Genomic DNA, 72,089 nt, shown 5'->3' with positions numbered 1-72,089 from the left:
TCAACCCCTCCCATCTTACAACCATGGAAAATAGATATGCTCATCTTGTTTTACCTGCCCAAATTGGTTCTATGCTACGATTTGGGAAATAGTATATCTATGATTGAAATTAGTATATTAATGATTGAAGCTTCTCCTTTGACAACCCATGAAAAACTTGTGACACAGCAAGACTACGATTTGGAAATTAGTATATTTATGATTGAAGCTTCTCTTTTGACAAACCATGACAAACTCATGACACAGCAGGACTATGATAAGAGACTTAGGTAGTTGGGTAAAGAACAAGTTAGAACTTCAGCAATAAAAGCACTGCCAACATGTAAAGTTTTGTATAATACATTTGAGAACTTGTTTTCTCTGCAGAATGAGATAAAACACTTGTTCACCACTAAACCCAATTTTTCCAAGTATACCGAGACTGATGAGATATATAGGCGAATGATGAATTTCAAGTTAACTAATAATAAATGGTGGGAAATGATATCTGATTTATTGTAGGAAATTTACAGTAAAAAGGTTACTGTACACTAAAAGTAGAACAGTTAGGTAAACAGATGAAAACAACTCAGCATACTAAAGTGTATCATTTTCAAAGATTATGAGGTGAAAGTTAAAAGTTAAATAATATTCTAGTAGAAAAGACCACAATAGCGAAAAAGAATAAAGGGCTACAAAGCAAACTCTAAATGCCAGCAGCACCACATAAAAGGGACAACATGAAAACAATTCAATAGTTGTCTCTATCTTCTTGCAAGAAGATATTTGTATTTCCTAGATTAAATCTCAAGTTAGTTTGAGATATTTTATAATAAACTTTTGTACAAATACTTCACAATTTGAAGTATGTAGGGTGGATTCTCAGACATTTCTATAGACCTTTTTGATCAAAACACTGTAAGCTATTGTATCATTGACTGGACCAGCAAGCTAGATTAATGAATAAATACAAGATATTTCACAGGATTCATGTGTGGAGCGAAGTGCAGACAAGTATTTTTCTCTTCTTGTTATCTTTCTTAAGGTTTTTCACAATCGTTAATGTATTTCTGTACATGAATGCTTTAACATGGAATTGTACCTCAAAATTTGCTTCATTGCACTCTGTTTTAATTGTTATGCATTTAAATGTTTTCTACTAATTATCTAAGTTAAGGGATTCTTAATTGATCCTTAGTTTAGGTTGTCTCTATGTAATCTATTGCAAAGGATTGTTAATTTTCCTTTGTTTCTAATTATCCACTATTTCTAATTTTAATCCGGGTTTGAGAAATCTCAATTTCTCTCTCACCCTTGTTAAGACCATTTCACCCATCTGGACTAAATACCTCCACTGTACTGTGCTAGCTTTCCCTTTGAACACTCCCTTTAGTGAGTTTGTTCTAGTTCTGTTTCCCTTGTGTTGAATCCATAGCCCAATGGTCCAAAGACATCATTCTATCCATATGTTTTAACGATTCCACCATCCAATATTCAATACAAATCAAAAACCTACTGAACCTTCAAAAGTAGCCTAAAATCGTAAAAAACAAAGCTAAATCATATAGAGAGAGCCCTCTCTGAGCCATAGGTTGACTAAAGCCTATGCTTAAAAGTTGGTTTGTGGTTGCCTTGGTCATTTTCTTTCTTCTAATAACATCTAGAGAAAATTATGTGTGATAACATAGTGGTGACCATATTGGGGGGATGAATCCTCAGTCCTAATAAAGCTTTAACAAAATTGTAAATCTTCATTTTGAGCTTCTCAAAGTCATTTGTTAGAAGTTTTCTTGAAAAATCTCACTAAAAGAATTAAAAGGTTTGAAATTGTGGCTTCCAGGAAGGCTCATTTTACAAGGGCTAATCCAAACGCAAACCCTACCCGAGCAGTTGACAATCCTAACCTAATTTCAAGAAAATCCAAAAAAGAAGAAATTTCAGTTAGCTAGATACCATTAGTTAAAGTTAGTTCACATCCTGATGAGTGGTTATTTTTAGACGAACTTCCCTTTTTTGTGCCATCTGAACAGTCATTATTTAGAAAAAAATATGAAAACGCACTTAGTGAAGCTATTCTAGATCCTGACTTTATTTCAGACCTTAAAGTTCAACAGGCTAACAAATCCATTGATGAATACATTCTAAAATCTCCACAATCATCCATTAATACTTCCACAGCCCTGGAGCTTTCTAAAGAATTGTCCATTACCTTGAGTTCACCACTATTACCTTCAACTTCATCAATAATACCTTCTGAAATCCATTCTTCACCACCATTTGTACCTATTCTTCCTCACCAACCTACCATCTCCCATTCATGACCTACTGGTCATAGTTCTTCATCCATTCTTCATTCACATCTCAACCCCTCCCATATTACAGCCATGGAAAATAGATATTCTCGTCTTGTTTTACCTGCCCAAATTGGTGCTATGCTAGTAGATTACCAAAGTAAAATTGTTCAATTTGATGGCACAGGACATTACGTTGCTCATCAGCATGTCAAAAAGGTAACAAATTACTTTGAGTTGCACGAAATTGATATAGATAATCTTCAAATGAGACTTTTTACCCAGACTCTAGCTGGTGATGTTAGGAAATGGTTTAGAGCATTTCTTGCTAGTAGTATTGATAGTTTAGATGCACTTCAACGACAATATTTGAACAGATGGGAAAAAAAGAATCCCCTAGAAAACATGTTCAAGACTACTGCACCAGATTCAATAGTATGTATAACACCATCCCAGTTAATCTTAGACCCCTACCTGACTTAGCAATAATAAAGTTCCCTGATGGTTTTGACACAGATATTTCACACCAACTTAGGTGAATAAACCCCCCAACATTAGAATAAATGCAAAGTGCAGTTGTTAGTGTTGAAGCTAATTTGTTAGCTAAAAGGGCTAGAGTTAGAAATGAAAAAAAAGGAACTGCTAAGGATGAAACTTCACCATCTGACACTAAAATAGATAGATTAGCCAAAATTATGGAAAGATTAATGGATAGAATGGATAACATAGAATGGAAACCCCAATGGGATAACCAACAAGCACCTCTAGTTAGAAACCCGAATTTTAGAAAAAACCAAAATCAAAACATTGGGAAAAATGGATTGGATCAGAACACTAGGTCTCCTATTCAAGAAAATTATGCAGAAACATCCCATCGTGAAGATCCAGAATAAGATACACAAATTAACATAATAGGAATAAATGATGAGGATATTGTTTTTCTAACCCAAGATGAGCAAGAACTCCATATGCTACAACAATTACAAATCCAGTTTGGAGAGTAATTTGATTACAAACAGGGATATGATTCTACCATTTTTGATGTACATAAATAGTATAATTTAAGAAGAAAAAACAATGTTGATGTCCCTGACGAAACCAAGAAAACGGTGCAAATTCAATCCAAGAAAATAAAAGAAGCCCCTGTGTCAAAGATCCTCCAAATTATCCCTAGGCAGAACCCAAATCCTTCTGGCCCCACAATTGTAGATATAACCTCTGATCAACCTTTCGTTGATCCACCATGTGCTTTAATTCCACCTAAGGAACCAATGGACAAAGTTAAAAACACCAGATCTAAAAATCCACATAAGGAGATCCCCGATAAAGGAAAAGAAAACAAGTCTACTTAGATCCCTGCTTCAAAAATTCAAAACCTTCAAATAGAAAAAGTTTCTTTTCCATTCAATCTAGGAGCAGAGATAGCAAAGCTCAAGATTTCAGTTCATTTAACAAAACTAATCAAGAATGAAACTTACAAGTCACGGATAAACTAGAGCTTAAACATTGTTGAAAATGAGGATTATGTCAACTTGTTTGATGACCAACCAGAACTCATATTTGGTCGAGATGTTAATGGAAAACCATTAGAAGGAGGATTTCTACCTTTTTACATTAGCCTTAGTATCCATGACAAAATTCTACACAATGCAATGTTGGATGTTGGGGCCTCTCACAACTTAATGCCCAAATCAGTAATGGAGAAATTAAACCTACACATTACAAGGCCTTATAAAGACTTATTCTCTTTTGACCTCAGTCAAGTAAAGTTTCTAGGATTGATTAAAGACCTATGTGTTACTTTAGTGCAATACCCTACCAAAAGCATCCTTGTGGATATTGTAGTTGCTAACATCCAACCAAAGTATGGCATGTTGTTATCCAAATCATGGGGAGCCAAACTTCAGGGATCCTTAGAACTAGATATTTCATACACAACAATCTCTATTTTTGGACAACCTAAGAAAATATACTGAGAAACCTTAATGAAATATATGGTAAGAAGTGAGGATCGGCCTCAAAAATTTCCCATCTACTCCATACACTCGAATATCGATTATTTTATCATGTATAATGTTGATCAAATAGAAGAAGAAATTTCAGATGATACTAATACAGAACTAAAAGAAATTGTAGTTTCTACAAAAAATGAAACTAACCGAATTACAAAACTTCTCAATGAACAAGATGGTCAAATTGTTTTAAATGATGAAAAGTTTATTGCACTAGATAGTGACAATTATGAGCGTGAGATATTATGGCATCTAGAATTTGAAGGATCAGCCAATAAGTTAGGAGCAGGAGTAGGAGTGTGGATATATAATTTGGAGAATAATCACTCAGAATGCCATGCATATAGATTGAATTTTAAATGTACCAATAATATGGATGAGTATGAAGCGTTAGTTTTAGGTCTTAAGTTAGTTAGGAATCTAGGAGCTAAAAGAGATTATGTCATGGGAGAATCTGAACTAATTAAAAAACAGATAGATGTTGTATATATGACAAAGGACCTTAGATTAAGTTGTTATAGGGGAACTACTGTAGAAACACTTAACACTTTCCTAGAAACAAAGCTTGCAGTAATCCCTAGAAAACACAATATGCAAGCCCATAGCAATGTTTGCGAGCGCTTGCAAATTACCCTTCCAACCTAACCATCAATACACTGCTTATGTTAGGCACAGACCTGCAATTCCTGATAATTTGAAGAACTGGGAAATATTTTCTGAGAATAAATAGATAAATAACTTTTTACTTTTAGAAGAAGAGATTGTAAATAACAATATAGATATTGATACATCAATAGATCCTGACACTAAAGGTAGGATAGAAATAAATGAGATAGAAGGTGAAGAAATAGATAGATTTAACCCTACTAAATGTACCAAATCAGATGTAAATAACTTAGAGAAAATTGAGATTGAATAAATAATCAGTGAAGAAACCAAATTAATTAATCTTAAGGATAACTTCTTTCCAAAGGGATTAACCCCTATGGAAGATTTAGTTGATTCAAATGATGTTCCTAGGAAACCTAAAATGGAACCATTAAGGTCTGATATAGAGGAATCTAATATAGGCACCGATGAAAATCCTAAGCTGATCAAACTTTCAAAATCATTACCTCCAACTAAAAAGGTAAAATACATTGAGTTATTGAAAGAATTTCAAGATGTCTTTGCTTGGAGTTATGAGGACCTCAAATCCTATGACACCAACATCATCCCACACAAAATTCCTATTAAGGGAAATCAAAATCCCTTCAAATAAAAACTTATAAGGATCAATCTTGTCTCATTACGTGCAATTGAAAAACAAATTCAGAGGATGTATGATGTCAAAATAATTGCACCAATCAGATTTTTTGATTGGGTCTCAAACTTGGTGGCAACTAGAAACAAAATTGGTGAGATCGGACTCTGTGTGGATCTCAGAAACCTTAAAAACGTGTCACTAAAAGATAATTACCCTCTCCCCAAAATGGATCATATTTACAGAGGGTAGTTGGATCAACCAGAATCTCATTTTTAGATGGGTTTTTTGGTTACAATCAAATCTTGGTTCATGCATATGACCAACCCAAAACTTCCTTTACTACTCCTTGGGGCACATTTATGTATGTGAAAATTCCTTTCGGGCTAATAAATGCAGGAGCCACTTTCTAGAGGGCTAGGATATAGCCTTTGCAAAAGAAGTTCCTGATTTCCTTGTGATATATCTAGATGATATTACTATATTTTCAAAATCTGACAATCAACATTTGGATCATCTAGATAAGCTTTTATTAAATGCGAGAAATTTGGAATCTCTTTGAACCCCAAAAATTCCTTGTTTGGGTTAGAAGAAGGAAATTCGTTAGGTCATATAATTTCAAAATATGGTATAAGAATAGACCCCGTGAGAATAGAAGCCACCTTGAAATACAACACCTAAGGAACATTCAAGAGTTACAAGCTTTTTTAGGAAAAATTAACTTTCTCAGAAGATTTATATCTAATCTGGAATAATTAATTAGATCACTAAAAAATATGCTGAAAAAAGATTCGACCATAAAATGGACTGTTGAGGCTAAAAAATGCTTTGAAGATATTAAACTGGCCTTAACTAAATCACCAGTGTTAATCAGTCCTAAATTTGATAGAGATTTCAGCTTGTTTTCCTTTGCTTCTAAGCACACAATAGCTGCAGTTCTATTGCAGGAAAATGACTACGGCTATGAAAAACCCATTGCTTTCTTTAGCGAAGCCCTGAGAGATGCCCCCTTGAAATACAATATAATGGAAAAACAAGCATTGCCTTTAGTCCAAGCCATTAAGGACTTTAGGGTATACATCTTATATTCTCATGTAGTAGCCTACATTCCAAATTTAGTAGTCAAAGACATTCTAACTCAGGATGGTCCAGATGGAAAAAGGGGAAAGTGGATTGCTACTATTTAGAGTATGATATAAAAATAAAACCTACTAATTTAATCAAGGGCCAAGGTTTAGCCAAGCTCATTGTTGAATCGAACTGTCACGCCTTGGATATAAACTTTATTGCAGCAATAGATAATGAAGAGGAGATGTTCACTCCAATAATCGGCCAGGCCTTTATTGAATCACCTTGGTATGCTGATATTATTTATGTTTTATAGAAATTACAAGCTCCTCCAAAATTATCTAGGACTAAAAGCATGTTTTTAAATATGAAATCCTTGAAATTTTGTATATTAGATAGTTCTCTATTTTAGAGATATCATGAAGGTATTCTTCTTAATTTGTTATTAAAAGATGAATCTGACAAATTTTTCCAAGAGTTTCATGCATGTGACTGTGGATGACACCTTTATTGGAAGACCTATGCAGATAAAATCCTTAGAGTTGGTTTCTATTGGACTACCTTGTTTGCTGACATCAAAAAACATGTGAGCTCTTGTCACAAATGTAAAATTTTTGAGGTGAAGAAAAAGGTTTTACCTTTACCCTTCAAGCCAATCTCTGCTAAAATACCTTTTCAGCAATGGGGTTTAGACTTCATTGGTGAAATTCACCCACTCTCCTCTACCCAACACAAATGGATCCTCACAGCCATGGACTACTTCACAAAATGAATAGAGGCCATACCTTCAAGGCAAGACACATACACTATTATCATAACCTTCCTTGAAACCAATATTCTATCAAGATTTGGATGTCCAACTAAGCTCATTATCGATAATGCAACAACCCTTAAATCCAAAAGAATGATAAATTTCTGCAATAAGTATCATATCACCTAGGGCCATTTTAAAGCCTATTACCCTCAAGGAAATGGACTAGAATAATCCTCAAACAAAAGCCTTGTAAACCTCATCAAGAAATTACTAGAGGACAATACGAAAACTTGGAATAAGAAGCTTGTCAATGCCTTGTGGGAAGATAGATTGACCACTAAGAAATCAATTGGTACTTCTCCCTATCAACTTGTTTCTGGGTTGGAAGCTGTCTTTCCATCCTCTTTTGGGGTACTAGTAATGAAGATAGTTCAAGAATTGTAGGTTGAACCAAATAGTACCCAAAGAAGAATCAACCAAACTATTCATCTTCAACAAACCATAGAAGAGATCTACATCAGGTCTCAAGCTGTGCACAAAAGGGTTAAAAAGATTTTTGATAAGAGAACCAAGGCTAAGGATTTCTACCTTGGAGACAAGGTGCTCAGGTGGGATTCATGGAGGGAAGACAAAGGTAAATATGGGAAATTTGATTTCCTATGGAAAGGTCCCTATGTCATCTATGCTTATAGAGGAAATAATGCTTTCTTCTTGGGAGAAATTGATGGTACAGAAGCAGAAGGTGGGTCGGTGAACGGTCAGATTCTAAAACACTACCTTGAACCTAGTTACTAATTTTCATTTCCCATTTGTACATATTCTATTTTCAAAGTCTAGTTTGGATTGGACGGTGACTTTTGAAGTTGAAGCCCGAGGAGAAGGCCCTAAGATTTGAAAGCTTTACTGTCATAAGTATCAATAATGTAGATGCATAGAGGAACACTTTGCAAGGTAACAACAACAACAATTCAAAGGCTGTTGATCTTTAAAGTTCTTGAAATCCACTGTTAAAGTAGGGACAGATACCTGCTTAAAATCCAATGTTAAAGTAGGGACAGATACCTCAACCATGTTGATAATATTTGTCTTTGGGAGTTAGATTTGACAAAATATCGGTTTCCCCAAGTACATATCTTCCTAGAAATAGGCCATATGTGACATGCATGCTACATCCATGTCATAGAACCATAATGCCTCATGACCAAAAGGTGTTGTTTACTATCACAGTTGAATCCATTAATGAAATGTTACACTCCAACCAGGACCAAACCTAACTCCACTCTCAATTGGAGAATTTTTAAACAAATATTCCAAATTAAGTCCCTCTAGACTGGCCCAATTGTTCTAAGATTTCATTGTTGAGGAGCAGTACATTCCTAAAAATCACCCCCCATATGTTTATGCCATGTTCTTTGAAAGGGGTAAACAAATCATCACCATGATATCATGTGTCCTAGGCTGCTCTACTAATGAATTTGTTGATGAACTTGTCGTGGCTGTCATGTCAATCTATACCCCTGGACAACCTTCTATTGTTGTGTACGATTATGCTGAGTTCATAGCTGAGAGATTGCATGAACAGTTCAGCAGGATGAAAAATGAAAGAGCATTCAAATACTCATCTGTCTTCCAGCATATGTTCTTATATTATCAGCCAGAAAATTTTCCTTTTCCCCTCCAGAAGCTGGATACCAAAGCCCAGCCCAGGTCTGTCATTTTTTGGACCCCACTATTCCATAGGTATGACTCACCATATTCCTATTAATATTTCATAGATTCTTTTGTTCATCCAATAATGACTATGTTGAAAGGAAGCCCTCCACCCAGGATAAGTCCAGAGATCAAAAGGGCCATTTAGTTGTCTAAACAAAGAAAAGTGGGAGATTGGTACCTTTACCAAAATCACACAGAGATAAGGATTTATGGTTGCGAGCTTGCAACATATAAACTACCCAAATACCTCCCCATGAGGTTATTTTCTCTAGAGTACTATAGGAAAATAATGAATTATGATGAGATAAATTATGCCTCAGCCAAGAAAAGATCACAATTCAAAGTAAAAAACTAGTTAGGCCCCTTCATCTACAATTCTAGAGAGGCAGGGAAGGAAGCAAACCAAATTTTCCAGCAAATGAATTTCCAATGGAGTTTCATGTGGAGTTATGACCCTCAAGAATTCATGACCAGATTGAGAAAAAAAGCCATATTGGGACCTTATATCCACCACCCCATACCAGAGATAAAAAGCTATGTAAATCAATCTGAGTGGGTGGAAAACACTCTTGTAGACAGAAAGAGTACAAAGGTAGATGTGGAGAATGTCTTATGTGACTTAGAAAGACAGTTTGATGAGAGCTCGTTTTTGTAGGTACCTGAACAACAAGAGACAGCCGTGGGTACCCTTCCTATCATGCAGACTCCACAAAATGAAGAAATAAATCCTAAGAGGAATAGAGAGGGAGCTTCCACTTCAGGCATGGATACATCTTATGTACAGTGAAAAACCAATCACAACAAAATGAAAAGGCACAATCTTGTTTCTAAACATGAAGATACAAAAGGATCACCACAGGTGACCAACACTGATTTGAATAGAAGCAAGGGCACAACCTCATCTGGAGAGGCACAAAAACCATCCACACCACAAACTCAGATGTTGGAAAGGCAACTAAGTGTGGAAGTGTCTTCGTTTATTAGGTGTGCTGAGAAGGACCAAGACATAGAGGACATATATAAAGAAATCAAAATGAGGAATGAGAAGCTCAAAGCTCAGATATATGCTCAATATCTAAAAATCACTCCCACAAATCAAACAAGGCTGATATCGAATTTTGACATCAAGGAGGGAAAGCTTCAAATGTCCTTTATCAAACCTAAAACACAGCAGCCTGAGACATCACCAGACTTGAAGAGGGTTGACTTTGAAGTATTGGCAAGGGATATTCATCCCATAGACCAAATAGAGCTACATAAACGGGCTGGAGAGATGATATACTCCACCCTTACAGGTAAAGCCATAGCTTCCCATTAGCTACAAAACTCATTTAATAATATCTTGGCACAGTTTCAGTTGGAGAAGGTCTCCTCATAGGCCAAGGGTACTAGGATTAAGTCTTTGGAAGACTTAGTTATTGAGTTGGGACATGATCCTAAAGATATTAAAGCTACAGAGCAGCTCATAAAGAAGAAAAATGATGATATTGTTTGACTTAAGAAGGAAATACAAATACCCCATCTGCAACATCCTCAAGCACTTGAAGTTTTGGAGACCCAGCACAAGCATGAGGAGCTGATGGACTTGGTCCTAAAACTCAACAATCAACTAAGAGAGACTAAGAAATAATTGGATAGCTTGATCAAATTAAAACAAACTAACATTGCCACAACCTCCATAGATGTCATCCCTACAGTATCTACAACAGTCCCTTCAATACTAGCAGCTTCACTAGCACCTACAGCTCCACATGCCACAACATTTCCAGTCACAACAGAGTCTACATTAGTCACATGTACATCAGGAGAAGAGGCAAACAAATTAATTAGAGCAATGAATGAAATGTCTATTTAAGCTACAAAAATGGACAAACTAAACAAAAAGGTGGAAAGTTTAGAAACTGACTACAAACTTGCCCAAATCATGCAAAAGAAAGAGGCACAAAAGGGTAGTGGAATGGGTGAATGAGTCAAACCTATAGAGAATGACCTGACATTGGAGAAATCACTTGGACAAGCCAAGGAACTGTTATGGGCCAATATCATTGACTCTGTCAAGGATATTTGGCCATCTATTCAAGCTATATTTGAGCAAACAAAATTAATAAAGATAGCTACAGAAGCTATACAAAAAATAAAGGAGGATTTGGGAGACATGCCTGATGATGCCAATAGACTCATTGAATTCCTCAACAACAAAAATAGGTATCAGCTTCATGAGTTAGATATAGAAGACAGAACTGAAACCATTTTGGAAATTAGGAAGGCCCTTTCCAACAGAAACCTAATGCTAAACTTGGAAGAAAAGTGCTAGAACATGCAAGTATCCATTGATAGATTCATGGCTAAATTCCAAATTTGGAGGGAGAAAGGATTGCCCAGTCCATAGGTCATTAATGAAAAACTTATGACATGACAAGACTATGATAAGAGACTTAGGTATTTGGCTAAAGAACAAGATAGAACTTCAGTAACAAAATCATTGCCAATAGGTAAAGTTTCGTATAATACATTTGAGAACTTGTTTTTCTCTCCTGAATGAGATAAAACACCTGTTCATCACCAAGCCCAATTTTTCCAAGTGTACCGAGGCTGATGAGATATATAGGCAAATGATGAATGTCAAGTTACCTGATAATAAATGGTGGGAAATGATGACTAATTTACTGTAAGAAATTTACAGTAAAACTGTTATTGTACAGTAAAAGTACAACAGGATAAACAGATGAAAATAGGTCAGCATGCCAAAGTGTATCAATGTCAAAGAGTATCATGTGAAAGTTAAAAGTTAAAGAATATTCCAGATTAAAATACCACAACAGAAAGCCAAAATAAAGAGCCGCAAACCAAACAATAAAGGCAAGCAGCACCACAATAAAAGGGACAACATGAAAATAGTTCAATAGCTGTCTCTATCTTCTTGCAAGAAGATATTTGTATTTCCTAGATTAAACCTCAAGTTAGTTAGAGATATTTTGCAATAAAATTTTGTATAAATACTTCACAATTTGAAGTATGTAGGGTGGATTCTTAGACATTTCTATAGATCTTTTTTATCAAAACACTGTAAGCTATTGTATCACTGATTGAACCAACAAGCCAGATTAATGAATAAAGACAAGATATTTCACAGGACTCATGTGTGGAGCGAAGTGCAGACAAGTATTTTTCTCTTGTTGTTATCTTTCTTAAGGTTTTTCATAATTTTTAATGTATTTCTATACATGAATACCTTAACATGGAATTATAGCTCAAAATTTGCTTCATTGCACTTTGTTTTAACTGTTATGCATTTAATTGTTTTCTACTAATTATCTAAGTTAAGGTATTCTTAATTGATCCTTAGTTTAGGTTATCTCTCTGTAATCTATTGCAAAGGATTCTTAATTGCCCCTTGTTTCTAATTTTCCTCTAGTCCTCATTTTAATCCTAGCCTGAGAATTCTCAATTGCTATTTGACCCTGGTTAAGACCATTTCACCCATCTGGACCAAAGACCTGCACTGTGCTCTACTAGCTTGCCCTTTGAACACTCCCTTTAGTGACTTAATTCCACTTTTGTTGTCCTTTTGTTGAATCCATAGCCCAATGGTCCAAATACATCCTTCTATCCATCTATTTTAAGGATTCCACCATCCAAACTTCAATACAAATAAAAAATCCCATGAACCCTCAGAACTTGCCTGAAATCCCAGTAACAAAGCTAAATCATATAGAGAGAGCCCTCTCTCAGCCATAGTTTTGCTAGAGCCTATGCTTAAAATTTGGTTTGTGGTTACCTCAGTCATTTTCTTTCTTCTAATAACTTATAGAGAAAATTGTGAGTGATAACTGAATCTTCTTATCTTTCCTTAAATTTTGAAATATGCAAACAAATCAAATTCATGTGCAAACAAGCATTAAGAGGAAACAACCAAACAAGAAATTGAAAGAACTCGACCTATATACTTTAAATAAATAAAATTTTAGATAAAATTTGATAAAATCCCCCTGGAAATAGTGTTCAAATTAAATATCTTTAGATAATCAAGAGTTTGTAGAACATTTATCACAAAATTGAGCTAAGCTAAGGGTGTATGGAGAATTAACAGAAATACCACCACCAAAGAAGGAACAAGCAAAGAGGAAAGAAATGTAAAATCCTTACTGCCTTAGTAAATTTAATTTAAAAAGAGTCTTCTCTCATGAACAAGCCGTAAAAATTCTCGTTGGCTGCTTTGGCATGCTTAATGGCCTTGAAATACACAAATGAATGGCTCCGCTACGGGTAAACGACTATGTTGTCGATCTCCCCAAACATAATGAAATTTTCCATGACCATAGGCTCTTTTGTCTTGCTGGACACATTACCTAAACATAGATTGTGAGAAGGAGAGCTTCCTCCTCCTCACCTCCATTTTCTTAAATGGCATTCCCTGTCGATGGCACCCCACGAGGGTCATGGTTGGAAGGAGCTAAGGCACATTCTACATCAAAAAAGAGGTCCCTTGACTTAAAGAATTGGAGGAGAAGAATCAAAATCAAAATCATTCCAAATGAATTTCACATCTATAGTTACCAATTTCCACAGACTAGGCTATAGAGCAGTGCCTCTTGGATTGGACATCGATTCCCCGAGGATGCATCTCACAACCCTCCCTCGCTCACCTACGAACAGATGTATATGAGTCATGCACCAGGAATCGTGTGTTGACCCTAGCCATGGGCAGCATTGTTCTTCTCCTCTTACCATTTAGTGCCTTGATAACTCTGGTGTGAAGAAAGTGAAATTCTATAACCCTCTTAACCGTCCATGCCCTAACAACTCCCATGCCAAAGAAAGAAATCCTATAGCCCTAAAATGCTAAGAAGAGACCAAAAATTGGAAACTATGAGCCATTTTTAATTTAAAATAATTGAAAAGTGAATAATTTAAGACAAAAATTTAATTTTAAGATGAAAGGATGCTCAGCCAGTAACAAAAAAATTAATTTTAAGATGGAAGGATGGTTAGAGAGGAGAAGATGGAAAAGGTGAGTGACTTTTTATTTAAAATAATTTATTTTAAGATCAAAAGAGATTTTTGTATTAAATAAATTTCTTAAAAGCTTCATAGTAATCATGAAAAAATATATTAAAAAAGTAAATAAATTATTTTAAATAAAAATATATTAAAAAATAAATAAATTATTTTAAATATTATTGTAATTACATTTTTTATTAGACAATTTTATTTTTTCTCATAGAGACATTATTTCTTGACTTTCTTCAAACAATATGAAAAAATATATTGAAAAATAAAAATAACAACTATTTTAAAAGTTTTTTAATCATATTTTAAAATGTTGTTTTAATTATACTTTGGTTTCTTTAGAGAAAATATGAAAAAATATATTGAAAAAATAAATAAATTCTTTTAAATATTTGTTTTTAAATTAGATGGTTCTTTTTATTATATGAAATTATTTGTAGTATGCTTATTCCAGTTCTCCATTCCCATCTTTTCCATTTTCAAACTAGTAATTCTCATCTTTCCTATCCACATGCTAAAAGGAATTTTAATGATATCTGAATTTATTTGTTTAGTTTGGAGTTTGGATGCATTATTCAAGTCTTGAGGCATTAAGTTTTACCTGTATGTTCCTCTCAATGTGTTGTTATGAAGCAAAGGATGAGCTGACCAGTCATGTCGAAATTTGTAACAACTCATCCAAACTACACTACTAACCTTAGATAATTAATGAAGCTTTTGGAATTTATCTGGGACCCTAGTAAATAAGAAAAACGTGTTCATCAATAAAGGGAAAAAATATTGCATCCTAGATAGCCAATGGGAAGAAGGGATTACACTAGGATATTTGCTATTATACTAAAAGTGAGTAGAAAAATCCTTTCTATGGTATTTTTTTATATTTAAAGTTAGAGATAAATATTTACGGCATGTTCAATCTAAATAATTTCATCAAAATAATAGTGATCCTTGAGAAGGCAGGGGTTATTCTTTACAAGCAATATTTTTTCTAGTCTCATTCTATTTATATCTGTAATGATATCAAGTGACTATATAAATGAAAAAACATTTTCTTTCTATAAATTAAAACCTTAAAAGGAGGGGAGTGAGTTTTACGGAATTTTGCATGATGTGGCTATTCCTAAAAGCCTAAATGAGTTTTAATTTGGAAGATTCCTTGGGTACAAAAATAGACTTACATTTGGCCAACAAAACTATGATTTGGAGATTAGTATATTTATGTTTGAAGCTTCTCTATTGACAACGCATTCGAGGCAGAATATATCTGGATAACCATATTTCCAACGCTAGCATGTTAGAATTGCAAAGCCTTATTCCTATAAAGTTAGAGATATAAAGTTAGAGATAAATATTTAGGGCATGTTTAATCTAAGTAATTTCATCAAAATAACAATGATCCTTGAGAAGGGAGGGGTTACGCTTTACAAGCAATATTTTCTCTAGTGTCATTCTATTTATATCTATAATGATATCACGTGACTATATAAATGAAAAATATTTTTCCTTTCTATAAATTAAAAACCTTAAAAGGAGGGGAGTGAGTTTTCTGGAATTTTGCATGATGTGTGTTACAGGGAAAAGTGTCTATATAGAACTGCTCTATCCCACTAAGGTGTGACAGCTGCCTTAAAAACAAACAGAGAAAAGCTACTTTCGCTTTTCCTTTATGAATTATAGATAGAGAGGAACGGAAAGACCAACCTCTGTCTTGCGCTAATCTCCTGATTTGATTCCTCTCTTCTTTGATAGTCTTTAGTTACCTGCTCCCTTGCACGCCCAACTTCACAAAGTACCTGTAAGATCACAGTAGCATAGCTCTATACAAAAGACATGGATCTATAATCATAAACAATCTAGGATCAGATGTAAATTGACCATACAAATGTAGCAAACATCAATGACACGAGAGCATGGAGGAAAACTTGAATAGCTTTTATTGATAAACAAGAAAGAGCCAAGAGGAGTTACAACCAGTTGTTCTGACCCAGCATCAACCTCTCGGCAAGAAAGCCCCTCTTCACCTCATACAAAGCTTAGATCACCCAACAATCTTATGTTTGTCTCAAGAAACCAACAACAATTCCTTACAATATGCAAAATTCCAGCCTCTGGATCTCTCAGATGAGGGATCCATATATAGATATTTGTAATGGAGATGAGTCAGCTTGTGATTTGATTAGTGTCTTCCCTATGATAGTTCTTGCTTCCACTTGGAGATTGATGATCTCTTACTCATCCTTGGTCGAATTCAGAGAGGCAAGTGTCACAGGAGAAGATTTTGGAAGCTTCCATTGCCTCTCCACCTCGCGAAATGACACTGCCATTTGTCATTTCTCGCCCATCGCACCCCATAGAAGGGTTTTTTGAAATGCAATGCACCCACAAAGTGTATTTAGGTGAGATGCAATGCACTTGGCCAGTGGAGAAGCTGAAATGATCTTGTTTTGACCAATTCTGAGCAGTTTTCCATGGAGAACTTCTGGGAGAAGCTGTAATATGTTGACCTTGTTCCTTTACGGGTTAGAACAAAAATTTTAGGGACCTAGGAGCCCTTGGTTTATGGACATTTCATGCTTGGGGTTGTAGTGCCCAAAAATGTCTATAAGAGTTGCCCCCTAAAGCATGAGGTCGTTAATCTTTTGATGTCAGGTGAAATGCTTTATTATGAGGATCCGAAGTTCTTTCAAGCTGGGAGGAGACCTGTAATAAGTTACAATACAATACATTATCTTCATAATATTTTCATGATATAGCTAAGGCGGGCATTCCCATGCTCAACTCTATAGATTCATTTTCATGTACATAGGACAGACAATCGTCTGAGTGTAGACTGATGATTCCGATAGAGCCATCATCCTTTTGATTGGATAATTATCTGTGTAGAAATGATGTACATTTGATGTATTTATTTCCCTAAATATATATCACAGCTCGAATGGATGAAACTAGATCTGGGGTCTTCAATCTCGTTCGATCTTCACTCAAAGTACAAGTCGATCCATGTGAAAGCTACTCTGGAGTCGAACATGGAAAGACATCTCCTGATTACCAGCCAATGATGTAAGCTGTTAACAGCCATGAGAGGAATCACCGATAATGATAATGACCCTCAAGGTACTGCAGTACAATTCACGTGGTGTGAATAAAGGACTTGGCCTCAAACACCACGCAAAATCTTTCGGTCGAAGGCCATTGATGTAAACCTGTCGCCGGAAGTGATAAGCTTGCCACTGAGGCATGCAAGCTTCAAAGTACTGAATGGGGTGTTCCTAGATCAAATTCTTGGATAATGAGCTGATGTCGACAAGAATCGATCCATCACAGGAGGGACTTAATGAATCCCACATCAATGACACGGAATGGAGAAAATGATTTTAATGGAGGTGAAAACAATCTGGTGACATAAGGTTCAGGGTGGCGGTCATGAAAGAATGGAGTATAAATGTATGGTAGTGGGTGAGACATAGGTGAATTCTCTAAATGAATTCTCTTGAACATATCGGCGACACCGATGTGATGGATTGGTAGCATTAACCCCAAATGTGGATGGTATGATGGGACCATGGTGATGTGACTGGTGAATGAAACAACCCAACCCAACTCGGACGCGGAGTGGAAGTGTCATGTTCAAGAGCGACTTGCTACCAACAAAGTTTCTTCAAGTTTTCTTCCCAATTTTCCCCAGTCATTGTTGACCAGTACCTCTTTATTTTTGTCAAGCTTGAGGAGGATAACATATGCTTGTTCTATAATTTTCCCTTCGGTCAAACCCATCGCTATGTTTTAATGAGCCTAGCGATAGTGAAACTCGTTCTCGTCTATAGACAAGTTTGGCGCTATTAAACTTTTAACGAGTTTAACGACAAAGATAACTCAGTCCTTTTCAATTTTAGAGAGTCTGAAAAGGAACGTAAAGGTAACTCCAAAATTCCTTTTTCGTCATCTAATCCCTTAAGTCCGAAAAAGTATAAAGCAATACAGAAGGGATGAATTTTCGATACTTTTAATGAGCCGAACAAAACAAGTGCTTGATCTTTTTGTGTAATAATCTCTCAGGTCCAAAAAGATTAAAATTTAGAGGAGAGATAGCACTTCCGGTCCCTTTAACAAGCTGGAGAGGCCAATGGCTCGGCAATCTTTTCATATTTTATGAGTCAGTTGAAAAGAGCTTAAAGGAGACTTGTCTTTTGAGGAATGAGTGATAAAATGGATAGCAACTGATTCCAGGTAAGGTTTCGAATTTTCCAATCACGGTAGTGTTACAAGGATGGCTAGTGAAATCACTCTTCGTAGTTGTTCCTCAAAATGGGTAAACAATCAAATGGAGGTGAATGATCGACCAATGCAAAAGTGGAGGTGATGGTGCAAACACGACCAAGGCTTTAATGGATGAAGTACTACATTCATGATGGTTATTTACCGGTGAATAGTTCATTTTTTAATGAGCTTAAACGCGGGGGGAAACATTTGCTCATGTCTTATGTTTATTTTTCAACGAGCTTGAACTATGTGCTAAAACTGCTCGATGCAGGTTTATTTTTTAACGAGCTTGAATCCTGTGGTAGCATTGCTCGTGGCGGGTTTATTTTTTAATGAGCTTGAACCCTACAGTAACACTGCTCGTGATAAGTTTGCATGCCCCCAGCATAATAACGCAAATCGAGGTGCATACCCCCCAAGCTTCATTGCATTCAACTCGGTGGTTGGAATGAAGGTTTACCTTTGAGATTTGGAAAGGGGATTTGTTTCATTATTTAATGAGGTTGACACAGTAAAAGAGCTATCCTCATGACTCCTTGTTTCATTTTTTAACGAGGTCGACACGAGATAAGAACCATCCTCGAAATCCACCGTATTTACAGTATTTCGTAGAAAATCAAAAACTGATGGATGATTAAGGTCATCAGGGGTATCTTCTCCACAATCTGAAAGAAGGGAACGATGGTGGGAATCATTCCATGGTGCTGCTTCAATTACCATTGATTGAACAATTCCTTCGTCAATGACATGCACTCGCGACCAAGGATCTAAAGGGGTACCATATTCTTTAGACCTATCTATCCAAATGCTTGATGAGCGTTGATTTGGGTTTGCCATCCAGGGTAGGAACTTTGATTGCTACAATATTTCCGTTGGGCTTGGGGGCAAAACTATTGCATGATCCATGTCGATATCATTTTCTGAGATCTTTTTAGAAGATATCATATTGCAGGTTCCTATCAAGGCTACTTCCGCTAGATTGATTGGAGGTGGAAGGGCGAAAGTTCCCATTAATATAGGGTCTTTTAGTAGGCCTACTCCGATATTTTGAAGCGAATGGGGGCTTCCATTGATCATAGGAATGCTTCCTGTAACTTGGGAACCATTGGGGAGGAAGTTTTTTTGATCGACGATTGTAATCCCTCCTTGAAAGGGAAATGCAATCTTCCTAAAATAGGTCGACACAACAGCAGCCATAGCATATATCTATGGTCTTCCTAGTAGGATGTTGTAATCAAGATTTCCATCGATTACTTCAACATCTACTTCTACTGTTTTCCCTCCTAGTTCAACTTTCAAGTTACTTAGAATACCATATGTGGTATATGTCCTTCGGTCGAATGCTTTTAATGTCATCGAAGATCGCGATAAGGTTGGAGATCCTAAAGTTTTCCAGCAACTCATCGACATAATGCATGTAGATGCCCCCTCATCAATAATTGTTCGATGAACAGTTTTGTTGAGGGCTTTCACTTGAACAAGGAAAGCTAGTTGAGATGGTAGTTGAGGATCGTATCCTTTATGATCAGAGGATACAAGATTGGAATCCTTCGGGTCTATCCCACCAATGGCTGATAATAAAGCCTGCTTTTGGGATGGGCAATTTTGTAGTACTTCAAGAGGCCACATAGCGGATGGCGATTGGGCCAAATCTTCCACTATATTATAATGCTGTGCTTCTCTAGCGTGGGGATTAAACATTGACTTGTGTACTACTCCCTTCGGTGGTTTTATTGTCAATTCGGGAATGATGGGCGGTGCAAATTCTGTCGAAGTTGTTGTCGAACTACTAGGTTGATCTTTATCCTTGTTGTTCGACAGTTGTGGATTCCCATAATCTTTGTTCCTTGTCTATATCAAAGAATCATTTTGCCGTTTTGAAACTGACAACATTAGCACTTGAGACGGGGAAGAATTTCCACTTTCAACCAGATTTGTTCCTGGATTTGGAAACGGATCAGTTAACACTGCGGAGGTTTTTGAATTCTTGAATAATTTTTTAAGCTCACCTCTGTGTGGACAATTTGCGGTCCAATGATCCTCATCGGATATAAAGCATGGATTTTTTGGTTTTCTATCTCTAGGAGGGTTTGCAGAAGATTTTTTAGGTGATGATTCTTCCTGTTTCTTCTTCTTCCCTTTGCATTTATTCTTGCCCCCTGGTTGTTTGGTTTCTTTGCCTTTATCTGTCGATATGGCATTTACTTCTGAGGCAAGAAGTTCATATTTTGCATTTTGACCTGAAATCTTACGGGCCTTTTTGGATGTAGCCTTTGTCGATTTCGTGTTTGTTGTGCCAATCATGACATCGCCGGCATGAGATTCATTGTTTGATTTAGGAAGAGAAGGAACTGAGAATTCCGGTCTAGGGGCATTAGGTATTTTACCGTAGAGCGTGCCGGACTGAGTGTAAATCAAGTCCAAATATTTCACACGAGCGATAACCTGCTCTTCTGTTACGACTCCCCCCTTTGCCACATCTTCTGTGATGGAAGGTACTAATGACTTGATAAACCATTCAGCTAAGAGCTAATCGGGAACATACGTTTTCACCATTCTATGACGACGTCACCACTCAGGTATATGATCAGATATGTGAGTGGCCATCGTCTGTTTGAAGTTGGTAAGGAGTTTCGTTCCCATTTCGTACCTTATTGGTAATTGAAAATCGGTTAAAAAGGTTGTGGCTAAGGTACTAAAGTTGTCGAATGAAGCTCTAGGCAATTCGATGTACCATTTTGCCGCTGGACCAGTTAACATCCTCTGAAAAAGGCGAAGCCTTATTGAATCATCATTTAGGGTGTTTGATGAACACCACAGATGAAAGGTCATCACATGATTCGACGGATCTTCACCCAGATTTCCACTAAATTTACGAATATCTAATGGAAGTTTATGCGGAATCGCTGGCCACCAAGGGGCGTAAGCGATTGGATCGTTTGTTAACCGATTTAAATCAGGTAACTCTAAAGTTGCCACAAAGGGTAACTATCGATTCAGGTTAGGTCAAGCATACCCAGGATAAGATGGGATTCCTGAGTAGTTGGTCTTTGCATACCGGCATAATGCATTTGATGTTGGTAACTTTGGTGGGCACGACCATTGTAAAATGGTTGATTTTGACCATTTTGAATATACGGCTGCCCACTATTTGCAAAGATTTGTTGCTCAGAACCTTGGTATACTTGTTGGAATTGCGGTTGTTGGTATTGTACTAGCCATGATTGTGAAGCCATGTGCTATTGCCCGATACTAACAGTTTGACCAAGATGCGGGGTAATTGTACCCGTCTGAACCTGTGTTGTTCCACTAGTCGGCGATTGTGGTTCAGTCGCAGGGTCAAGGGGCTGTTGGATCACAACCTGAGAAACCTGAGGTTGACATACAATAGGCAGTGCTTGAACTTGCGACACCGTCACAATAGCTGGCGTTGTCGGTAAATTTGACATAGGTAAGAATTGTTGCATCGAGTATACAACTCTTGGTTGTTGAGGTAGTATTGGTACACAACCGCTAGAGGTAATTCCAACATAACGCGAATTTTGTTGTGAACTCCCGTATGGTTGTCCTCCCTGAGGGGATAATGAAAGGGCATAGTGACCCCCATACGGTGGTAATCCAGAACTCAAGGGAATGGTTTTCCCTTGAGGTCCGGACTGCCCAAATTTACCTCTAAACGGATCAATTTGTTGAGACTCAACATAAGAGTTTCTGGATATTATTCCGGCTGAACAAACAGGAACAGACCATACTGTCGAAAGGGCCCTTGAGTGGGCTCCTTCTAGCGGTTGAGAGCTAGTTGGGACAGATGGGATAGCAGGGAGTTCTGTCGTCGCTATGTCAGATGACACAGTCCTAGATGTTGACGGTTGTTCAGACATTTCTAGTCTATCCAAAATATTACCTAGCGATTCTGCAGGAGCTTCCGCTGGCGGTAGACTAACTTCTAATGAAGAAGGATATAGAGTGATCCAAACTCCAAATTGCGATGGAGTACTAGTTGGAGGATCCTCCAAAATCTCTTCTATGGCAATCAGACAAGGTGGAAGGGGTAGACCGTCAGGTCCGTAGAATATTTCTGGTGCCGAAGAAGGTATGGAATCAGCAGCGACAGATGTTTGAGGAGCAAGACTCTCCGAACCAGTTGTAAATGGAACTGGTTTGGTAACACAAGTGTTTACTCTCAGACTAGGATTAGTAGTATTGTCCTTCTATGGCTGCTGAACTTCTTCTGTAGAGGCAGGGATTCCAGAGATGTTTGGAGTAACTGAAGTCTCTGATGTTGTTGGAACACTTGTTCTGACTTTAACAGGAGATTTGGAACCGGTTAAACGAGTTCGCTTTGTCTGTACTATCTTCGATTCCGGAGACAAAGACGGTTGACTCGTAAGCCTCCGCAAATGATGGGGTTTTAATTGACTTTCTTCCACGATTCCAGATTACTCGATCAACTAAAATAAAGGGGAAGTATGTTTCCGAATTAAATTAATTTTAGATGCTTTGACACAACTTGTTTTTTCAATTTTTAAGAGTCGAGAAAAAATAAAAGATGACACTAGTCTCCTTCGATTTTTAATGAGCCCGAAGTGACAAGTTCTCAGATGGACCTTTTCTGTTAAGGAGTCTGAAAAGGAACGAAAGGTATTGCTCTAGAAATCTAGGTAGAGGGATTACCAAACCAATCGCAAAACTGCCGAATACTTTTTACGGTACGGCAGTCAATCTTCCTGAATGTTGTGTTCCGTGCATTGCGATCGATAGGGCGGCAGACACGACTTCCTATGGATAAAGGATTAAGCCTATTGGGGTCTCCCAAAATATACTCGATGGTACGTGGGAGCACAAGTCTGTACTGGCACTTATCATCTCAAAGTGGAGGAATCACCCAACCATCGGTGAGAACAATAGTTACCAGGCTTTACGACACCGGAATACGTCTCTAGCCTAGACTTCTAAATGTTGTGTGTTAAGTTCCAAAGCGTTGTTAGATTCATTGAATTTATTTTAAGCTGATCTTGTTATGAAGTTTACCTTTCAGGTTCACCGCGAGATGCATATGTAATTCCTAAAATGCAATCGAAGATGATGAAAAAACTTTTTATCTTCTTTGTGCAATGAAAATCCTAGCTACTAAGGAAAGAAAGACATAATCTTTTCACAAGTAGCAAAGAGCACACTCTAAATGCACTTTCCTAAATCAAGCCAATCAGACTGTCTATATGAAAATTCACATGCATGTATTTGTTTTCGACTTTCTTAGTATATGAATGCAAGAAATAAAGTTGATGCACAAATATGAATTTCTTTTCAAGCGACAAATATCAACAAGTTTCCTTTCGAAATAAAAAATGGAGACGATCACAACACCTTACGATTTTGAAATGAATACTTGTTCTTGACACTAGAAAATTACAAATTTAGACCAAAAACAATAGTAACAGGATAATCGACCATCAACAGCAATCAAACTCTTTCCTACGATTGAAATCGACACTTGCGATAGTTTCAAATCGAAGGACGACAGTACGATTATGATACTTTTGCAAAGGAGAACTGAAAATGACTCAGCAAACACACAAAAACATCTACAATTCTTTTGTACAAAGGAGGCGGAATAACAACAAGGAAAAGGGGTTTCAAACAGACATATATTGATCACAGGCAGAAAAATTTAGGAATAGAACTGGAAATAATGAATCACAGAAACCAAAATTGCACAGAGCCTAGTCTGATCAGTGCACCTGTAACACAGAGAATTTGAAATGCAGTGCACCTTGTCCACTCGGGAAGTGCACTAAAGTACAGATTCTCTAAACAATACCTGTGCTGGGCTAGAAATGAGATTCTGTTTTGGTTCCGGGTCACAATTTGCAGTTCAGTTCTTGGGTTTTGGCCGAGCATAAAGCAATCAGTAATGCAACAATCAGGGGTAGATCTAAGGAGGATCTAAGAGCTATCACAAGGGCAATCAGATAGTTTGTGAATCAATTGTTTAAATCATAAACAGATCCAGTAGATGGATTGAAGTAGCATTTATCTACTTTGCATTTGTTATGGCAAATGTAGTTCGAATACTACCTGTAAATTTATGAAACAGACAACAAAGAATGATAAACAAACAAACTAATTCTTTCCCCAGCGGAGTCGCCATTTTGTTACAGGAAAAAGTGTCTATATAGAACTGCTTTATCCCACTAAGGTGTGACAGTTGCCTTAGAAACAAACAGAGAAAATCTACTTTCGTTTTTCCATTATGAATTATAGATAGAGAGGAACAAAAAGACCAACCTATGTCTTGCTCTAATCTCCTGATTTGATTCCTCTCTTCTTTGATAGTCCTTACCAACCTGCTCCGTTGCACGCCCAACTTCACAAAGTACCTGTAAGATCACAGTAGCATAGCTCTATACAAAGACATGGATCTATAATCATAAACAATCTAGGATCAGATGTAAATTGACCATACAAATGTAGCAAACATCAATGATAGGAGAGCATGGAAGAAAACTTGAATAGCTTTTATTGATAAACAAGAAAGAGCCAAGAGGAGCTACAACCAATTTTTCTGACCCAGCATCAACCTCTCAGCAAGAAAGCCCCTCTTCACCTCATACAAAGCTTAGATCACCCAACAATCTGATGTTTGTCTCAAGAAACCAACAACAATTCCTTATAATATGAAAAATTCCAGCCTCTGGATCTCTAGGATGAGGGATCCATATATAGATATCTGTAATGGAGATCAATCAGCTTATGATTTCATTAGTGTCTTCCCTCTGATAGTTCTTGCTTCCACTTGGATATTGATGATCTCTTACTCATCCTTGGTCAAATTCAGAGAGGCAAGTGTCACAGGAGAAGATTTTGGAAGCTTCCATTGCCTCTCCACCTCACGGAATGACACTGCCTTTTGTCATTTCTCACCCATCGCACCCCATAGAAGGGATTTTTGAAATGCAACGCACCCACACAGTGTATTTAGGTGAGATGCAACACACTTGGCCAGTGGAGAAATTGAAATGATCTTGTTTTGACCAATTCTGAGCAGTTTTCCATGGAGAACTTCTGGGAGAAGCTGTAATCTATTGACCTTGTTCCTTTAGGGGTTAGAACAACACTTTTAGGGACTTAGGAGTGCTTGGTTTATGGAAATTTCATGCTTGGGGTTGTAGTGCCCAAAAATGTCTATAACAATGTGGCAATGCCTGAAAGCCTAGATGAGTTTTAATTTTGAAGATCCCTTGGGTACAAAAGTAGCCTTATGATTGAGGCTTCTCTCTTGACAACCCATGTGAGGGAGAATAAATATTGATAATCAGATTTCCAATGCTAGCATGTCAGAAGTGCAAAGCCTTAATCCTATAAGGTTAAAGATAAATATTTAGGGCATGTTCAATCTAAGTAATTTCATCAAAATAACAATGATCCTTGAGAAGGAAAGGGTAATGCTTTACAAGCAATATTTTCTCTAGTCTCATTCTATTTATATCTCTAATGATATCACATGACTATATAAATGAAAAATATTTTTCTTTCTGTAAATTAAAAACCTTAAAAGGAGGGGAGTGAGTTTTTTTTTTAATTTTGCACGATGTAGCTATGCTTTAAATCCTAAATGAATTTTGATTTTGAAGATGCCTTGGCTACAAAAGTAGCCTTACATTTGGGCAATAGAACTACGATTTGGAAATTAGTATATTTATGATTGAAGCTTCTCTTTTGACAATCCATGTGAGGGACAATAAATCTAGATAATCAGATTTCCAGTGCTAGCATCTCAGAATTACAAAGCCTTAATCCTATAAAGTTAGAGATAAACATTTAGGGCACATTCAATATAAGTAATTTTATCAAACTAACAATGATCCTTGACAAGGCAGGGGTTATGCTTTACGAGAAATATTTTCTCTAGCCTCATTCTATTTATATCCTTAATGATATCACGTGACTATATAAATGAAAAAACTTTTTCTTTCTGTAAATTAAAAACCTTAAAAGGAGGGGAGAAAGTTTTCTGGAATTTTGCACGATGTGGCTATGCGTGAAAGCTTAAATGAGTTTTAATTTTGAAGATACCTTGCGTACAAAAATAACCTTACATTTGGACAACATAACTACAATTTGGAAATTAGTGTATTTATGATTGAAGCTTCTCTTTTGACAACCCATGATAGGGAGAATAAATATGGATAATCAGATTTCCAATGCTAGCATGTTAGAATTGCAAAGCCTTAATCCTATAAAGATAGAGATAAACATTTAGGGCATGTTCAATCTAAGTAATTTCATCAAAATAAGAGTGATCCTTGACAAGGCACGGGTTATGCTTTACAAGAAATAATTTCTCTAATCTCATACTATTTACATCCGTAAGGATATCACGTTACTATATAAATTAAAAATCTCTTTCTTTTTGTAAATTAAAAACCTTAAAAGGAGGGGAGTGAGTTTTCTAGAATTTTGCACGACGTGGCTATGCCTGAAAGCCTAAATGAGTTTTAATTTTGAGGATCCCTTGTATACAAAAATATCCTAATAGAACTACGATTTGGAAATTAGTATATTTATCATTGGAGCTTCTCTTTTGACAACCCATAAGAGGAAGAATAAATCTGGATAATCCGATTTCCAACGCTAGCATGTCAGGATTGCAAAGCCTTAATCCTATTTGATAGGATTTGGCTATATGTCTGAATGCCATAACTTGCATAGGTGATTATGTTGACTAGGGGCTTTCATTCACCATGATTTCACAACTATGAATTAAGAGTTTCTATAGTTTCCACAAGACATTTCTCCACCATTTCTTGTCTCTGTGAATTTGTAAACTACACTACTGATATTGTTCTAATTCCCCTGCATGTTGGTATTAGACTATTTCCAATAATAGCAGAGATTATAATTTTTTTCATGATATCACAATGGGAATAAAACCTTCAACATCAATTTTTACCTGTATGTTCCTCTCAATGTACTATTAAGACACAAAGTACGAATTGACCAGTCATGTCGAAATCTGTAACAACTCATCCAAACTGAATTACTAACCTTAGATAATTAATATAGCTTTGGGAATGTAGCCAGGACTCTACTTCCAAGTTCCTTGTATTCATCTTCTATAAATGAATGAAAGGTTAAATTTGAAAATAAATGATGGTTTTTTGTTCAGACATCAAAGGGACCTTGGAATATGTTGTAACATCATATCTGGACATTGGCATGTTAACATGCTACTTCTTCCCCTGGAGTCCATGCTGGCTTCTGCATCAAATGCAGTAATTGGTCTTATCAACAGGGAAGGTGAACAGAAGATGTAAATCTTTGTGGGTCAGGGTCAAGCGTTGATCCAATCACTTAATTTAAAGCTTGGAGAGGTTTGTCCTATTTTGATAACCACAGTTCCAGTTCTCCTAAACACTGTAAAGGAGCTGCATATAGCTTTAACCAGACTTGCACGCACTGCAAGCTTTGATGTTGGTGTTCTCCATAAAGTAAATGCAAATTTTAAAACTTTACTCTCTTTTAATTTTATGCTGCTACTTATTATGTGTAATGTCTGAGCTAGTCTAAGAATGGTTGACACCAAATTTTTTAAACCTATTATTACAGGCTCTTGAAGGTGTTGGAGAAAGTCAGGAAGCACGGTCTCAAGAATTAGATTTAGTTAGGACAGAACTTGAGGTAGATGAAGTGTTGTCTGCAGACCAAAGTAGTAATATTCTGGAAGAAGTTGTAGACAATGAATGAAAATAATGGGGAGTCGGTAACAAATGAAGAACTTCTGCTACAAGGTGATGAAGACTCATGGATCTCGCCTCCTAATAGTTTATATACTAATGATTCTGAGTCAAATTTGACTTCTTCAGCCTCACAACATCAGGATGACTCTTTGACCATCTCCAATGACTGGGAATCTCATATAACTAGAACTGACAAGGCTAAGTTTAATGAGGGAGCGGTGACAGATGCTTCAGGGTTTACAATGAATGAAGATACTGCTTATACTTCTCCATCCTTTTATTCCCACAGCTAGGAAGATCCTTTGCTAGTTGGGCATATTCAAACACACATGAAATTTGAAGGTACAGAGGATAGTGATAATGGGATTATTTATACAGGAAACAATCAAATGCATTCTGCTAAGGACACAAATCAGAGGATAGAAGGCTCACAGGCATCAATAATTTCAAATAAGGTGAGTTCTGACAGTCAGAATGCTTCACACCTGAACTTGTCAGACATGGGACTGGGCTCTTTGAATGCCTCTGAAAGACATCAGACAGGAGAGATACGAACAAGGATTAAGGAAAAGGAACCTCACACATCTCGAGCTAAAGGAAGGGTTGAAAGTTATAATGAATTATGCACATTATTTTCTTCTATGAACACAGAGAAAAGAAGTCTTGGTATTATAAGTAGGTGAATGAATTTGTGATGATTTCATTTGATGAGAGTTGGAGCTTAGAATGCTGACAAATGTCTTGTAATGCTGATCTGTTAGCAGGGAAAAATGCCTATGCAGTATCAGTGCTGAAATAAGTCAAAGAAAAGCTAGATGGCAGAGACATTGATGGGAAAAGGTTTTCTATCAAAATTTTTGGATATTTGTGTAATATAGAGAGGATTTACTTGTTGGTTCCTCTAGTCAGTATTTAATAAAATGCCTTTTATTCTTCTTTTCCCTTTTGGCAGACAATTTACTATTCCAAAACAGGTGGATCATCTTCTTCGTCAGGCTAGAAGCATTGATAATTTATGTAATATGTATGAAGGCTAGACACCTTGGATATGATGCCATTCAAAAAGATCCTCCAGGTTTCTGATACTGCTCCTGGAAAGGTGGTGTTTTGTTTTAGTTTGTTGGTATTCCCACTGTGTCACTTGTTAGTATCTCAATCATTGAAGAGTCTGCAAGTAGTAGTTCAATATGGGGCTAGAAAAAACAATCAGAGCTACAAATCTGTAGGTGGGAAATAATAGAGACAACAAGACAAGAATAGCTATAACACTATTATTCTCGCTACAACCTGAATGTTAAGGGTGAAAAACAAATTGCGTAGCCATACCATAGGAGAGAATTACAATTAAGGCCCCGTTTGGGAATTTTATTTTTTGAAGATATAAATGTTCCATAGAAAAAGTTACTCCCTAATACAACTGAAATGTGATATCTAAAGCATAAGTTTAGACACACTATATAGGTGCAGACTATCCTAGTACGTTGATATAAAAAGTTAATAACATATTAAAACTTGCATGTGGTAATCAATTTCCACAACATAGCCCACATAGTCCACTAATAACATATCACATTAATAAGTTTGCCAGACTGAAAGAATGGACCTAATACATCCCCTGCCATCCAATAGATAAGCAAGTTCGATCCTTCTTTATTACTGTTTTGATACACACCTGCTTTATTACGGTTTGATACACACATTCTTTGTTACAGTTTGATACACACCAATATGGAAAAATACACTGCAGCCACTTGCGAATGGATCTTTAGTTTTTCACACTTTCAATGGGTAAGGGTCGCTTGCAAAATGTTCTTAAATGACAACTTTGATTGCTAGAACAGTATGTGGTTTTTGTTGTATACACTACAAATGGCTTGTTGGCATAACAAATTTGTGGGATTGGATGTACCAGCCCTTACCAATAGCTCAGTGAATCGTTGTTGATGATTTATATATGTGTTCACTGGACTGATCACTGAACTCAGGATAGAGTCGGAACTCTCAAGGCCATGAAAAGGAAAAGTAGGAAACATTTGAATTCTATTTTGGTGATTTCAGACATCGAACATTTTAGAAATCAATCTCAAGAAAAAACTATTGGAAACAGTGGGTTGCCATGGATGGTCCAATCAACAAAGAACAACAGCTAGACTGTAAGCGCAGATGGATAGGCATTATGTCATATTCACCAGTAGATCTAGATAATATATCATAGTGCAGGATTTCGTTAGTGTCTAGCCAATTATTTTTACCACAATGGTTAGTTGAAATCCCATGTTTATTGATAGCTCAAGTTTTACTTTCAGTTTTAAGATTTATAATGTCAAAGGGACTAAAATCAGCCAAATTTTCTACCAAGGACAATGACACTACAAAAAAATGTTTTCAACGTTTGAGACAAAAACAAGTTTTTGGGAGAACCATGTATGATGACCCTTGAAGCCTATTCATAGCTAGTTACCTATGTCTTCACCAATTCAAGGCATATAGATCCTCCCCTTAATTAGAGTAGTTAATTTAGCTATTATTTAATATATTTTAATTGAACAAGAAAAACCAAATAAAACCAATATGGAAATCACTATTGTTTTTGATATTATATTAGCCCTCTCTCAGAGTCCGAAGTAATGAATAGAGTGATTTCTCTCCATTCTGTGTCTGCATCTTTCCTTGTGTGTTGTTCTTATCACAATAATGATCGGTAAGGAGATCTTGGATCGTCATAATCACAACTAAATATCTTAGGAGGATAGTAGGGTGATGAAAAAATATAGGAATAGAATAAAGAACATTTTTAAGTGATAATACAAAGAATATTTACTTAGGTGTGATGCTAATAGAAATGAATCCAAGGAGCATGAACTATTGGAATCTCTAAGAAGAATGGCTAAAATATGATTAGTCATGTTTGGATGCATTACCTTGTGAATTTTACTTGATCCCCTGGTTTGTGCTTGATGAGGAACTCTTAAGCATGTTCCAAGGAGCCTTCAAAACAGAGTATAATGGAAGACCGATTACTTTTCTTAATGTCTCCTATATGGAATCAACGAAATTCCCAGCCAACAAAATCAAATATATGGCTACAGTACTTGTTGAACATGAGAAAACAAGGCTTTTTAAAGGTTGATTCATCTTACAGATAGCCTTATTACAACCGAGAAACACGCTGAATCGGGAAGAAAATTGAATAAGAAATGTTTTTTTTTGAAGATTCACTTGATTGAATTCAATAGAGCTTATGAGTTTAGTTTAAATCATTGATACACGCTCATGGTAGGTAAAAATAAGTATTTTTGCTCAAACAGTTAAAACTGTTTTATCAAAGCCTTTAACCAAGGTTTGTGTTAAAGACTATCTACCAATGGTAATTTAGCTGCAAATATCCATGAGTGAAAGATGTGCTCTAAATCCCTATTAACATGTGAAAGATGCATCAAGGTACCTTCTTAAAGTTCCTCTAGTACAAGGATAGAGCCAAGGTGTTCTTATTACTAGCGGTGAGAAAATTTTGAATATTCATTTTTCTCTGATACCTTTCCCTCACCTTACCTCTAACAAGGACCTTGACATTTCCCCCATGTATTTGAAAAGGTGGAATCCCCTCTTTGACCCTAAAAAATTGTGGCTCTGCATTCGAGCATTAAGTCAGAAAGGGGTTTTGGCTTTTTTCTTGCATCAACTACACGATCTTGAATTCCCAATCAACTACATGATCTTAAATGCCCTAGCTTCTACACCATAGCCTGTTATTTCTCTAAAGAGTATTCCATAGTAAACACACTATTATTTTTCAAATTTAATGATATATATTACTATGTATTTTCCATCAAAGAAACAAAAATCTTCCACAAAATATTTTGATGTCCAACCTGATTTAAAATGAAGCTCTTCCTGGGCCGCAGACAGAAACAACACTGAGAGACCCTTTCAAGAGGTGCAGAGTGGTGATGGCCTTGAGTTCCATTCTAAAATTTCCCGTATCATCACATTAGACTAGCATTAAGGGCCTGGGCGAGCCAATTGGAGCCATGAATGCGGTAGTCCAAGGACTTGGTGGAGAGAGATCAACTTCTTTCTGCTTAACCGACCCCGTCGGAGTTCGAAACCCTAACATATGCATCATCTTTGTTGTATATAACACAGAGGAAAAGGCCCACCCACTCTACTCATCTGGATTTGAGCGCAATATCGGTTGAGAATGGTATGAATACATAAGGTTCAGTAGGAGCCGCATATTTCAAGTGCTTCGTAGAGTGGAGGCCACATGCCAACAATTTAATTGTAGAATCTAAGGGTGGGATGGAAATGATATTGACTGTCATGAATTTGGTGCTCAGGGGAAGCAAAAGATAAATAGATGCCTTTTCTGTGCGAGTGGGTATATAAATTTTAAAAGGTTTTAACTTGTTTCAGATTCAAATTTTATTTTTATTTTTTGTACATTAAAAATATAATGTTTATTAGTTTATTAGAATATTTTTAATAGTAAAGAATATATATATATATATATATATATATATCATATAGATTTTTATTAAAAATAAAATTTGAAATGATGAAGTTTTTAATATTTTCAGTAGATATTGCATTATTATTAAAGAGAAAGATAAGAGTTGTAATAAAAAATATTATTTGTTTAAATATTTAAATGGAAAAGTTGTATATTTAATTTATATTTATTTTAAAGTTAAATTTATTAGATAGTTAAAGTGATATTTGTAAAGGTATACATTATTTTTTGAGTGTGAAATTTGAGAAAATATTTTGACAAGAGATTTGATTCATTTCCAAGTTTCATATATCTAGGATTAAAATGGATCTAAATTAATTTATTGACTAACAAATATCCATTTTAATTATAAATAAACCAAGTATCAAAAGAAATCAAATCACTAAAGATGTAAACCTCTTCTTGAGTATATAATTTAAGAAATGTTTACACGTAGAAATTTGCTCCACTCTCTTTTAGCATATATCATGAGAAATGTTACACATTTATAAATTTGACCCCTCAACACTTTGTCGATTTAGAATTAAAATAGATATATGACAAATATTTGTAATATTATTTATATTACATATAAATTTAACATCTATATATATATATATATATATATATATATATATATATATATAGATATAGATATAGATATAGATATAGATATATCTATATCTATATCTATATCTATATATATATATATATATATCTTATTAAAACATTTATAATAAATATAGCTATATAGATATATTAAAAATGATATTTTCTTTCATATATTTTATAATTTGTTTTAATTTAATTTTTTAATGTGATATGTATAGAAAAGAAAAATTATATACAAATTTTATGGTGGATATATATTTGCAGCCCATTGCGTTGACTTGGAGGAACTGCAAGGTTGGCATCGAACACATTGCAACAAGGTTGGACCGATTTTAAGTTCATCCAAATCTCCTGGACATGATGGAGTATATGTGATCGTAGGTCTCTCTGACAACTCTCTTTGGCCATGCTATGATCATTTTACAGGGGAAGGGAAATAGGATGTGGAAAGGATTGATCATTAAGTTCAACAAAACCTGGCTAGCCGGCGAGGAGTATTGCAAGACAGTTCATAAATCATGGTCCCAATTATTTGTAGATGATGGATTATCTTAGATAGAGGTAGTTTCCTTGACACTTGACATCCTCAAGAGGGTGGTAAAGAGATGGGAGCGAGAAAAAATGGTTTCACATTTGAAAGAGCTCGAGGAGATTGAGGCAAAGATGGTTCACATAAATTACTTTATTCGATGTCGGATTTATTTCATTGGAAAAAATTAACGATTTATGGGAGTTGGAGGCTCGTAAATGATACATCCTTAAACTACATGAGGGAACATGGCGACTAAAAAACCATGTTATATGGTTAGAGTGGCAGACAAAAACACTCGTTTTTCTAGAGGTATGCTACGATGTGCAGGGAATAAATACTGTTGGGGAGGTTGTACCAGTTTGGGATGTTATCTACATATAAAATCCATCAAGCTTGAGAAATCCTCATCATATAAGGGAAGAAAAATCATATATAAGTTGTATGGTTCATTCTATGAAGGTTATTCCAGAGATGCATTTCACTATGAGGATCCATTTGACCATGTTTGACATGTAGTTGGAGGAATGGTTACATGTATTACATTCTCTTTTGTCATGTCATTGATGGATATCATTGTTCTTAGGTTAAAACTAGGGCCTAAGACCATGTGTATATAGGATCTAAGCAAGAAGGGAGCTTTACAATATGAACACCCAACTTGAGATAATGCCATGTAGCACTAAGTTACACATGGGTTTGGTCAAAGGCCCACTTGAGTCTTGAGGTTGCACACCCTCTTCAAGGAGGTGGTTGGGGGATGTTGCAGGTAAGAAGGGGTGAGAAGTAACCCTAATGGAAGATCTTCCATTTATTTGTAGGTGTGTTTCCCCCTCAAGTAGAATTTTTTGTGGTTAAGGACACATTTCCACATATTTGGAGGCATATTTCACCTCTGAGGTATTTGGGGTTAAGTACATTACAAAAATTCAACCCTAGGTGACTATTATCGATATGATCCGAGTTAAATATATAAATTGCTAAATTTAATATAATGTAGAAATTACTTTCAGATCATAGCATCAATTACACAATAATTGAAAACTTAAGCAGTGGGAGAATAAAAGAGTTTTGTAGATACATAAGTAATTTCATTTCAAAATAAGATTTTCATACCTCAAGGAAACCTCTACATGTTACTAAAATAACAATTGCATGGTCATCATAATCATCTCGAAATGAGGTATATGATCTACACAGAAAAGAAAGGTAGAAGTTGTACAACCATTGTATTGCTCCATATGGCCATACATGTGTGTAGGATTGTATTGATTCTCTGTACAATTTCCTTTCAACCTATTGAAAACGTGTAAGTTCATCCTTATTGTGCATTTATTTCTCTCAGTTGATCAATGTGGGCAATACCTCTCTATATTGTCTTATTTATTCTTTTCTAAAACATGTACAAGTTCTTGATTGCACTACATTTCTCAATGTACATATTGTTCGAAACCTTTTCTTCACATCTAGAAGAAATTTTGCATGAGGAGATACCATGAGGTTGTTGACACAATTAAACCCTTAGATGAATATTGAATTCATGATATAAAAGGACTTCATGAAATATAATTTGGCAAGTGGAAATATGGACCCATTTTATTCATTCAAAAGACAAAAGGAAGTGCTCCACTTGAGGAGGATGAGGGTCTTGAAAATAACCATGAAGAAAATGACACAAGGCTACCAATGGAGCCACCATAGAATAACTCAGAGCAGATTTTATATGAACCAAAATGATCGTGAAGCCCTAACCATGGCCACCCCAATGCAAGCCAACAACCCACAGGAGCTGTTAAGAAAAGAAAAAGGTGTTGAGAATTCAATAGGGCAGTACTTAAATATGTTAATTCTCTTTAAATTGGTAATTTTTTGTGTTACATTTTCCCTTATTGGGTTTGTTCCATATTATTACATTGTGAGATACATCAAACATCTATATAAACAACAAGAACAATGATAGAGTATATAGGTTGCAAGCCGGGGTCAAAGTCCCTCTTCTTGAGGGGAAAACCCTTAAATCTCCTCTCTTCTTATAGATTCTTCAATTAACGAATACCATGACCTAGTAATCAAATAAATACCCTCCAAGATCAATATGAACTCGGCCTCCTACTGCAAGGACTTTGACCTCCTATTGCAGATCTGAAATTTTCTCTCTCGTCAACTTCTACAATTGTTGTTGCTCCTCTTAGAGACTTCAATCTCCCTCGTATAACCTTATGTTACCTTCGCTTCCCTTTCCTTGAGACTTAGAGCTAGTGAGATGCCCTAAGTGACCTTCACTTTCCTCTCTTTCTCTCGTTCCTTCAAGATAAATCTAAGGATAGTCCTAGCGTAGAAACCCTAACTTTGACTTTCACAAGAGAGAGAGAACTAGCCCAAGGACTTCAATTCATTCAACTTCTTGTTCATTCATTCCTTCTTTGACCTTTCTTCTTCCTCTTCTTCACATAGAATGAGATGAGTGAGTGTGTATAATGGAGGAAAAGTTCCTCTCTATATATAGGATCTTTCAAGGGTAGACGTGGCTCTTCATGTAGGCCAACTTGATCTTGGAGGTATTTCGACACTTTAAAGAAAACCTTTGCAAAGTCCTCTTCATTCACATATGACTTGAAACGTTGTAAAAAAGTATTGGTAGCATATAATATTCTCCCAATGTCACATGAATGGCAATAGCTAAGGACTTGATTGTGTTCCCAAGTCGTGAAAAAATGTAAGGCTACTTGTGAGGGTCTAAGTGCCAAGGCGTGCTAAGGAATTTTAACATGTGCCAGATAGTGTAAAGTCATGTCAACTATCATGTCAAATATTCTAAATGTGCCAAGTGCTAAGGCATGCCAAAATGTGCAAGGTTGTCACAATATATGCATGACTTGAAAACCCAATAATTTCTTGTCAACTTAAAAAATCCATTTCTCCTCAACAACAACTTGGAATTAGATGATTTGCATTGTTTTATAATCATCCTGATGAGAACTATCATCCTTATCAATCACATTTCAAAAACTCATCATGGTTTTGGCCCAAACATCGATGGGTGGAAAACCCCATACTTGGGTTCCAAGCCCCCAAGCCTACTTGTGGCCCTTTGACCTCCAACACTCAAACATTAGGGCTTGGAGCACCTACCAAGCTACACAAAAAAGAACATCACATACTTCCAAATGAAGTTTCTACTGATCATGGTTTTGGATGTCATCTCCCCACCAATTTTTGCAGTTTGTGTGAGATGCATTGATCAAAGCTCAGATGTAGACGTTAGGTAGCTTGGATGAGTCTTAAATCCCACTGGCACCAAATCTAACCACAACTTCATTGTCAAAGATAAAATAATTTTCCTTGGAGCTGAATTTGGGTTTTCAAGCTAAATCATTTAGAGTTGAAGTTGGGTTGTCAAGCTAAAGTAGAGGAGAGGTTATGCACCCTGCTAAGAAGTCTAGAGCTACAACTAAATATGAAGGTAGTCATTGATTTTTTTAAGGAGAGGAATAAGAGGACTAACAAGTGTCTCATTCCTTATACACCACACCAACATCCAGACATCCATCAAGCCCTCTTCAGCGTTTCCATGGTTATAGGTAGCATTTAATGTTTATAAACTAATGTTAGCATTAGTTTCAAATCTTGGAAATACGAATCAAATAAACGCATTGAGCAAAGATATTATATGAATAATATCAATGATATGGTTTGTATTCCTTGGGAAGAGGTCAAATAATACCATCAAATATATTATTGTTCCTCAAAGTTAAATCGATAAATTTATATGTTGAGAACAATGGTCATTTTATGAACATGGTAAAGTTTATAAAAACTTTGGATTAATATGCACAAGTACTAATGCTAACTAATACAATCGATTACTATAGTCCCATGTCATAGATTGCAAGGACTAATAAGAAAAATACTCCCATCTTCATGTCTCATAGATTAAAGTCCAAACTCTAAAGAGAGACTATATTTCTTGAATTTCACGACTAAATGTAAGGCTAGTCTCTCGATAGAGCAAGAAATTCATTGAACTCTAAAGAAATTCTTGCTCTATCGAAATATTTTGAATTTTTTAATTACTTATATATATTGTTGATGTTATTTCTTGTCTAGAGGTATTGTTTTTTTAGTGCACTGTAAAGATGTTATTTAAAAAAAAACTCTAGTGTTCCTGAAGGTTTTCTAGGAATCCCTAGTGAGGGATGTTACATGCGGCAACTCTTTAACGCTTTCTCTATCCCAGTTGCATAATTTGTTGCTACGTTTCAACATGCTTTGTTTGGTTGATGTTGTGGAAAAACTAATAGATCATTTTCAATAACCTCTTCAACATAAGTGTGGACGCAATATCAACCATGAGTGAGAATGATGAGCCTGGAAGATAGGGTTAGTTTTGAGACTCTCCTTCGAAGGATCTAGATTTGGCCATATGGAATTTACTGGGCTTCACTCATCATCTTTGCACACTGTTATTCTCCTGTCATCGGGTTTAAGCGCATAACCATTGAATGCAAAGTTTATTTAATTAATTATCACATCAATAGCTTAGAAAATAGATTTTTGGGGCTCTATAGAGTGAGTCTAGCAGGGAAAATAGTTTTTCAAAGCTTTGCATAGTGAGTCCACTATAAGGGTTCCTCTAGTGTGGAGACAGTAAGGCCATGGGTCTTTGTTAAATCTCCAATACATAAAGAGACTTCCAAAACTCCATCCTTGCACAAATCTTTGTTGAACAAATGTGGGACCAACAATGCCTATTGCTATAAATCCTCCTTACCCAACAATAACATTCCTAACAACAACAAAAAATATAGTTTTTTTTAGTATTATTGTCCATCGATTCTTATTTACTTTCATGGTAGGTATTCAACGTTCATTGTGGAAAGAGCTACGGATTGCGATGGATCAACTACTTGAGAGTTGACATCAAGTGAGGTAGTTTTAGTCCAAATGAATACAAGCTTATCATTCATCTACATACCAATTATAGAAACAGGTTGGTCTAAGTTTCATCAATTTATTAGTTCTTGGTGGTGCATTAAAGCATTGACATTAAGATATATTTGATGGACTAAATATGTGCAGGTGGGCATACATAGCATTCCATCCACCTAGAAGAATAGATAATGATATTTAAAATTACTAGAACTCTTGGATAAAGAAATACATTGTTAAGGGTGAGATAATCTCAAGGAATATTGAGGGTTCCAAGGTACATATTAATTTTCCATAGTTCTTGTTCAAAGAATCTGCATCTCTCAACAATGAGAGTAAGCTGCTAAATATTCAAGAATTTTAACCATCTCTAGAAACAAAAAATGTAAGAACCATAATTTGCAATATATATTACAATGGTACAATGATCTATAGGTTCAAGGACTCCTAGTTTCAAATACATTGCATGACTACAACAACTTGAACCCAATTGAAGGTTCCTTTTGTTATAATCTAAATTAAGAAAAAAGTAATGGACTTACACTACATCATCCATGAATAAGAGTGACTACATGAGATCCCTGAATATGGCACTGTTAATTTATTCCCTTCATGAAACATTGGATCCTGTTGATCACGCTAACATAGCTAGATCGTTGGAATCTACTTCCAACTATAATGGGGTTGTTTTAGGATATTTCAAGTGCTTATACAATCTTGAACATTATAACCATGGCACTCAAAATAGTTGCAGCTATTTGCCTCCACTTTATGATGCTAGTGAAGAATTTGCACCCATTGATTTAAAAGATAGTGACAATAATTCACTAAGATATCTCGAGAAAAACCAAAAAGATGAGATCAATATAGCCGAAAAAACATGAGCATAAAATGTGAACAAAGTAATTTAAGATGCAAGAAGTGGAAAAAATTATATAACCGATAAATTGAAGATAATAAGCTAAACACTAGGACCAAAGCGTTTGTCAACATATAAATTTTTGCACTACCTCATTGTCCACTCTAGGAAAGGTCTTTCTTGAAGATATAGAAGCTTCATTTACATCAAAATATGCCCACCAAATCATGAATACATTTAGATAGACTTAGAAATTTTAATAAAATTATCTAGAATATAAAACATCAATATGAAAACATTGATGAAATTGGAAGAGGGGTATATTTTAAATGTGTGTAAGAACCAACTCTTGAGTTCAAGAACTTAGATTGTAGTTATAGCTTCATCCAAGATCTTCATGCATAGCTCACTACAGGTTTATCAAGAGGCTATTAGTCTCTTGGCTATATAATTGGATTGTTCTATTTGCAACTCGGAGAAATGGAAAAGTTATGGAGACAAGTCACATTCTTCTTCTTTCACTGGGCCATGAAAGATGAATAAGGAAAATAGTATCAACCCCTTGGAAAAGGAAAGTTGAGAAAAACAAATACCATGGAAAAATAAAGAATATAATGAGTTTAAGGGCTAAAAAACATACCACTCATAACAAGCCTTTCCATCCAAAGATTATTCTATGTTGGGCCACAACAAAACATTTTGATGGAAAATTCAAGAAGCCTACTACGACAAAGGAAATTGAAACCCCAACTTATGGTTCCACTTCCAATTTTACCCAAAATGAAATCATATTTAAAGGTATCACCATATCTTAAACAAAAAAAAAGATATCCTTTGGAGAAATAGTATCATCAAACGAAATTGAACCATACATATTAATGAACATTATTTGATATATTAATACTAGGATGAACCTATTTTTCTAATGGAAAGAGAGGAAATTTCATGTACACTAACAAATCCTTATACATTACCTGCATTTGAATGAATTAACAAAAACTAATGGCACCAGGGGAGCAATTATGTTATTTTTTTCGTAAAGATGTTTCTTCTCTTCCTCCAACACCAAGATTATTCTTGTCTGTTGAAATAAAAAAGTAAATACCCAATGGAGATCATTGCCTTCATCACTACTCCATTTCTACTAGTGTCTTGGACATAAAATTGAAGTCTTTCCCACTAGAGCTATTAGATTCCATTTCGTTGAGCTACGAGAGCTCTGCATATCTCACCAAAGGTGTATCAAGAGGTTATTATTCTATTGACTATAGATTGGACTATTTTTATTTATAACATAGTGAAATGGAGAAGTTGTGGAGACAAGCTCCATTCTTCTTCTTTCACTTGTCCATGTAAATTAATGAAGAAAGTAGTCTCAAGCCCTTAGAGAAGGAAGGTTGAAAACAAAAACTGCCATGAACAAACAAAGAAACCAATGAGCTGAGTTGGTAGTGGCATTCCTTTGTAAACAAGCATCCATAGGCTTGTTAGAGTCAGTATGAATCTCTACTCGAAGTTGAGTATTCTCCACATTACCAACCACATCCAATGGAAAGGTTGCAACCCGTACAATAAAAATGATGTCTCCAAGTAAGGTGAAGTCAATACCAATAATATCATTCTTTGAACCTATTCTCAAACTTAAATGCCTCGAACTGTCACAAAGAGGTCATCATCTACTACAATCATACCAACTAAATCACACATGTTATTCATTTATTTATTGGAAGCTTCACCATCATCAACAAGGTCTATTGTTGGATTCATCAATTCATAACTCACTTTGTAGTCACCATCCACATGTATCTCGCCACTGAAATCCTACCGCACAATTGACCTTCCACTAGATCCTTCAATATTTGGAACTAGCTTAACTTAAAACAACTTGAGATAACTGACTTTGTTTGCTACAAATTAGCAATCACACATGCTTAACTAAACTCTATCTCCTCCAACTCAAATTTATGGAGTAAACTGGGTGACACAAGCCATGTCACACAAGTTAACTGCATCCAAGTTGTCTATTGATGTGGAAATTAAAATTTTATCAATTTAATCAAGGCAAAACCAAATTGACAATTTATTTAGCCATTTCTAAGCACTCCCTCTCAGGAGGAAAGGGATTATCAACCACCCCTATCCCACACCTATAGAACTGAACTTCCCTCTCGACAAAGTTTTTTTCAAAATGCGATCATCTTGTTCCCCTATCAGAATGTAGTGTAGCAATACTATCTTCCTTTTCACACAATCCCATAAATGGTGATACCAAATATCTATATCCTTTTTTTGATCGTGAAATATAGGATTCTCATAGAGTTTGATGCAAATCTAATTATCAAAGTAGATCACAGTTGGATCCATCATCGTACCAAAGAGTCCAACAAGTATCTTTCTTATCCATATCGCCTCACATGTTTCTTGACTTGTAGCCATGTATTCTACTCCTGTCGAGCTGAGCGCCACATATCTTTGCTTCATGTTGTACCAAGAAACAGCTGCAAACCCAACACTGAAAATGCCAGTTGACGTACTCTTTCAGTCTTATGGACTTTGTACCCAATTTGTATCTATGAAGCCACACAACTTCACTCCCTCTACCCATCTATACCATAATCCAAATTGGGTAGTGCATATGATGTACCGTAAAAAATTCTTAACTTCCTTCCAAAATAATTTGGTTGGCCTAAATATAACTTGGCTTAGCTGGCTTACTTCATAGCACATGTATGGTCATGTGTTGACAAGATACATGAGTGAGCCCACTAGTTGTTGATAAATGGTAGCATCCACTTCTTCACTTGAAGTGATATACTCCTTCCTCTAATTGTTTGCTAGATGTGTCTCTATGGGTTTACATATCTCCATGCATAATCTTTGTAGTATCTCATTTTCATATTTTCCTTGAGAGACAAAAATTCCTTGTAGTCTTCCCATACTTCCAACGAGAGGAAGCACTCGATGAGACCCATGTCCTGCATTTCAAATAAACTTGCAATCCTCCTTGCAAGATATGATCAACCTATCATCATTAATTAAAATCAAATCAACAAAATATAAGACAATAATAAGAAATTTACCTTCTATTAAGATGTGATTAAGGTTTTCATCCGCTTCAATTCTGGTGAAGCCCAAACCGGTGAGATAAATATCAATCCTGGTGTACCAAGCACAGGGTGCTTGTTTGAAACCATACAATGCTCACTTGAGTTTGCACACATGAGACTCTCATTCAAATGTCTCAAACTATTATATTTGCTTGATGTACACCTCCTCCTCAGTAACCCTATTGAGAAATGTTGTTTTTACATCCATCTGGTGGATCTTCCACCCCATTTCCATAGACAAGGTAAGAATTGATCTAATAGATGAGTACCTTGCTACAAGAGAAAAGGTATGCTCATAGTCAATTCTTAAATAGATATGTTTTTGCCTTAATTGTTAATTGTCTTAAATGGGTTTCGTCTTAAGTAACCATTGTCTCAAATATAAAGTTTTGTCTTAAAATACTTTTGTCTCAAACTGTTTTTGTCTTAAATATAAAGTTGTCTTAAAATAATTGTCTTAAACTATTTTTTCCTTAAATATAAAGTTTTGTCTTAAAATATTTTTGTCTCAAACTATTTTTGTCTTAAATATAAAGTTTGTCTTAAAATATTTTTGTCTTAAACTATTTTTGTCTTCAATTCAAATTTTTGTCTTAAAATATTTTTGTCTCAAATTCTTTTTGTCTTAAAATATTTTTGTTTAAACTCTTTTTGTCTTAAATATAAAGTTCTATCTTTAAATATTTTTGTCTCGAATTGTTTTTGTCTTAAATTTTATATTTAAGACAATTCAATTGATATTAAATTTTAATGTAAAATAACTAAAAAATAAACTGACTTTTTGAGACAAAAGATTTCTTTTTTCTTAAAAAAATGCCTTGAAAGTGCCCTTGGTGTAATAGTGAGAATAATAGGAAAAACAAAAGAATTCCCATCAAACGATAGAACAAGGGAAAACATAACTTTCTAAATCTCAAAAAAAGTTACCAATATGAAATTAACTTCTCAATGTTCGCATTAATTTTTACACAACCACACAAATATACATATTTATACAGATTTATCACTTCTGTAGAATTTTTGTGCAAATTGAAACTTATGCATAAACATGTGTGAAGTTCACTAAAGAATTCACAAATAAACTGTCAAAATTTCAACAGTTGAAAGATTTGAAGTAATAAGGCTTAGTAAATTCTGGTAAACAAATCCATCAGTTTAATAGTTGTGGGAAAGTGTCATGGGGTAGTGATGGAGCAGGGGGAAAGCAATTGCCAAACCTTTACGATTCTAATTCAGATCATGATCTGAAAATAATTCATAATTCCACGTTAAACTCAAATCCCACTAATATCGTATGAGTGACTATGTGGTACAAACTATCCCAACAATTTCTCTGCTTCAAAACCTAAAACCCCTTAACTTGTGGGACACACTTGTGCTTTCTATTCTTACTACAGAAGCCGACTCCACCACAACCTAGATACCTATAATATTGGCACTACAATAAACCCTATTTCCCACATAGTTTGGGTTTTATCTTGGATTTGAGACAATGAGCAATAATGTTGCAAAAAATTAAACCAAACCCAAATACTGAAAACAAACTGAAACCAAACCTATAGGGCCTACCTTGATAGAGCAGTTTTTGGATCATCTCATTGGGATCCATATTGCATTCCTTTAGAATTGTGTATATCTCTTCATCCGAGTGATTCCTTGCTATTTCTTTTATATCTAGTATGATTTTCTAAACACTAGGCGGAATTGAAATCGTGCCACCGATTCTCACAAAACCCCTCATTTTCGTTGTGTTTCTTATAATAATTCCCTCCCTTTCAAGAAAAACCTCCCTTCCAAGGGTTTTTCTTATGAACCCAAAATGATGTAGAGGATACTTGAGAAAAATATTTGTTTGGATCTAAGAAGCCAAACCCATCATATGTTAATATACAGGATTGCAAGGTTTTCTCCCTCGTTGTCTTCGAGTGCACCAACGGAAGCACAAAGTCTAATCTCACAATGCACAAAGTCTAATCTCATGCAGGCACAAAACCGAGGTGGACAAATGAAAGAGAGAATAAAGAGAATAATGAATGAATAATACCGATATATTCATTTTTTTTATTTTTATTAGTATTCCCTTCACCTTCTCTCTGTGCCAAATTTAAATTTCTGCTAAACCAACTAGCAGAGTTGTAGCCCTTCTCGTTCTGGTCATTTTACCAAAATCTATTTTTGGCAATGGTAGCCTTGTCTAGGGTTTCTTTTGATATTATTATCATCCAGAGGGTTATTTGCAACCAATGTGACAAGTGACACACACTTATTTATATATTTTATTTAATTATAAGTGCAATGTTGGGTTATTTCTGAGTTTCATAGTGGCTTTCTTTGGTTGGTTTTATCATGGTAATTTTTATTTTTTTAAATTCATCATTGATATTTACTATAGCAATATATATGTTCATTATACAATAACATCATTTATTTCGAAATGGTTCAATGGTGAGTATTATCTATATATGTAGTTTTGTTCATGGTCAAACATGTTTTGGTTATTTATGGGATATATCTCATGTAAATGTAAACCTAAACGTTTAACATGTAATAAGGTTATGGGGGTAGATCTCAAGTAAACATAAATCTAAACAACATTTAGAATTTATCATTATATATTTTTAATACCCTATTTAACAATCAATCTAATTATTGGTATGTATAAGCACAATATAAATTTAAAATATAAAGAGTTTAATAAGATTCAACAAATATGTATCGTAAATAAAAAATATAAATAAAAGTGAGGTATGGTAAATAAATAAAATCTAATTTTATACTTACTCTGTAGTAAATAAATAAAAATATAAATAAACTTTCGGTACGCTAAATAAATAAATCTTATTTTTATATTTACTCCATAAACCTCTTTATATTTAGGAAAACTCAAAAAATAGATTTTATTTAGGTGAATACTATGGGACAAATACCATTTTAATACCATGGGCTAAATAGGATGGGCCAAATATCATATTTGTAAAATAGGTATGAAGAGGTATGATAAATCAATCAAAATATATAAAACATGATTAGAAATCATCATCTAATTATATACCAAGTCTATGTGCCAAATACCATAGTAAATAAAAGAGGTGTAGTAATTAAATAAAAATATAATTAAACCAAAGGTATGGTAAATATATAAAACCTTTTTTTATATCTACTCCATAATCCTCTTTATATTTACTAACACTCAAAAAATAGTTTTTATATAGGTGAAGCCTATGGGCCAAATTATTATTAATATCATGCAAAAAAACATTATTAACCCTAATATTAATATGAAAAGATTAATATTATTCTTATTATTATGATTAAATCTAATATTCATATTAATATATTATAATATTCATATTATTAAATTTAATAACTTTGGAATAATACAATATTAAATTTTTTATACTATAATATATACTAATATATCATGATATATATTAACTCTAAATATATATTGGAGGGAAGGACAAAGACAAACCGTGATACATGTGGAGAGATACGGAGAGTTGGAGATAAACTTAAGGAGACGAGAGAGGAGGAATGAAGAGAGGGGGAGTGGGATGAGTGAGAGAGGTAGAGAAGGGTAAGAGAGGGATAGGGAGATATAAATATGGAGTGGGGAAAGAGAGAAGGAGAGAAGGATGGAGATAGTGAGAGGATTTGAGGGCAGAGTTTGAGAAAGAGAGAGATATGGGAAGGAGAGAGGGAGGTAGGAGAGAATGGGATAGAGGAATGATGAGAGAGATGACTTAAGAGAGAGGATGAGAGGGGGGGATATAGAGATGGAGTTGGAGGGGGAGAGAGGGAGGGAAGAAGAAAGACATAGAGAGTGAGACGTGGAGAGAAAGAGAGAGAGAGTGACAAGGGAGAGATGGAGAAAGAGTGTGTATGTTTAGGGGTGAGATAAAGAGAAAAATAAGGAGAGATGAAGATAAGGGGGGAGATAATAAGAGAGAAGAAAATACTGAGGGATATAGTAACATAGAGAGAGAGAGGGGGGGGGAGAGAGAGAGAGAGAGATTGGGGAAAATAAAGGACCTCAAAAAGATGAGGACAGTGATGGGGGAAGAGAGAGGATTGGAGAGAGAGAGAGAGAGAGAGAGAGAGAGAGAGAGATAGAGAGAGTTATGGGGAAGAGAGCGGGAGGCAGGAGAGAAAGGGACATAGAGGAAGGACGAGAGAGATGACTTGAGAGAGATGGGGAGAGAGGGAGGGAAAGAGGAGGATTAGGTGGGATAGAGAGATGGATTTGGAGGGGGGAGAGGGAAGGAAGAAGGAAGACATAGAGTGTGAGAAGTGGAGAGAGAGAGAGGGAGTGAGAAGGGAGATATGGAGAGAGAATGTGTACATTTTGGGGTGAGATAAAGAGACAAAAAAGGAGGGATGGAGAGAAGGGGGGATAGAAGGAGGCATAAGGAGAGAGGGAGGGATATAATAATAGAGTTGGAGGGTCAAGAGAGATAGAGAGAGGTGGTAGAGAAAGGGAGAGAGAGGAAGGAACATACGAGTTGTGAGATAGTGGAGAGATGGAAGGAAAGAGAGATGAAGTTGGAGGGGGGAGAGAGGAAGGTAAGAAGAAATTCATAGATGGAGAAAGGTGGAGAGATAAGGAAGGAGCGATAAGGAAGATGGAGAGAGAGTGAGAGAGCAGATCAGGAGGAAAGGAAGAGATGAGTGAAGGAGAGGGGGAGAAGGGGAAGCGAGAGAGAGAGAGGGATGGAGACAAGGGGGAGAGAAGGAGACATAAGGAGAGAGGGAGGGATATACTAATAGATTTTGAGGGTGAAGAGACATAGGGAGAGAGGTGGGAGAGAAAGGGACAGGGAGGAAGGAAGATACAAGATGTGATAGAGTGGAGAGAGGGAGGGAAGGAGAGATGAATTTGGAGGGGGAGAGAGAGGAAGGTAAGAAGAAAGTCATAGAGAGAGAAAGGTGGGGAGAGATAGAGGGAGCGATAAGGAAGATGGAGAAAGAGTGAGAGAGAAGAGCAGGAGGAAAGAGAGAGATAAGCGAGGGAGGGGGGAGAAGGGGAAGAGAGAGAGAGAGGGAGAGGAGGATAGAGGGATAGATAGATAGATTGGAGAAAGAGAGTGTATGTTTTTTGGGGTGATCTAAAGAGACAAAGGAAGATAGATATATTAATGGAAGCCAAAGAGAGTGAAGAAGAGAGAGATGGAGAGAGGAAGGGAGGGACAAAGAGATTGACAAATATGGCGTGAGAGAGCATGTGTGCTTGGGGAGCTGAGATAGAGAGACAATGGAGAGATGGAGGCAAATATAGATATAGATGGATGGAGAAGAGAGGGAAGAATATTTCTTGCATTAGATGCATTGGTTTCAATGTAGGTGGTGATTTCTAATCCTCTTTGATTGCTTGCACTAGGTGCCTTGATTTTAGTGTATATGTTGATTTATAATGATATTGTATTACTTGCCGTAGATGCATTTATTTCAATGTATATGATTTCTATTCTTATTTTATTTATTGCACTAAATGCATTGATTTCAGTGTAGATGGAATTTCTAATCCTATTTGATTACTTACACTAAATGCATTGATTTTAGTGTGGATGTTGGTTTCTAATCCTATTTGTTTTTTTTGCATTAGATGCATTGATTTCAATATAAAAGTTGTTTTCTAATCTTATTTGATTTCTTGCATTGGATGCACTGATTTCACCGAAGATGTTGATTTCTGATTTGATGTAATTTGATGCATGATGGTACATTAATTTTAAAGGTATTGGATTAACAATGTGCATTGATTTCAGTGTAAGCACAAACAATTATTGGCAATGTACATTGATTTTTGTGTTATAGTAATTCAATTTACTAATATTAGAGAGCAAGAGAGAGAAGGCATGATGTTTACTACAACAACTCGAGCTAAAGATTTAAATGTTTTACGATTTAAACTGTCATTTTCATATAATCGATAAGAAAAGTGAAAATTAACAAGGGTGAAAATAAGAATAGTATAAGAAAATAGTTTTAGATCGATCACAATGAATACTATGTGTACTTAATTACATTCTTATTAGTCACATTTCTTATCATTCAACACTATTACATTGTCACCTGGCATTCAAAAATTTTATTTCATCATTTTTCATCATTAAGATTATTATCAATATTTATCATCTCAACATACTGATCTACCTAAGAAAATTTAAAATTAAAATGACCATATTAATCTAAAACATATTTATCATATTTAAAATTACTTTATTGATATTAGATGTATTTACAAATTATTGATAAAAATAATCATATCTTCGATAGATTTTCCTTGGCCACACACGACTAAAAGCAACCTAGATCCATCTTAACTCTATATCTATCAAGCACTGAGAGGGATGAAATCTCTAGAGGTGCAAACCTTTCCTCAAGCTTTGCACTCAAAGAAGGAGGTTTCCACCTCGAGAGATTTGATCCCTCTCGGCGCTTGATAGATCCAGAGTTAAGATGGATCTAGTTTTTAAAATAATTAAGAAAACTATTTTGAATTATTATGTTGCTTGTTTCATAAAAAAGAATGGATGTTTCATTTTGTTGATAGTGGTACTAAGTGAACATTCCTTAATCAAAGTTCATACCCTCTCATTGGCACTACCACTTTCCAGGATGAAGAAGAAATGTGAAATAGACATGCAACCCACTAAATAATTTGGCAGGGTTGTTGCAACATATATAGGTGGTCATGTCATGTTGCAAAAGGAGGTGTTAGCCCACTTCCATTTTTTATAATTTGTAAACATTTGAATTTAATTCCCTGTGAATGTGATTAAATAATATAACCCTAAATATTCTAATAAGCTCCATAATCTTAATCATAGTTTGATCCAATAAAGATTTGTATGAGGAAGTATAAACTTTCATCCAACCTATAACAACCTTTCAATCCCCTATCTCTTGTAAGTTTAGATTGTTGAAGTGACAAAATTAAAATGACTAAGATGTACGACTAATTTGTATTATTGTAGTTCCTGTTAGGTAGTCGTATTTTTGTTTCTAAACTAAATTAGTCATTCAAGTGAATCGTTCTTAGTAGTATTACCTATTAGTTGGTCGTATATTTTAACTGAAGATTAAATTATTAATTTATATTAGTCATTTTTAGTTGGATCTCTTAATATTGCTAATTTTTGGTAGTATTTTACATCGAAAGGTTGTGGTGACTAGCTTTCGTAGTCAGATAGTCACTAATTTCACCATTTTCTACTAGTGTAAGAAGACAAGAATAGGGGTTTGCATTACAAGTGCTTCTCTTAAAGAAAAAAGGGATAAATGTCAAGGGGCAGAAAGAGGTATGCATTCAAAACAATATTTTTAAAAATTAGATAGGTATCAACTATGAAAATATATTTATTAATAGGTTTCTTTTATTTTATGTTCATATTCTGTTGTCAAAGCACTTCAAGAGCATTGCAATCAACAAACAAGTGAAAGGAAAAGAAGTATAAACATTGAAAGAAGTGTTTTGATAATCCAAATAAATATTTGGGCTTGATAATTTAGTGCATAGACCAAAATAAAAAATTTATGTGACACTTTGTATAGACACCAAAAAATTTACAGGAGGAAACTTTTATTCAGTTTCACTTAGTTGGTTGTATGGTCTTTAATGGGAAGATGTTGCCAAGGGTTTCCTTCACAGCTCCAAATATTTGTAACAATTCAAATATGACCATAACTATAATCCATGATGTGGTTTCTCATTGGCCTATTTTCTTCATGAAGTTGTGTATCTGCAATTAGAAAACACAAGTCATGAAAAAAAAAATCAAGTTCTTTTTGGGTACCTGAACATGCTCATTGAATTGGGAATTTTTAGAAAGGTAAATATTAGTTTCCTTCTTATTGGGAATACTCATGACCATATTGATCACATGCTCAGTCATTTTTCAATAATATTGAGAAGGAAAGATGTTGGGAGCCTGCCATCATTAATTCGATGTATTATGAAATCATAAATTCTAGATCTCTCTTTTGATGTGTTGGAAGAAACTATTGACATGGGAAGGTTTATTATGGGATCACATGGTGAGGAGAAATGCATTGAACAACTTAATGACATCGGCTTCCAACATCAATTTCGTATAAAAAAAATGATGGAAAAAAACTTATATGGGGCAAGAAGTATTCAACTGTTGCATAATGGGGGTCATCATCAGGTTTGGCAGTTTTGAAGTTCAATACAAAGAATCCAATATTTGCATCAAAGATATTATTATTACAATCAGTTTTTGAACTCCATAATGCATGAAGGCATAATAGATATATCAATTATTATAAATGCCTGGAAGAAATGAAAAGAAGTATTAGAGATATATATGAGTACTTTGATGTTGTTGATTTAGTTTGGTGGAGTCTTTCTTCAATAATCAAAGTCATATGATTTCAAGATCAATAAATGAAGATACTTTTTTGAATACTCCATTTATTTGGCCACAAAATAGGCCAAATGAACATGAGAAAATACACATTGTTGAAAAACAACAATCTCTAGGTATTATTAATTCTCCACAGGTAGAGGAAAGAGAAATCTATATTGATTCTAGAAGATCGCATGCACAACGTGAACCCATGGAAGACCTTTACAGGGTTTATGTGTAGGATGTTAAGGAGGGTTGCATGACATCATTGTTAGCAGATGGAGATCCACTTGGCTATCCACTTTGTGTTGCCAAGGTTATAAAGGTATTTATATAAAAATAAGATCTTACGGCTATTATAAAGCTCATTATATAAAAGGAAGATATCACAGGTATTGAAGTACATTAGTATGCCACAAATACCCACCCATTCAATGGTCTATACAAGCTAGAGATGGTAGTTGGTAAACAAATTATCATAAAAAGAAGAGAAAGTGTACAAATATAAATTGGTGCCACAAAAACCTCCTAAAATTGGAGGATATTGGCATACTTGTGTATGAATTAAATTTAACAAAGAGAAGAACACTCTACTTCAAGACCATATAGATTTTGAAAAGGTTTCCACCAAAAGAAATTGTGTTGAGATGGGAGTCTGCTAGATGTAGTCATAGATCTAGAAAACTTTTGAAACCTAAAATGGTTGGCATGCATGTCGACTCAGATGGGGCACTAGTTGATGAAAGAGAAGAACATGAATGAACTTCATCTACATCCAATGGTTCATATGAAAATGTACATTGTAATGGTGTGTTAGAATCTATGAGTGATTTTGAATAAATGCCTAAGACATTTTATGTAAATGATGTTTCCATGGTAACATGAAATAAATATTTAGACTTCCATATGATATTACATGAAGATATGAGTCATTTATATGTTTTTTGGATTATATATTTTAATTATGAAGAATTCATCTCTTTAGAATATCCATAATGCAACAATGAATTACAAAAATAAGCTATGTTATGTTCAATCTACCAAAGTTGAAATTTTGATTAAAATTAAAAGAATATTACAAATTAATGTTGAATTTTTAAGTTATATAGGGTTATTGTAATGATATTATTTATTATTATCATTTGTTCATATTTTTATTAAAAGTAAAGAAATATAAGAAATTAATGTTTAATTTTTAAATTATAAAGTGGTATTGTCATGATATTATTTATTGTTTTCATTTTTTCATATTTTGAATAAAAGTAAAAAAATATTAGAACTTTATGTTCAATTCTTAAATTATACAGTGGTACTGCCAAGATATTATTTAGTGTTATCATTTGTTCATATTTTGATTAAAAGTAAAAATATATTAGAAGTTAATGTTCAATTTTTAAATTATACAGTGATATTGCCATGATATTATTTATTGTTATCATTTGGTATAAGATACTTTTAAAAATGTTGAAAATTTAGTACCTCATTGAACGGGGAACTTCGTTTTGATGGTTGATTTTTAGGTTTTTGTGGAAATAAAATAAGTTATCTTAGGTTAATATTTAAAAAGACTATATTTTTTGCCTTTAAAAAAAAATTACTCCTAGAGTAATGAATCTTTAATTTACTTGGTCATTTTAAAAAATTGATTTAGTCATATAAATTCTCAATAATTTCATGGTTCAAATATGTTAAAAACTTAAGGCTTTAAATTCCATAATTGAAAACGTTTCAAAATATTAAGGTTTTTCTAAGTTATGATATTTAATCTTTAATGCTATGGTTGAAAACCATCACCATCTTAGGGTTTTTTTAGAGTCAATATGTTTTATCTTTAATAACATCGATGGAAATTGTTGGAATTAAAAGCTTTGAGACATGATATTTTATCTTCAACATCATGTCTGAAAATTGTTGGAATTTTATGGTCCTTCAAATTCCTAATATTTTAACTTTTAATTACATCGCTCGAAGGTATCCATTTTTTTTTGTTATTCCAGCATGAACAATTTTTGTTTCTAGGGTGTTTTTCAAATCTTTTTGCAAAAAAAAATGGTTTTTAATAAAATGTTGAAAATTTGCCAAAAAAAAGATCTTTGAATACATAGTTTTCATTTTTGGGTTGTTTTTCATGTTTTTTTGGTATTTTTGAGCTAGAGTTGTTGTTTTGAGGTAACAGTTCTCGTTTCATTTATGACACAAGTGTGAGACTATTGCAACCCTAAACTCATTTATTGCTCTCATCCTCGACCCTTTCCACTTTAGATTGTTATCTTTCCTTTCTTCCAACATTTTTGTTGTATCCCAATAAACATGTTCAATTCCAAACTTATGGTGAGAAAATTTTGATGCATCCAAACTTGTATTGATTTTGTGTATTTCTGGACCCAATATTGACGTAAATTAGTAATATATTATTATGTCCATTTAGAAAAAAAACCTCCAAACATTGTATTCCCATTGCACATGACCTTACATTTGTAAACTACTAAAATTCCCATTAAAATATTAATTAATGCAGACATCTGGCACCATACAAGAGTTGATCTAATCTAGCGAAAGAAAATGAGTTTTCAAAAAAAAGGGTTGATTTAAAAAAAATGTTAATTCCAGAGAAATTAGATAGAAAAATCCAATAGAAAACTTTTAAAAAGTCTCGAGATAATTCTAAAAGAAAAAGTATAGTGAAAAAAAGGACGTGAATCTGTTGCTCAAACAGAATCGAAGAAAAAGTATAGTGAAAAAAAGGATGTGAATCTGTTGCTCAAACAGAATCGAAAACTGCGCCAGCCATGTGATGGGATGGGAATCATTGTCAGACGCACTGGAATAGTCAAATTGGAGGTTAGCCGTAGTGAGGCCTTAGAGACGGCCAGACATGACCAGAAGCAATCTTATAGCTTAAAATACTACCCATTCTCACACATACCTCCACACTTACTCTCATGCTTCTTCTGCTGCCTCCCATAAAGGTTGTTTTCATTTCGTTCGAGATTTCAGGTTCTCCTGTTACACTGTCTTGGTATTTCAAACCTCTGGGAATAAATATCTACACCTCTACGTTAAAATAAACTGCAAGGATTTGTGGTTCGTCTGTTTTTTTTCCCTCTTTCTGATCGATTCAGTGTTTTTCTTAAGACCGTTTGCTTAATGTTATAATAAGCTAAATTTCTTCTATTCCCTTAATCAAAACTTCGTATTTTGGAAAAGACAAAATGAAGTTTGGTTTGTTGTCAATATGGGTCGCTCTCATGCTATCATGTGTTTTGTCATCTTCCACTGTGAAAGCTCGGCTTATGGGCTTCAAACTTCACGCTACTCATTCGCCTCATCAAAGAATAAACCCATCGCCAGCCAGTTCAACGTGTCCGTGCAATACAGCCCTGGTCGTAAGAACTGCCACAAAATCGAGGACGCTAAAACGCTGGCGAGCAATGACAGTGGAACTCAAATCTTTTCATCGCATCGCAATAACTTAGTGAATAAAACTGTACCAACAATGAATTAGAAGGGCATTGCAGTGATGGCAACGTAGGGATACGCCACGATAATCCCCGTGACCCAAGGGTTTAGAACCTGTTTGCTAGCCAACAATATCTATATGTATTGCTTGTTTCAATAGATATAGATTTATGGAATTTATGACGTGGAGAAATCATACAGTGTCTGTTTGAAACAGTAATAGACTATTTGTGATCGTAAAGATTTGCAGCGATATGTAGGATGCAATGCAAGTTGAGCGCGAATTATAATATATAAAAAATGTGTTTTTTCTGTACTAGATCCTCCAGAATCATAAGGAAAATTGGTTGTTTCATCAATTAAAATCCTTTTTGCACATGGTCATGCAAATAGCTTTCAGGTATTGATAACGTAGAGGAGTAGGATCATGTTGAAATCTAATTTCAACGCAGATGCCAGAAACCGTTCACCAATCCCGCCTGAGAGTTCTCGGGCCATTTTCCGGCGAAGGGAATCTTCGTACTCTTGAACCCCGAGAAAATCTGGAGCAGACGCGTGGCTCTCCCCTGACATCAGCCAACGTAATTTCTCGGGCGATAAAGTTCGGTGACAAACGACCTTCCGATATCTTTCTCCACCGTCGGATCTACTCCCGTGTTCTCCGCCGTTGATCGATTGAACCTGCATACGACCACCATTAAATCAAAGTTTTTGGTTGACCGCCGTGGAAGAAAAGTCATGGAATTTAATGTTGCTACGTAGATTTAGGTGGCCCTTTTAATATGAGTATGGGCACGTTTTAATAGATGTTTATGTTTTTTTACGGCAAGTATTAAAATACAAAATCGTATGTAATAAGTTTATGTTTGAGTGTTGACTTTTTTTTATTATGTATGGCACACGGGAGGAAACATAGATTGGGGTTTGCAGCAGCGAGAAAAATCTGTGTGTGGATGTATGCACAGCAGTGCACACGATATACTTTGTAATGTTTTGTGAGGCATTGTAAAACAGAGGAGTAGCAAAAACCATGTGTGGTTTTGCACAGCAGTGCATAAAGAAAATGGTTGAGCGCATTTGTATGTATATGTAAATTTTTATTACAGCAGTAAGGTGTTTTTCACAGCAGTGAATGTAAAAAGGATTTTACAGTGGTAAATCCCTCTCAGTAAAAGAGGATGAAGTTTGTATCAGTTTTTAATAGAAATGTTTTTTATGGTGGTGAAATACTCTGTTTCTCAGTGAAATTTTTTTTAAGCTTCCCTGTGCACAAAAATATCCTGTGGAGGTAAAACAGAGCATTGCCTCTGTGTGTTTGAATCTTGGTTTTTGGTATTTTCCCATCAAAAATACCCAACAGTGGTATCAGAGCAGGCTCAAGCTCTTTAAAAATAAGTTAAAGAAGCTGAAGGGAGAAGGTTGTTGCTGCAGCAAAACTTCTTAGGCAGACAGAAGACTCAGACAACGAAGGATTCATGTATTCTTCATAGCTATCTTGTTTGTTACTGAAGAGACAGTCAGTTTTTTAAAATACACAGTCAAGGAATGGCTGGCACAAGCACTGGTATGGGTATGTTTAATACCCAGCTCCCACAGTTTAATGGGAAGAACTATGACTACTGGTCAATAACTATGAAAGCCTTGCTTGCTTCCCAAGACTTATGGGAAATATTTGAAGATGGTTTTGAAGAACCAGCAGATGAAACTGAGTTCAATGCATTAACTCAGGGAGAGAAGGATCAGCTGAAGAGAAATAGGAAGAAGGATTCAAAAGCCCGTGTGTTGTTGTATCTAGCAGTAGACCAGAGTATATTTCCAAGGTTAGCAGCAGCTAAGACATCCAATGAAGCATGGGAAACCCTTAAGACAGCCTATCAAGGCATGGAGAGAGTGAAGACAGCAAAACTACAATTGTTGAGAAAGGATTTTGAGAACTTGAACATGAAGGAGTCAGATAACATTGACTCATTCTTCAGTCATGTGATTGGTATAATCACACAAATGAGAACTCATGGAGAAACCATTGAAGATAGAAGGATTGTGGAGAAAATATTGAGGGTCTTACCCTCAAGCTTTGATGCCATAGTCACCACCATTGAAGAGACAAAGGATCTCTCAAACTATTCAGTTGATGAGCTACATGCATCACTGATAACACATGAGTAGAGGTTGAGTAGGAATGAAAACTCATCTCTTGAGCAAGCCTTCAAGACCCAGATGTCCTTTGGAAGAGGAAGAGGTCAAGGAAGAGGAAACCGAAGAGGAAGAGGTAGAAGCCAGAACAGAGATGGAAGGAACAGCCCATCAAATGCACAAGGAAGAGGCAGCAATCCAAATCAGAACCAAGGTCAAGGCAGCAGCCAACAAAGAGATCAGTATCAGGCTCAAGGACAAAGGTATGATAAATCTAATGTTCAATGCTATTATTGCAAAAAGTATGGACATTATGCTAGTGATTGTAGAAAGAAACAACATGATAAGAACAGCAGACAAAATGCAAATGTTACAAGAGAAAACAGCAGTCATGAAAATGTCTTGTTAGCTTGTAACATGGCTGAAACACATAGTGAAGACATATGGTTTTTAGACTCAGGTTGCAGCAACCATATGACAGGAAACATTGCCCTCTTCTCAGCCTTAAATCAAAATTTGAAATCAGAGGTCACACTAGGAACTCATAGTAAAGTGTCTGTTATGGGAAAAGGGGAGGTAAAAATATTTACAAAGCAAGGAGAAAGGAAAACCATAGCAGATGTCTACCATGTCCCCGGAATGAGATGTAACCTATTGAGTGTTGGACAGCTTATCCAAAAGGGTTACAATGTTTACTTTGTAAATGATGTGTGCACCATCATGGACATACCACCCAGCAAAAGATGCATTGCTGAAGTGAAGATGACAAGGAACAGGATGTTCCCTCTCCGGATCAGGGCAGACATGAAGAACAAAAGGGAAATGACAGCAGTCACCCAAGAGGCCTTCCAAAGCGTGCCAAAGGATGAGAACTGGTTATGGCACTTGAGATTCGGGCATCTAAATTTTGGAGGTCTAAACTTATTGAGCAGAAAAGGAATGGTAAAGGGATTACCATTGATAGAGAAATCGGACAGCCTATGTGAAGGCTGCATTTTGGGAAAACAACACAGAGAAAGTTTTCCATCAGGGAAGAGCATAAGGGCAAAGACACCCTTAGAGATTATCCACTCAGATTTGTGTGGACCAATGCAAGCTCCATCATTAGCTGGCAGCCTATATTTCTTGACATTCATTGATGATTTTACAAGAAAGACTTGGATATATTTCCTCAAGAACAAAAGTGAAGTCTTTGAGAAATTCCAAAATTTCAAAGCACTTGTGGAGAACCAAAGCAGGTTGCACATAAATGTATTGAGAACTGATAGAGGAGGTGAGTATATCTCCAATGAATTCCTTAAGTTTTTTAGAGAAAATGGAGTTCATAAACAGTTTACAGCCAGGTACACCCCACAACAAAATGGAGTTGTTGAAAGGAAGAACGAGACCATCATGGAGATGGCGAGGAGCATGTTGAAAGCAAAGCATTTGCCAAATGAGTATTGGGCTGAAGCTGTACATTGTGCAGTTTATATATTGAACAGGTGTCCTACAAAAGCAGTCATGAACAAAGTGCCAGAAGAGGCATGGAGTGGGAGAAAGCAAGGAGTCACCCACATGAGAGTTTTTGGGTGTGTGGCCTATGCACACATTCCGGATCAGCTAAGGAGGAAGTTGGACAGCAAAGGGGAGAAGTGTATCCTTGTTGGATACAGTGAGGAATCCAAAGCCTACAGGTTATATATCCCATCTACCAAGAAGTTTTTTGTCAGCAGGGATGTTCAATTCATTGAAGAGGAAGCTTGGGATGGAAGCATAGAGAAAACAGTGAATGTTAAAAACTGTCTGTCTCATGATGAAGATGAAGAGGAGGTGGCTGAAATACATCCCCAAACAACAGCGCCAACACAAGGACAGCAAGGGACACCATTGAGGATCAATGAGAGTGCTTCTCCAAGCACACCACAAGGAGGAAATTCAAGTGCATCTTCAAGCACTTGCACACCAAGTGAACGAGGTAAGAAGTTTAGAAATCTAAGTGAAATTTATGAAGAAGGAATGAATTCCTTATTTGCCTTGTATTGTCATGTTGATGACCCTATTCATTTCGAGGATTCCATTAAAGACAGGAAATGGATAGAAGCTATGGATGAGGAAATTAATGCCATAGAGAGAAACAAAACATGGGATTTGGTTGAGCTACCAAAAGGCAAAGAATTCATTGGAGTTAAATGGGTCTACAAGACCAAGAGCAATGCTGAAGGCAAGATAGAAAGGCACAAGGCAAGGCTGGTTGTCAAAGGGTACAAGCAGCAGTATGGGAGAGATTATGAGGAGACTTTCGCACCGGTTGCAAGAATGGAAACAGTGAGAGCAGTGTTGTCTATAGCAGCACAAAACAAATGGAAAGTCTACCAAAAGGATGTAAAATCAGCATTCCTAAATGGAGTGTTAATGGAAGAGGTCTATGTGGAACAGCCTCTCGGATATGAGAAGAAAGGTGAAGAGCACAAAGTGTGCAAATTGAAGAAAGCTCTTTATGGGCTGAAGCAAGCGCCAAGAGCATGGTACAGCAGGATAGATTTATATCTATTAGATAATGAATTTGACAAATGTGAAGGAGAACCCACAGTCTACATCAAGGAAAAGGATGGTAAAATTTTAATTGTTGTCTTGTATGTAGATGATGTTATTTTCACTGGAAATGATATTTATCTTATTGAGAATTTTAAATTAGTCATGAAGGATGAATTTGAAATGACTGACATGGTTTTGTTGAGATACTTCTTAGGCATAGAAGTAGACCAAAATGAAAAAGAAATTTTTATATCTCAAGCAAGATATGTAAATCAAGTTTTGGGCAGATTTAACATGCAAGAATGCAAGGCAGCCATCACTCCCACAGTGATGGGATTAAAACTCAGCAGAGAGGACAGCAGCAAGGATTTTGATCCTAGCCTGTACAAAAGCATTGTGGGCAGCCTTATGTATTTAACAGCAACTAGGTCTGATTTAATGTATGCTGTTAGTTTAATTTCCAGATTCATGGAGAGGCCAAAGGAGGCACATTGGCAGGCAGCAAAAGGAATTTTGAGGTATGTCAAAGGTACCAAAATGTTTGGAATTCTATATCATGCCTCAGAACATTCAGATTTGGTTGGGTACACAGATAGTGATTGGGCTGGAAGTGTAGATGATCGGAAGAGCACTTCCGGTTATATTTTTAATATGGGTTCAGGAGCCATTTCATGGGCTTCTAAGAAGCAGTCCATTGTAGCATTGTCTACAGCAGAGGCTGAATATGTAGCAGCTACAGCAGCAACATGTCAAGGAGTGTGGATGAAAAGAATGTTGAGAAGCTTAGGCCAAGAGCAGGCAAAAGCGACAATAATTTTTTGTGACAATAGCTCAGCTATTGCATTGTCAAAGAATTCAGTGTTTCATAAGAGAACGAAACACATTGATACAAGGTTTCACTACATCAGAGAATTGGTGAACAATGGAAAAATTGTCCTAGAACATTGCAGGACTCAAGAACAGGTAGCAGACATCTTGACAAAGCCACTGGATCAGAAAAGCTTTGAATTTTTGAGAAAGTGTCTGGGTATGACCGAATGCCAAGCTGTTGAAATTAAAGGGGAGTGTTGAAATCTAATTTCAACGCAGACGCCAGAAATCGTTCACCAATCCCGCCTGAGAGTTCTCGGGCCATTTTCCAACGAAGGGAATCTCCGTACTCTTGAACCCGAGAAAATCTGGAGCAGACGCGTGGCTCTCCCCTGACATCAGCCAACGTAATTTCTCGGGCGATAAAGTTCGGTGACAAACGACCTTCCGATATCTTTCTCCACCGTCGGATCTACTCCCGTGTTCTCCGCCGTTGATCGATTGAACCTGCATACGACCAGCATTAAATCAAAGTTGCGTGGAGTGTTTTTTTTGGTTGACCGCCGTGGAAGAAAAGTCATGGAATTTAATGTTGCTACGTAGATTTAGGTGGCCCTTTTAATATGAGTATGGGCACGTTTTAATAAATGTTTATGTTTTTTTACGGCAAGTATTAAAATACAAAATCGTATGTAATAAGTTTATGTTTGAGTGTTGACTTTTTTTTATTATGTATGGCACACGGGAGGAAACATAGATTGGGGTTCGCAGCAGCGAGAAAAATCTGTGTGTGGATGTATGCACAGCAATGCACACGATATACTTTGTAATGTTTTGTGAGGCATTGTAAAACAGAGGAGTAGCAAAAACCATGTGTGGTTTTGCACAACAGTGCATAAAGAAAATGGTTGAGCGCATTTGTATGTATATGTAAATTTTTATTACAGCAGTAAGGTGTTTTTCACAGCAGTGAATTTAAAAAGGATTTTACAGTGGTAAATCCCTCTGAGTAAAAGAGGATGAAGTTTGTATCAGTTTTTAATAGAAATGTTTTTTATGGTGGTGAAATACTCTGTTTCTCAGTGAAATTTTTTTTAAGCTTTCCTGTGCACAAAAAGATCCTATAGAGATAAAACACAGCATTGCCTCTGTGTGTTTGAATCTTGGTTTTTGGTATTTTCCCATCAAAAATATCCAACAGATCAGACCTTCGAAATAAAGAGAGATTCTGCCGCTTTTATGGGTCTTCATGACTTTCAGATTTGCACCAATGGATTAGGTTGCGATGAAACAAATTAACGAATAGCGATAACTTAATTTCAGAAATAATTGGGTGGACTGGTAACAATATCCATGAATGAGGTATGGATCGATCTGTCACGTATCAGATAAGATTCTATTGTTCAATCTCACGTTTTCCTACTTTAATAATAAACAGATACAAAATATATCAGATTCCAATGTTCAATCTAACATTTTTGTACATTAATAATAATAAAAAGAGGAACGGACAGACGACAATATGTGGTTTTTGACTATCATCAAAAATTTCATGAATATATTTGTCGACTCAATTCTTAAAATTGGTATCTAATTTACATTTAGGAAAATAAAATACTGGGCAAGAGCTAGTTTCCAAACAGGTTGGAGATGCGGTTGGTTAACAGAAGCAGAATAGCCAAGATCCGTTCGGTTTATAGTTGACTAGATCTGTAAATTTGAGCGAAGATTGCTACGCTGTCGAATCAAAATTTGAGTGTGTTGTTTTCTCCCAAATTTCTTTCTATTTGTTTAATCAAATATATTACAGAAGCAAAATAGCCAAGATCCGTTCGGTTTATAGTTGACTAGATCTGTAAATTTGAGCGGAGATTGCCACGCTGTCGAATCGAAATTTGAGTGTGTTGTTTTCTCCCAAATTTCTTTCTATTTGTTTAATCAAATATATTCAAATCTTTTTTATTATATTGACGAGTTAAATATGGAAACTCTTCAATATGGAAACCCTTCATTCATTTCTCTAGTAGCATGGGAACAAATTATATGTTACCACTTGTAGTAGGTTCTAGATGACCAAGACATTCTTTTAAATATATTAAAGCGAAACGTTTTATAAGAAGGGGTTTTGTCCTTCGTTACGTATTTTAATTTTAGATTTCATTAACGTGAAAATCAATATATAATGCACTCTTGAATTTTTATTTTTTTTGGTTGCCCAATATATATATATTTAAAATTGCAGTGGTCTGAAGTTCTTAATGTCACGATGGGAATAATTTACCATGTTACACGTACATGGTTTGGTTTGGCACACATATACATTACTCCAACATAATAGCTAGTTGCGCCTTTATAGTTTTTCACTTATACTAATCCTTATTACAACTCCATAGTTCAAAGGAGCCTAAATGTTCTTAAGTCATATTTCATTTAATGAGCCTAATTTACTCCATGCTTGTGGTCACTATGCTGAGCCAATTCCAGTTGTCCTCTAAGTCAAATAATTTAACATACCCACCGAGCTCTAACCTAGGTTACTGCCCATGTAAGGTGTCAAATCAAGGAGAAGTCCATGAGGCATTGTCTTATCGCTACACATCAACATTGGCCATGTGCTTTGGATGCTTAGTCATGTGGTCCCGCAGTGTTTCCAATGTGACACGACGTCGACGCCTCAGATCTTCCCTCACCCAATCTACGGCCCAGACACCTCTTCAATAACCATAACATCCCCAGTCTATCGGCTCATCTCATTTGCTTTTGTGATTCTGCCTCTCGAGCTTAGGGTTTTGCCATGACTTCAGGTGGCCTCCGATGCGGCCACCAGTGAGTTTGGTCTCAATCTATACTCTGCGAAACCTGTTATTCTATTTATTAGACATAGTGTCACTTGGTCAATGCAGTCTCACGTAGAGGGGTTTCCCAATCCTTCTTTGCAGCCTTTACCTTGCCATTAGAGGGTTATAAATAAACAACGATGGACAACCGGGTTACCAAGTAGCTAACACCTAGCCACTTTTTAATTCGTCATTTCGATCATTACCTAGTTTACTACCTAGTTTACTATTCTACTAGCATCATTTGGTTTAAGTTTCTTAAGGGTTTCGGCTTGGTTTCTGAAGCACGGTCGATAGCGAGGCTTCAGTAGATAACGAGAAGGGCATGGATATTTCCAAGCCAATAACCTCATATTTATGTAAATTTGAACTACCCTTTTGTGTAACGTTTTGTCTACCCCTAAAACGTGATTTGCCCCATGTCATCCCTAACACAAGTCGTAGTTCTTCATGAATCTCTGGTTATGCGTATGGAATATGCAACTTCAATCGGAAACCCATGATAGGTAATGCGCTAATTCATCTTCCAAATCTTTTCCCATCTACTTATATCATGTGCAGTGCTAGATTAAATTACATGCAGTTTGGTGGTCTGATACACTTCATTGGTTTTTGATTCACTGTGTTTTTCTCCTTGCAGGTACGCTCTTGGCATGATTCTGGAGCGACAAACCCACTTCATTTCTGAGTGTTCGTCGATCACTTACATGGGTCATTTCGCTTATAGGTCGGTCATATTAACCACATTTCATGTCATGGGCGTCTCTTCCAGCACTGCTAGATGGGAAGTTTCCAATACCAGTCACGAACTGGCATTGATATCTAAGTTTCTGACATCGTCTATTCTTCCATCTGTTAAAAATGGTTGTGTGCGGCTAGGGTTGAGCCTCGCCTTGGGCCTAGCCCCTTTTGTTTTTTTTTATTTATGTAGAAGACATATTATAAATGGAAATAACAACGTAAAAGATTCAAGAAACTATAATGGATTCAAACCAATGGAATTGGAGAAGATAGATGAGTCCGTTCGGCAACGAACCTGGGTGGGTTGCATTCTATTATTATGCTCATTGTTAGTGTTGTAATGCGAGTTTTATATATGGAATTTGCTCTAGAACTCAGACTTTAAGAACTATGTACATATTTTCTTTATTTTTCTGTTGGTTATAGAGAATTTAAATAGAGCGTGAAATCAATTTAACTCTATTCTTGTGTCCCCTGTAGTCTTCTGCACCATTCTTTCCCAATGGAAATTGTGTTATGATTTATGTTGAAGAAAATGTCTGCTTGTTATTAATGCTATGTTCGGGATAAATAAATTATGAACTATGTGCTAATTTTTGCTTTACACCTGAGTTGGGGTTGCGCCTTGTATTACTTGTTGTGTATCCACCGCAACATTTTGTGGAAAATTACTGCGCTTCATGATTTCCCAAGTGGTATTATACTATGGGAACAACAAATATCATGTTTATAGTATGATTCAAGGTTGTTTCTTTACCATACTACTTAGTTTTTCTTACAATACATGTCGAATAATATGCAATCATTCTATCAATAGGTGTATGTATTTTCTTCCTCTACAACAAAATTGTTTTGCTATTTTTCCAGTTTGTAATTTTCTCATGATATATATAATAAAACTTACAATGACTCTAAAATTGTTTAAATGCAACCCAAGTCCTTAATTTTCGGTTTCTTTCCTAGTATTTGTCTTACAATTTTCCTTTAAAAGATTCTCGGTTCTGATACTAGAAGTGATGAAATATTTTGGTACTCCCCTGATGGGGAACTATTAACACTTCACTTTGTTTAGTATGGAAGTTGATTTTCATACATGTGGGGAATTCTATTGGGATACAACTAGGCTTAATCAGTTTTGCCTAGAAGTGGTGCTTTATTCCTCTTTTTACAAGGTCTGTACACGGTTTACACTGCGCATGAGCACTGTAGTTAAGAATTAGTAGTTTATGTTTCTCTAGCTCACTCTAACAACAATCATGCCTCCTCCCCAAGATTATTTCTCATCATGTTGCAAGTAATAATCATAGAAAATAGAAAGTAATTCTTGTAATAATTTTTCCACCTATTAGAATTAATTAAACTGTAATAATTCAGGACAGTAGGAACTATTATGTGTAGTATTAACTCCTGTAATATTTAGTGCAATATTTCCATGCTATCCCACTTGAAGTAATTGTTAACAACGCTAATGCACATCATAAATAAATAGTAGAAAGTAACCAAACTCATTAAAACTAAACAATTTGTACTAGAGGTAACCACAACTTACATATTTGCAAGATATCATTATATTCATCCAAATGATTTCACAAAAATCATCATTATAGAATTCTTAGAAAAAAAAAATTGTCTATGAACTTTTTATAGTAACAACCCAAATAACTTGAATAGAACGATTTGCCTCCCAACCATGAAACTTCTCTTTTGGTTCTTCCCCATGTTGAGATTCTCTCTCTCCCATAATCAACCACCTTCTTGTTCTAGTAAAGGTGTTCTTATGTCCCACTTCCCCAGCAGACTTTCCATAACAATGTCCTATTTTTCTAGGTTTTCCTAATCCCCATAGCCTAGGATTTTCCTACATTTTTTTAAAAGAATTTTTTTTTTCCTTTAAAACCTAGATTTTCCACTATTGTGCTATATTTTCCCCCACATGGGTGATTTATTATACTTTTCTCTCCCCATGTAATTAATTGTCTGTTGTAAGGGGAAGCTTTATTTCTATCCTATTCATTCACACTGGATTACAGATTGGAATATCATTAATTCACCTATTATTTTCCAACATAATTATTCTAAAATGATATTTTTAATATTATTCCAATCTGTTAATTATATCATCATAGTTATTCCAGAAAGATAAATTATGGCTTCCATGCAATTACTAAGAATAGTTCATCTACTAAACGAGTATTCACGAGAATGTGGGGGCGGGGTGTATTACCTCTTCCCCCTCTAAACTAAGAACACCATCCTCGGTGGTTATTATTCTCCACTTCTTCTCCAAACAAAGCTAGATACATTTCTTTCATGTTATCTTTGCGTTCCAAAGTAGCCTGCTCGGGATTAAAGTGCCTCCACTGTACTCTATCCCGAGTGACGAATAGATGCTGAAGCATGGTCTCTTTCTGCTTCAAGATACAGGGTGGCTCTAATAGAAAGTTTCCTTTGGGTTCCACATATATCACAATCCAGTCAACCACACGAGAAGGATCATCAAAATATTTCTTTAGTAATGATACATGGAATACATTATGAACTTTAACATGATTGGGTAGAGAAAATAGATATGCTAGTGGACCACTCGGTCCAAAATTTTAAATGGCCCGCAGAATCGTGGTGATAATTTAGCACAATTTTTTGTTATGAGAGTACTTTCATGAGTTTTAACCCTTAGAAATATGTTCTCTCCAAATTTGAACTCTTTTTGTGTCCTCATTTTGTATTCATAGCTATTTTGTTGATCCTTGGATTTTTAATATTCTGTTGCATTTTTCACACTATTTGATCCATTTCCTGCAAACCATCTAGCCCTAGAATCAACGTATGTTTAGGTTGGATCCAACTGAGTGGTGTAGGGTATTTCCTGCCATACATACTTCAAAGGGGCTCGTTTTTATAAACGATTGTTAGATATTGTTGTAGGTGCTAGGGTCCTATAATCTATAGGATCATAAGTTGATTATCTGTGAATTTTCATGTATATGATTATTGTAAATAATCTTCCTTTCTGCAAATTATTTCCAAAAGAAAATAAAAAGAAAAAATAGAATAAAAGAAACTGAAGGAAAGGAGATAAAGAAAGAAGAAGTTTAATATGCGAAGAAATGAAAAAATAAAAAAATATGAGAAAATTGAAATAATGATCTGATAATTAGATCTAAGAAAATAATAAGGTATTACAGACTTATGTGCATGGATTAGTCTATGTCATTTTATGCAATGGATCGATAAGATTATGAAATGCACAGACAATTGAGTACTAAACAAAAAGCATAATAGGCAACACATGATACATCAAATTTAATGAGGATTTCACCAAATACTCCTAGGCTACATCTCCTTCTCCAGCCTTCAGTGGTGGCCTCTCTATTACGTCTTCAAGAAAAGTTATTTTTACAACAGTGAGCTCAATTTGAGCCTCACACACAACAGATTACAACAACAAGAGCTTTACTTGAACCTCTCAAGTTTTCTCTAAGTACACAGACTCCCTCAATGCTCTGTGTCTCTGTTCTAATTCTGTCTCGGCATTTGCCTACAATACTACCTCCTTTTCTGCGCTCTCTGTCTGTGGCTTTATAGCCAAAACAGCGTTGCCTATTCATTTTAGGTTCCCGTCTCTCGATCTCCCTAGCCTCTGTCCACTTTGAATCCCTCTCTCAGCATGATACAATCATTGCTTAACACATAGAGAGGAGGTAGCGACCCATTTTGTAACGCATGAGTGCCTCGAGCCTCTGCAACTCCTAAAAGAGAAAATCTGCCAAAAATCAATGTATTGGACTTCAATAGTCCTTAAATCCACACTATTATCCCATCGGGTCCACCTATTGGTAGTTGTCACTTATCGCAATGGCTTTGTCCCTTTGTGTTTCGTGAATATATTAAAAGCTGAGAAATTGCATTAGAATTGGCTTTCCCCAGACTTGAAATTATATATAATAGCCTTAAGGTACCCTTTCAGGTCCGGCATATTGCATCGGTGCTTTCCCATTCGCATTTCGTTTAACAGACCAAACTGCGAAAATACATTAAAATGATGCTTGGCGGATCTTAAGATCCATGCAATATGGCTTACAATGTTTATCCAGTCTGGTCCATCGGATCGCGTATGTGCATATATACATAGACCCCGCTCCTTTGCATTTCTTGATTGTGATTTTGCACTACAATGTGGGTCGTTGATCTGTGCGCTTGATCGACGGTGCTCATTGACCCTGCCAGCCGCAATCGCATCTCCTATGAGGTCTTTGCCGATCGCTGCTAATCGTCATCGCAAGTCCTATGGGGATCCCCCCGATATCTGTCAAAGGTAACTGCTGATTGCGATCCACCGCTTCGATCTGTACCGTTGATCGGTCGAATTGGACAACTATTGTGCATTACTTTGTTTCGCCTCAGATACTGTGTTTTTCACTGATTTCATGGGTTTTTTCCTCCCAATAGTATTCTGAAAGGCTTCCTTATGCGATTTTCTTTGGTCTTTGTCATGATTTTTTGAGTTTTTGAAGACAGAGAGAGTGTTTCTTGGATCCATTTGGATCACGCCTTTCCACTGAAAAGGCTTTTGGACCATGAAAAGTTGGTTTTCAAGAACTGTTTAAGTGAGGATACAACTGTCTCACTTGCCCAATCTCTATCCATTTTACACTGCTGGGTTTTGAACCCTTGAGTCCAATTATAAGGTACTCCACGTCCCCTCTATGCGTTGTCCTCACCTTCCTGCCCAGAACTGTATCTTCTTGCAGCTCATTGAGGTATTCAGGCAACAAATCATCAATGGAAGGCAATTGACTTTGCTCTTTAGGATCTTCAATTAATGAAGGTACAAACAGTCTTAAACTTTCTGCATTTACTACTGAATAGACGTGCATGTATGCTAGCAGATCAAGGTGGAAAGTGTTCTCACCAATTTTCTCAAGTACCTTAAAATGACCATACCTTATTGGCTTCAACTTCTTCCCTTCACCTTGCATTTTGTCCTTAATGATATACAACCAGACTTGATCACCAACTTGGAAGATGTGCTCCACCCAGTGTTTATCATGCCTTGCCTTGTATTTGGTTTGTCTCTTTTCCAGTTGTTTATGCACTTCTTGGTGAATTTCTTGGATCTGTTCAATGGATCTGGTTGCTTTGTCCACATCACTATGTCCAACAACTGCTATGTCTTTTTCAAATACAAAATCCAAGGGAGACCTTGGTATGAAACCAAAATAGGTCTCAAAAGGAGATCTCTGTGTAGAAGAGTATTTAGCATGGTTGTAAGCATGTTTCACATAACATAAGTGTTCATCCCAAAGCTTGGGATGCTTGCTGCAATAACCTATGAGCAACTGGATCATTGTCCTGTTGACTACCTCTGTTTGGCCATCTGTCTGTGGATGAAAGGCTGTGCTTTTCTTCAATATTGTGTCCATTAATTCCCATAGACTTGACAAAAACTTCCCAACAAATCAAAGGTCTCGATCGGATACCATGGAAGTGAGTAACCCAAAATGCCCCGAGAAATGCTGAAAGAACAATTTTGCTATTTATTCAGCTGTAATCTTCTTATTACAAGGTATTACATTACACATTTTGCTGAAACTGGTCCACAATAACATATAAATAGTCATGTCCCTTTCTAGATTTTGGCAATCCCCCAACAAAGTGCATGGAAACAATTTCCCAAGGATAGGAAGGAACTGGCAGTGGAGTGTACAAGCCTAGTTTTCTATTGCTGGGCTTGCTTTTAGCACACATGGTACACCCTCTTACATATCTAGAAATTGTTTCATGCATTTTTGGCCAATAGCAGTATGTTTGCAGATGTGCAACTATTTTACTTACACAAAAATGACCTGATATCATGGAATTATGTGCCTTCCTAATTATGTTAATTCTCTATGTTTGTGGAATGCATAGCTTTCCGAAATGATACAAGAGTCGGTCCTTAACATAGTAATCCAATTCTTCTACCTTTTTGCCATTACTTAAAGCTGCATATACATCTTTAAAGTCTATATCTTGAGCATATTGTTCAATGTAGCTTTCATGCACTACTGAGCTATGCTTAAGTATAGCAAATGAATTTATGATTGGTCGAGACAACATATTTCCAACTTTATTGTGTATGCCCTTTTTATATCTAACGACTAAATGAAATTGTTGTAGGAAACTGATCCACCTATAGTGTCTTGATTGCTGCAATTTAGTTTGTGAGTGCAAGCACTGAAGTGGCTAATGATCAGTATGTATTATTGTTTCATTTCCCATTAAGTAATATTTCCACTTCTTCACACTCTGAACTAATCCATACAATTCTTTATCATATGTAGGATAATTAACTACTGTAGAATTAAAAGTCTCAGAATGGTAGCATATGGGTTTACGATGTTGCATCAACACTGCTCCCATGGCATAATCACTGACATTTGTTTCGATCTCTAATGGTTGTTGAAGATTTGGTAATGCTAGCACTAGTGTTGTACTCATTTTTTATTTCAAGGTTTCAAAGGCTTTCTACTATTTGGCTCCTCACTGAAAAACCTTGTTCAATCTCATGAAAGCATGTAAGGGAGCTACAGTTAAGGAAAATTTAGCAATAAACTTTCTTAAATATTGTGATGCCCCTAAGAAGCTTCTAAGTTCTATAGCAAACTTGGGTTTAGTCCAGTTTACAATGACTGCAACCTTAGAGGGATTTATCTTTAGCTCACCACCCCATACAATATGACCCAAATAATTTGAGATTTTTTACCAAATTCACACTTGGATAATTTAACGTGCAGATTTTATTTTTTCAAAACATCTAGAGTTTTCTTTACATGCTTCAAATGTTCTTCCCATGTTTTACTGAATACAACAATTTCATCTATATATACAATTACAAAATCATCAATAAAAGGCCTAAGTACATCATTCATAACCCTCATCAAAGGGTGGGAGCATTAGTTAAGCCAAAGGGCGTAACTAGCCATTCATACATCCCTTACCTTGTTTTGAAAGTAGTCTTCCATGCATCTTGCTCTGCTACGTTGACGTGATGGTAACAACTACATAGGTCCAACCTAGAAAAGTAAACAACCTCTTTTAGTTGATCCAATAGATCATCAATGCGAGGAAGGGGATAACGATTCTTGATCGTTATTTTATTTAGTGCTCTGTAATCAATGCACATCCTCCACGAACCATCCTTCTCTCTCACCAACACATTTGAAGATCTACATGGCAATGTGCTTGGTCTTATGAACCCTTTCTTGAGCAACTCTTGTACCTGCTCCTTGATTTCTGCATTCTCTAAAGCGGATAACCTGTACATTCTAATGTTAGGAAATGGAGCATCTTGCTGCAAATTAATATCATGTACAATTTCCCTTTTTGGTGGCAGACCTTTAGGTTCTTGAAATAAGATATCATATTCTGAAACAACTCTTTCTAAATTATCTTTTTGTTTAGCATCACAACCCTCAAATACATTTGTTTTTTCAAGTTTCTTTCCCTTTACAACCATCAGTAAAAATTGTTTGCATTAGTTTACAATCCTTTTCATCTACCCTAAGTTTATGAGAGTATAATTATTTTTGAGTTTGTGAGCTCTTACAATATATTCTATTCCATCTTTAACAAGTTGATACTTATTTTCAGCTCTATAGAAAATGGCTTTTCTATCATACAAGTAAGGACTTCCTAAAACAATTCCACATATATCCAAGGGAATTACATCTAACTCAACCTCATCTAGAAATGTTGAAGCAATGGCTAACCTAAGTTTACATTGTCTAGTCACTTGTAGCTTTGCTTTATCACATAACCAACCCAATAGATATGGCTTCTTGTCAGGTGTGGTTAGTAGTCCCATCTTCTTTACAATTGCTTCAGAAATTAAGTTTACTTGTGAGCCACTATCAAACAAAGTATCAATATTTTGATGCTTGGAAATAACTCTAATATGAAAAATCTCATGTCTTCTTCTCTCATTTTCTTCACTATCAGTAGTTTTGCAGAATTACTAGTAGATGCTTCAGAATTCTTACCTTGTATACCTGTGGCTATGATGGTTGTTTCATCACCTGAGTCTAACCCCAAATCTCTCTGAACAATAGTAGTAGCCTTATTCTTCTTGCCATCGAACTTCTTGGGTTGCAGCTCTGGATGCAAAGACCAACAATGTTCATCATCATGTCGATCCTTCTTGCAGTGAGTGCATGTAAGTTTGGCCTTTTGTACAACATTTGCCTTCCTCTCTTTCCATTTCTGCTTCCTATTTTCCTTGTTCTTGCTTCCAGTGCGTTTTGATGATCCCCCAATCTTGGGTTCACATTCTTGCCTCTAGACTCTAGATGGGTAGCCTGAACAAATACCTCATCTATGCTAGTAGGGTTAAACATGAGAATGGTGTGCCTCAAATAACTATGTAGACCACCTATATACTTCAACAAAGTTTCAAGTGATTCTAAATAAATGCCTAGAATCAAAGCTCTTTTTCTAAATCCTTGTGTGTATCTTTGTACACTTTTCCTTTTTAATTGGCGAAGTGTTTTCCAACTCATCATAGCTTGTTGCATATAAGCTAATGGATAGAATTGTTTTTTAATTGTAGAAAGAAATTCAGTCCAGACAAAAAAAAATTTATCATGC

At 35.7% G+C, this 72,089-nt stretch overlaps 1 pseudogene; it reads left to right on the top strand.

Annotated features, from left to right (window-relative positions):
• Nucleotides 1-38,774: 38,774 nt before the first annotated feature.
• LOC149239163 (uncharacterized) lies at nucleotides 38,775-39,516 on the top strand (annotated as a pseudogene).
• The last annotated feature ends 32,573 nt before the right edge of the window (nucleotides 39,517-72,089 follow it).

The sequence above is a fragment of the Pinus tabuliformis genome, chromosome 8 (assembly GCF_031772625.1).
Source record: "Pinus tabuliformis cultivar Carrire ecotype Pingquan chromosome 8, CPIR1, whole genome shotgun sequence".
Classification (NCBI taxonomy): domain Eukaryota; kingdom Viridiplantae; phylum Streptophyta; class Pinopsida; order Pinales; family Pinaceae; genus Pinus; species Pinus tabuliformis.
Note: the sequence above shows the minus strand (reverse complement) of the source record. Positions and strands in the feature narration are given on the sequence as shown.